The 57,628-nt window shown below is 34.8% G+C and overlaps 2 protein-coding genes and 1 non-coding gene across 3 annotated transcripts; 1 reads left to right on the forward strand and 2 right to left on the reverse strand.

Annotated features, from left to right (window-relative positions):
• Positions 1–4,962: 4,962 nt before the first annotated feature.
• Positions 4,963–7,972, reverse strand: LOC127793192 (scarecrow-like protein 27). Its single transcript, XM_052323986.1, is given in 3 exon segments — positions 4,963–6,933; positions 6,936–7,135; positions 7,137–7,972. Coding segments are annotated over 3 exon segments (2,172 nt in total). The 5' UTR covers positions 7,448–7,972; the 3' UTR covers positions 4,963–5,272.
• A 16,505-nt stretch (positions 7,973–24,477) lies between these two features.
• Positions 24,478–25,674, reverse strand: LOC127793168 (uncharacterized). Its single transcript, XM_052323954.1, has one exon. It carries the CDS (start codon positions 25,672–25,674, stop codon positions 24,478–24,480), a length of 1,197 nt encoding a protein of 398 aa, XP_052179914.1.
• On the forward strand, positions 25,028–25,134 carry LOC127793279 (small nucleolar RNA R71). Its single transcript, XR_008021293.1, has one exon. It is a non-coding gene; the product is annotated as a small nucleolar RNA R71 (small nucleolar RNA).
• Positions 25,675–57,628: the final 31,954 nt, after the last annotated feature.

The raw sequence follows: 57,628 nt of genomic DNA on the forward strand, positions 1-57,628 counted from the left end.
TCTTCTTCTTCTTCTTCTTCTTCTTCTTCTTCTTAATTAATTAATAATTATTTGTTATATGCTGATATAATTAAGAGTTTTATTTTCTAGAAGAACAGAAAAGGGTGTTAAATATTATTCATGTGGCAATGGTTACAGGCCTACTTTATGTATATGTACTTGGGGGGAAACCATCTTTAAGTTTGTTGAAAACGACTCCTCACATTTATTTCTCCTTTTCTGAAAGCAGAACTTGTGGAAGATGAAATTCCCTTTGTCCAGAGCCCATACAAAATGGAAATGCTTTTCTATATCATATATACTTAAAGCATTTTTGTACCGACTGCCATCAGAAAAGATAAGTAATGCCTTTGTTCTACAATAGCTGTTGTCTTCTGTTTGGACAATTTAATAATATCTGCAGAATAAGGAGATCAGTTCTCAAAGCTAAATTGAACACTAGTACTAATCATCTGTCTCTTTCTATCTCACAGCTTGCTTGGGGATGAGGAGGATCAATTTGTTTTATTAGAACCCAATTCATCAATTAATTAAGAATGATAAAGTTGAATACATCGATCTCATCTTTCCTTTGGAACCATTTGTTTATATAGCTGTGCCAAGTTTGGAAATTGGAATCTTCAATGATTCACTATGAACTACACCAAATGAAAAGATTTGGAGCGCTCTGTGGAATGGACCTTGTCAACTTGAATTGGTATTTCGAAATAGTGACCCAGAGAAGTAGAGAAGCTATAAACCAAATTATTTGAATTTATTTTATGAGTTGACTTGTCAGAGCGGAATTAAGCTTTTAAAACCCGTAATTATAGTGGTTTTCTTCAAAATTAAGATTCAGACATCTCTAGCTAGAAATGAGTGCACACGTTATGTACAAATTCTTATGGATTTTCTTGATACACTTAATTAATTTATAAGTATTACTAGTGTTTAATAAAATTATTTATGTATATACATATATGTTTAGAATATAATAAAAAAAAAACTCAAATTTACTATGAAACGTACAAAATGTTTAAATACAGATGCGGGATAAAAAAAGAGAGAGAATCTGGTTGTCAGGCACATGATCTTTGTTTCAAGTACAACTTAAACAGAAGATCTCTGCTACCAATCTTCAGCTTCAGGCTTAAATTTTGAAGAATTTGAAGAGAAGCAGTACAGTACAGGGGTTATTAATGGGCTTAAACCGAAGATAATCTAAGTTGGGCTTAATTCAATATTAGACCCATTTGGTCCTCAGCCCCTCTAAGCATGTCATCTTTTTACGTGAAAATAACAGTCAATATATATATATTATATATAATATTTTGGTTATTTTCTTGCTTACCTTCTTGTTATTTATGACATAATTAAACATTCTATTCAGTCGATGAATCAGGTTAGGAGTATCTTGGGCTATAACAACGATCCAACGGTGAAGATCAACTCTATGTGAAAGTTGATTAGAAGCAACACAGGTGATTAGCCCACTTAAGTAAGAGAGTGGGCCCACGTCAGTGTAAAATCTGGTCCTGGATTGATTATGGAGTTGGCTGTACAGTCGTCGGAGAGGCTGCAATTATCCTCTGCGCTGCAACCGGCTGTACACGTGGCAGAACTCGCGATTGAGACAATACAATTGAAATTTTAGGGCCCCAGATAAAGAATTTATTTTAAGGTTATATTATTATATATATGTTGTCGTCTTCACTAGTGTTCCTGCAATCGGCACCCAGACAATCCGTGCAATCGTCCGGTTGGATTCCTTTTTTTATTTTTCTCTTCTTTACGTAATTCTTTTGTTTTCTTATAAGCACATGCCACCACACTAATCATTTAAAATATAAAAGACAAATTCTACTCACATTGATAAGCCATTTTTTTAAAAAAAAAAAGATAAATTATTAAAAAATTTCTAAACTTTGTCTCATGTGAATTTTAATTTTATTAAATACATATTTAAACTTTTATAATTGTGACAATTACATAACACCCTTAAATTTAAACTCACAAAGCAACTTTTATCTAAAAATAAAATTTCTTACTTTTACAAAAATTCATCATAAAATCAAAAAAGGGAATTTTTTTTTTTAAAAAAAAAGATAAACTGCAGTTGGATCCTTCCATTACTAATCATGTCACTTAAAGTCTAATTAAGTAAAAATTAATTTTAATTTTAACTGAAGAAAATAAAAACCAATATTAAACACAGAAAATGCAGAAGAGTAGAACTTCTTCTTGAGCCAGGCAACCCAAAGGTTTCTTTGTTTTTTTTTTTTTCCTTGCTTAAATTTAATGTTAATTTCAATTAATTATTATTTAATTAATTTAATTTATCTTAAGTAGTGTTTAAATGGCGGTGTGAGAAATGAAGGGTTGGAATGCAATTTTATTATTTTTTTCAAATTTCTCATTTTTTGATTTTTTGATGAATTTTTGTAAAAACAGAAAATTTAATTTTTAGATAGAATATTGCTTCGTTAGTTTAATATTTAACAGCACATGTGATTTTTACAATTATGAAAGATAAAAGTATATATTTGATAAAAATTAAAATTCATTATATAATTCATATATAGAAAAAAATTCAATTTTTTTTTTTTATCATTAACCCTTGAAAAAAACGCCTTATGATTTACTTTTCACCTTTTTAAGCTCTCTATGCTTTAGTTTAGTTTTTTTTTTTCTTTTTCAGAAAGAACAAAATGCTATAGCAGATGAAAGAGAGGTCTTTTATAAAAACAAAAAGTAAAAGCACATAAATTTTAAATGCAAAAAATAAAACAAATGTACTGTCTTTAAAAATGATTCAAACAATTGAATGCTAAAAAATATAATACTCAAACAACGGGAGAGTAGATGAAATTTATTCAAATTTAAATAGTTTTTGATAAAACGTATTTTTAATAACATTAATTAATCTAATAGCAAAATTTAATTAGTAATTTTGTTTCAATGTTAAGGTTGCTTCACTATAAATTAAACTTTTTTATTGTTAGAATATGTTGAGATCAGGGCGGACCTTCCATGAGGCCCGTAAGGCAGCTGCCTCAGGGCCCATGAAAATTAATGTATTTGGGGGCCCATAAATTGGAACCCCCCTTTTTGGTAGGAGCCCAGCAGCCCACGGTTTACCCTCTTCCCCTCGAAGCTTCACATTTGCCCCTGCCCTTCTCGCCTTCTCGCTTTCGCTGCCTTCTCTCTCTCGCTCTGTAAGTCCCTCCGTTGTCCTCATCCTTGCGCCTCGCTCGGTCGGTCGGTGGCTCGCCCTCACTCTCGCTGCTTCTTTCTCTTTTCGTTGCTCTGTCGGATCGTCGCCCTTCGACCTTGCTTTCTCGCCTCTTGCTGCTCGGTCGGCGTCGGCAGTCGCTCGCCCTCGTGGCCAATCACAGGTGGCTCATTCCTCGTTGCTTAGCTCTCAGTCGACAGTCGCTCCAACTTGACTGCTTGTTGCCTTAGATTCGGTCCGGTCCTTGAAACAGATCTGCTTCTCCAGAAGAATCCAGATCTACTTAGCTTAGCTTCAACTTTCACTTTCAACGGTTAGTTTCTCTTTTACGAATCATTTTCATTTTGTTTCGTTTGTGATATATTCGAAAATTTGGATTATTTGATAGTTTGCCTATGTCTATTTTATTGATGTTGGCTGAATCTGACAAAAAAAAATTTAAATATAATCTATAATTCATGGGCCATTTTTACATTTCGCTTCAAAGCCCCCAAATCTCATATACGTCACTAGTTGAGATTAGACTTGAAAGATGGCATGGTTGGATTTGGTTGTTAGCATTATGGTTGTAATCAATTTATCTAATTTTTTTTAACTAATTAATTAACTTTTCCATGCAGCTCAACGTGCCAAAGAGGTCTTGAAGTCCTTTTTTTAAATTGGGACAGTTACACGTTAATTTTATTTATTTATCGATTGGGTTCCAGGTGTCCGTTTCTGATTCCTTAAATCACACAAGAACAAAGACATTATTGGATACACTGTACGGTAGTAGCTCCATCAATTTCGAAAGCAATTGGTTCACACCAATTTCTCAAAAGTTCAACATTATTTCGCATAATTATTGGATATTATTTTTATAGTGGGGAGTGAGAATGGGATATTGCGCTGAAAATGCCACACGCATTAGAATTCTTGGGTTGGGTATGATTAAAAACTAACATTTTATATTTAAAAAATTTAAGCTGTGGAAAATATATATATATATATATTTCGTATAGAGAATATAATGACCTTATAATTATGAATTAAGATGATTGAAGATTTAATGTCTTAACCCTACTTAATAAAAATTAAGCGTAATGTAATTGTTGTCGGATCAAAATCATTCAGTCATCAACCATCCTAATTAAAGCAACTCTATGCAAATCAGGAATGTTGAGCATTAAGTGCTTTACACAAAAGATGAAAGGTCATCATTCATTATTTTGATAACAAGTCCTCAAATGACCTTCCTTGCCCAACTGGACCCCTGGCCTGCTATATGTAGCTCTATACATGTGCTGTGTCAAAAGGGGTAGTAATCATGGCTTCTAATTTTCCCACCTTAATTCAAAAGGGCATCCTATTATTAACACAGGGTGGTTGAACCCTTTAAACAATCATGTAAATGTAGTAAACTAAGCGGCGTTAGTATAATAATAAGGCCGCTGTCTGCAGGAGCAATAGATTATTCACACATCTCACAGAGCCACCGGATTATATATATTAGGCTATCCATCCTCTTTAACTATAATAATAGTATATGATTATGTTGTGCCCAAGAAGAAAAGCATATTAAAAATCACCAAATGGACTCCAAGGAGATGGAAGTGTAAACTGATCATGTGGGAGGTCCAAATGGTTACAAGCCCCATGTGACTTGATTAGGGATAGCGAGGGGTCGCAAATCGCAATCGCATGCATAAACAACAATAAAAGTCCTAATAGAAGTGATGGAAATAAATATCCCAAGCACAAACAGAGAGTCCTCAATTAAAGCGTTAAATCTCTATTTTGTTTTGCCTTGTTGTCAACTGTACAACAAATAGCACCAAAAGTAGTAACAGCATGGCTAGATCAAGATAACAACATAAGTAGATTGAAGATGAGAGAGGCATGCTAGAACATCCAGTTACTAAAAATGTCTAGTTTCTTTGTTCACCCAAAATAATCTGTTTAAACCACAAGGACAAACTAGCAAAAGGAAAATGGCAGGCTAGAAGATTACAGCAGTAAGATATGAGTAAAGAGGCACCTTGTCAATCTTTGGCATGAATTGGTGAAACAGGAAACCAGGCCTCAGCAGCGCCAAGCAGAGACCGAGATGAGCTCCTTTCGCTGCCAGCAGAGAACAAGCGAAGACTGTCTCTTCTCGAAATGGAATCCCCTGACCGGAGTCCTCTTGATCACGCACTCGGCCTGTGATTCTGTGAAATTGCTGAATGGAACTGGGGAGAAACCGGATGACAAGAACAGGGTCCTCCAATGTGGCGTCTTCTCGGGGGAATGGAAGCGACCAACTACAATTTTCTCGATCCCCGGTTGGAGCAAGAACCTCTCAATCTTCTGTAGAGCATCTAGATTCATATGTTCGGCGTCAAGAGACTCGAGCAGGTTCGAGTAAGAGTGGAGGGCGTGAATTACGTGGTTTGCAAATGGGAGGTCTGTTCGGTCACAGCCTCTGTCCACGGACACCATGATTTTTGGGGATAGTTGCTTGACCAATCGGAGGACTAAAGGAAGGGGCAACTGGTAATTGGAGAATGAGCCGACTGGGAGATTAACGGCAACTGCCTCGTTGTCATTGACGTGAATGGGCAATGACCATGAAGCCGAATTCAGGGAATCAAGGCTTAAGATATTGAACTCGAATGCCATGTTGATTTCCCCGGCAAAATGGTTCAAATTCTCTCTAGTGAGGCCGAGCTCGAGCTGGTCATGGGTCGATGGAGAGGCAAAGGCAGTGATCCTAAGCGAGGGTGCGCCCCCGCTTCTCATGGCGAGCTCCTGCATTAGAGAAGCCCATTGGCCGCCATAGCCAATGTCAAAATCCACAATATGGATGCGATCAAAGCCTTCTAACACTTCGAGGAGGGCTTGGTTGCAAGTGAAATTGGCGAACTGGAGCAGGGGTGAGATTTCGGAGAAGGACTTGTAAGCACCAATCTTCATGATGAGATTAAAGGGTGAACTGGGATTCAAAGTGGTGTTATGTTGGTGGAGCAGCAATTGCAGCGCCTCTTTGCAAAAGAAAGCAGCCCTGTGAAAAGGCTTGCCAATGGGGGTGAGCTGGTGATTGAGCCGCGCCAATATCCCGTGCGCGTGGACCGAGTTTCCGGCCTGGACCAGCTCGGCAGCCTTGTATATCTGGTCGACTATGGCCTGCTGCTGGTGTCCCATTTCGTCTCTGGACGGTTTGGGCTTCACCCCCATCGCCGGCCTAGGCTGCAGATACTGAGGCAACAATTGGGGTTGAGGCTGAAGCATCGGCTCGGCGCCGCCAAGATTGTGCCTCTTGGCCTGCGGTGGCAAAACGAGGTGCGGGTCTTGTTGTTGGGCGTACTGCAGCGGCAAGAAGAAGGCTGGATTTGGGGCATTCTGAGCGGCTTGGTGGTGGTTGATTAGTAATTGGGGATTGAAAATCTGTGGCTTTATATCTGCACATTCGAGGGCTTGCTGGCGTTGAGAAAATGGGGAGAAGATGGGGTTTGGAGGCTTGAAATTTACGAGAGGGGGGGATGGATTTGGAGGGGCCAAACCAAGCTTTTCATTGCCGAATTTGTGGGTAAATCCAGAAGATATGGGGAGATGGTGGTTAACAGTATCCGCTGCCAAATTGCCGGCCCCGGAGCCATCTGGGTCTAGCCCAAAACCTTGATCCACCGAGCCGAAACATCCGTTGAAGTCGAAGTGGTGGTCCGGGCCGCCACCGCCGCTCTGCAACAGCTTGTTGAGACCCAAGAAGGGTCGTCCATGTCCCCCATGATCCAGCGGAGAATGGACTGCTCTTGGCTCGGCGACGCCGCCGCTGTTTCCGTCAGCATATTCTCCCAATTCTCCATCCCCAGCCCGCATTTCTCCGCCGCCGCGGCGGTGGCTATGTCCAGCACCGCTGGTGGGGCCGAGATTTCAACTCCCACATTCAAGCAGTTGGAGGGGTCTTGCTGCAGACGGTGGCCATTTCTGAGATGGGTTGCCCGAAATCGCCGCCACACCGGCCGTGTCTGTGGACCCAGCGCCACCAGCTCCGCCGCCGCCGGACAGGGTTGAAGTTGGAGGGCTTGGGGTTGGGGTTACTATGGTATCCAGGACAGAGCTAGGCTCACCGCCCAGAAAGCAACCCTCTTTCTTGTCCCTTTTGAGCTCAAATGGATGTGAATAATACCCGGAAAGCAAAGATGAAGAAGAAGGAGAAGGAGCCAAAAAATCTAAATTCCCCTCCCTCTCAAAATCGAAGGGTAAGGTCAAGAGCATCCCTTCATCTAACAAAGAATCAAAAGCCTATAAATCAGACACCACCCAAAGATCTCTCTCTCTCTCTCTCTCTCTCTCTCTAGCAATAGACATATATATATATATTATTGGTTTTTGTTTTTTTTTTTTTTTCCTCAAAGAAAGAAAAGAAATATCAAGGAAGGTTGTGGAGGTGTGGGATTTGGCCAGCAATCAAGGCTTGATAACCACAAACACTTGTCGAAAGCATGCAACTCACGAAACAGCTCTGCTCTGCCATGCGCAGCTCTGTTCTGTTCTGTTGTGTTCTTCTTTGAACATAAATGTGTAAAAATGTCTCCTTCTTTGCTACGTGTTTTTTTGTCTTCTTCTTCTCTGATTAAATCATGGGATGGGATGTGGTAGTGGCCTTTGCCGTTGCTGCTCTCTTCTTCTTCTTCTTCTTAACTCTGTTTCTCTTCTATCTACGTATCTATCTATCTATCTATCTATCCGTGTTTGTGCTAATGTCCATCTTGCTTTGGCTTTCTGCCATGGAAGCGTGCAACGTAAAAAAGCAGTAAAGTTTGCCATCCTCCCGCAGTCCGCTTTTTCTCCCTCACTTTTTTTTTTCTTTTCTCTGTTTATTTTAAATAGATAATAATATGCATTTTATTTACTCCGCCCATCTAATATTAGTACTGAATTTATGCTCAAACTCCTTATAATAGTCCTCTAATTATTAGTTTATTTGGGCGTTGTCAAAATCATTTCTATCACTTGAATTTTAAATTTTAAATAGATATAAGTTTTTCTTTTTTACTTTTCAGATTTTGTTTAATTTAAAATTAGAATTCAAAAGGTTTCATAATTTGTAATTCCAAAAGCCCTTAGTTCATATTCTTTCTTACATTTAAATTCAATTGTGTTGGATGGATATAAGAAACGAATAAATTTAAAACCCAATCATTTTAAATTTGGATTATATTAACCTTTTGTGTTACCATATATAATAAATAAATATTTTCTATTTATATAATATATGAATGCTATATTAGAATTATATATTTACATTAAATCAATGTATAAATTTAATATATATAGGCATAACTATATAATATTAATATTAACTTTAATATATATAACTAATGTGTAGGATTAATGTATATATATAATTTTGGGATGATCGTCTTTGCGTGACTCTCGGTGCTCGTATTCTCGATTATGTTAGGAGAGGTAAATTATAGATTGAGATTTTAGTTTTTATGTAAGACAAGAATCGAACTCACAATCTACCGAATTGACATCAACATATTATTCATCTAATCATTTAACTTATGTCCTGAGAGTAATATATAATCCATTAATATAAACACAAGATTATGTATATATATGTTTGTAATGATATCTAAAAAGTTAGAAAAAAATCACGTAAGACAAAAATATCATGTCTCCAAGTCACATTGAAGATCTAAGCACCTCTTTAACACACAAGTTTATCTCAAACGCTTAGTTGCAACAAAATCTATGGATTTCAGGCAAGTCGTACTTTTAAATTGCCACAATGGGAGCAAACCAAAAGAACCTGATTTCAATAAAAAATTAGGTTCCGAAGTATCTTCTAGACTAAGATGGAGACAACCTTCAAAAAAACATAATTCAAGCAGAGCCAGATCATAAAATATTTATCTAATAAGTCATCCTCTAGAAATAATTTTCACAAATAATCTCTATAATTTAGAGAATAGATAAGTCTAAACCTAATATGAAAAAATACAAGATACGCATTTCAAGTCATTTTGGTATCACACATTCTAATCTCCAAAAATCTAGGACAAGATATCCCATATTTTCTCCACAATTCCAATCCAAATTACCGTAAAACTATGAAGAATCAACTTAGACATGAGCGAGGCTAATAAATTCCCATCGTGATCTTTATTATGAAACTCAACTCAAAAGATATTAAAAAAAAAAAAACTCAAATGATAAACCAAAAGTATGACATTTCACATTACTATTTCAAGCGTATAATTTGTCATGACCCCAAATTTACGAGACTTGGACTAAAAATTTAAATAAAATACCTTACCTTACATTCTTCCTCATTGTTCTTTTACATCATAAGAGCATAGCAAATACAACATCACTTCGCATATACCTAACTCAATCAAAACTCCTAGTGAGGATTACAACATTAGATCCCTTGGCCCAGCACTCCCCAGAATCTTCACAATCATGATGACCCTGTACGCAACATCTATACACGGGCTCCCTTAGGCCTCCTAGCTCCATATCCCGACCACCCATGAACCTGGAATGATGCAATAGCAAGGGTGAGTCCATAAGACTCAACAAGTATATTGAAAATAAATGGGTATCATAGGAAATTATATCTCGAAAGAATCACACGACTAATCATAACAAGGCTTCCCACATTCGTTCCCACGTCATGTCACAATTTATTGCATATATTCGTTATACTTACATCATTTGTCAATGCAGGTTCCACAGGTTTATATGGCACATATTTATTATTATGCAGATAGCCATTTGGGCCGAGTTCATATGATATACTATGCACCATCATGCACGTTCATGTTCACAATGCTTTTTATATCATGTACCCCCATGGTATGTTTCATGTCATAATGCAACTCATGCACATGCTTAACAAAATATAAATAGCCATTAGGCTCATACTTGTTAATATGCTCAACAGTATGATATACAACATCAAGGCTCATAACATTCATCAACCATACATCACCCTTTTTAGCATGGACACGCCTAACTTGCCCGGACGTCACCGACACAACAATAGCAGTGCCCTCGCTCAGAGGCTAAAGAGACAAACACCTATCATAAACCTCACTTGATAATCATATATACAATATCATGCATGCTCATGTGCAACTCACACTGTCATGTATATGCAAGGGTTTTTACACAGTTATTATGGGAATATTTATTCAAGTAGTGCAAGGCAAAAGCCCACATGTTCTGCATTATGCAAATCACATCATTGATCCCATATTGGCATGTTCTCGAATACATTTATGGCATAAGGCTTTAGCCCAATATTCATAAGTCAACACATTGTTATTTATACAATAATGGATCCCTCATATGGTAAAATATTTGTACCATTTCACCTTTAAGATTAGGGATACCTCCCATTGTTACTCATGTTATTGGCAAGTCTCGCATATTTGATAATATTGAAAATTAGACGGAAGTTGGTCATTGATCGCCAGTAAGTAGCTTTGAACCCCACACCCTTAACGATATACACACAATATTAAACTTGTGTATCTTAACTTAGCGTCCCATAATACTTCTTGTAACTTTTCATGCACGTTACCATTATGACCATTCACATAACTCAATAAACTCATCCAACAGGCTCTTCTCTTACTTGAACCCTTATTTTTACATTAACCCCTAAGTTAATATTGGATAACCTCAACCACCCAACAAAAACTCAAGAACAAGGCTGAACCCTTACACTACCTTCCCACAAGATGTCGCAAAATCTTGCATGCATATGAACCTAGCAGAGAAAGCATCATTCCCAATGAATAATAGGGTGAAGCAAACCCTATTTTCATGATTAAGAGGAAGGTCACAACGATGCTCAAGAAAAATCAAAGATAAACACATGGATCATGCCACATTTAAACGTGAAGGAGCTTGTAATAGGGAAAGGAAAATGAGTGGGAGCTTGCAGTACTTAACATAAAGAAAATGAGAGAAAGTTTGCAAAAAGAAAGCAAAGGAATGGGAGCTTGCCTTAAGCTTTTCGACTTCTTCTTTGCTCCCTACGGCTTGCTGGCTTCCTCTTCTTTAAATTTTCAGCCACCGACGTAGAGGCTTCTTCTTCACTTTCCAGCCACTGCCCAAGCTTCTTCTTTAATCTTCTTTTCCAAGCTGAGTGTCTTCTTCTTTTTCTTCCTTCTCAGATCCTCACTTGAACTTCTTCTTCCAACTCCAGCCGACACTGAGCTTCTTCTTCTTTTGAAATTCTCTTCTAATTTCCAGCTACCGCGAACACTTCTTCTTCTGATCTTTCCTCTAGCTGAGCCTTCATCTCTCTTTTATATAGCCACCAAACCCTCACGATTGCAGCCTCACCATCTCATGCACCATACCTCACTATCACACACACCCTACCGCACCATACCTCACCATCACGCACGCCCTACCGCACCATACCTCCACCATCCCTGTAATTAATACATGCAGAGATTAGGTACACTAACTGGCCCCCAGTCATGCCTTTTTCTGATAAACCCTACGCCACATTAAAGCATAAGGCATTCCCAACCACAGACATTAGGTAAATTAAACCCATCCCCAGTTATGCACTTCTCTGATTTTTCACCATGCCCCTAACACCTCTTCATTAATGCATTTTATTGGCTGCAAAGCAAACGTAAAAATGAGACATGTGGCTAGCCATTCGGATATCAACCTTTACATTTAGATTTCTCTTTCTTCATACTTAATTTGGATTAAGAAAAGCCTTAACTGACTGAAAATATAACCAAAATATGCGATATTATATATCAAATCGAAACCCTTGAAGTCTAGTTTATGAATCTTTAAACGGATTACAATTCCAACTTCTATATCAAAAGTTATGACAAAATATCAAAACATGCGCAATATAGTCAAAATGCAACCGAGTCGACCCGCCCAAAATCGAGTCGACTCAAACCGAGTTGACTTGACCTCTTAGACGAGTCGACTTGACTGAAAATGGGAAAAAAGGCCAAAAGAAATTAGCTTCGGTCGAGTCGACTTAACCCACAAACAAGTCGACTCGACGCAACCTGAAATGCATGAAATGAACACAAAACACCCAAAAACCACCCATGACATTCCTTTAAACCCCACATAAGTCCACCATGCTCATTAAACCGAAAATTTGGGTTGTTACATAATCTCCCCCCCCCCCCCCCCCTCCCCCCTTAATAGTATTTCTAGATTATGTAAGAACCCTAGGAGAAAGAAAGAGTGTATGAATAGAAATCATGTCATTTGTTAAATATCAAAATTGTCTATATTTTTTTGTCAAACTTCAAATAGTGTAATTTACTATAGTTTGCTAGATATGGGTAATAGTAATACATACCTTATGCATATGAAGTATACAAAAATTTATATATAAATTTAATTGAAAATTTGAACTATAAGTGAAAACAAAGCCACTATGAATATTAATTAGTTTGAATAAATTTGAGAAGCCACTTCATTAATATTTGCCGTGTGACATGTTAATATACGACAGTGTATTTATTTTTTTCTTAATATTTTCGAACATAAGAATGTCAAATTGGTTGGGTCACGAGCAGCTAAACTGACATGACCTGTCATTGACGCTAGTAAGGTTGTGCAAGCCCACAGGCTCTAGGCCCAGGACCGATTCATTTAATTTAATTTATTTTACAAATTTCTTAGTATTTTTAAATTCTATAAAACAAAAATTTTAGAATATATGTCTAAATGAGTAAATTAAATTTTAACAAACAAATCAAACCATCACGAAATTGGGGTTGCAAATTTGAAAAATTAAAAACTGGATTTTCAAACTTTAAATTTAAAAACTTTAGTTATATTTTAAATTTTAATAAATTTTTAACTATTGATAAAAAATATTATTACCAATATCAAATTTTTATTTTTTAAGTTGAGTCAAACTTAATTAGCTTTAATATATATATTATAAAATAAAAAAATAATTCAATGAGTCAATTGACCTTATTGTATATATATACTATATTCGTTCTTAAGAGCAAAAATTAAGAGCAAAAAAGAAAAGACGAGAAAGGTGAAAGATGGTTGAGAACTAAGTCTAAGGATGAATTGGTAGAAGTGGTAGAAAATAAAACAGAGAAGAAAGTAAGGCGAGTCGAAAAATCTACCGAAAAAACTCTAATATTAGAGTGAGAAGTTCTTAACCCTCTCAAGTCTATATTAACTAATAATAAAATTAGTAAAACCTTATTATTAAATGGAAGCTCTTGATAGACCATACATGGCACCTGTAAAAGAAAACATGGTTGACTTGGAATATAAATGAATGTCATGCATGTACGTGCCTTAATTAGCTCCACCACATCTTTCTTCTCGAGATCTGCTTCAGAATGCTTAAGAGGGTTTCTATTTGAAGCAATGTCAATGGTGGAACACATTGATTTGAGATAGTGCTAAATTAATTAAAAAAAATAAAATTCCAATAGTGCATATATAATTGTGAGGCTTGAAGATCATCATGAGGTGATCAAGTTGTAAGATGGACAATATATATCAAAATTTGGGGTACTTTGTGTGGAAGGAAGTGGAGACATGCTTAATTGGGTCTAGCATGATTAATAATGAATTAATTTAGGAAATTAAACCATGATGATTTTGGATTATTTAATTGTATGGGAGAAAGACATATATGCTTCTTCGATCCTAGCTATCTATCCATCTACATGCATATATGCATATCCCCCATGTGGAACTGGAGGATAACACATCCCCCAATTTATTCTAAGTAAGCATATATATGAAGTGGAAAGTGAATAAGTACAACTCAAACCCCTCCTTATTACGCCGTGCCTCCCTCCCTGCTTTTGTTTCAATCCTCAGTTTCACATTTTTAGATCTCTCTCTCTCTCTCTCTCTCCATCCATGTCATGTGTTATACGTCATATGGTTCTTTATTGTTCCTTCTCCGTGTCTTATACGTTATATATGGTTTTTTTTTTTATTATTTTAAAAGGAATGACATAACTTGTTCTTTTCTCTCTTATCAAGGAACCTTACTTGTCTTGTAGGATACATGCAAAATTTTTTTTTTTAATTAAAAACGATATGGTTTAGGATCGTTAAAATGCAAAAACATGTAACCTATTTAATATGGTTTTTTTAATTAATTTGGTAGGGTAAAATGCTAATTTGATATCAAACTAATTTAACAAGTTTTACTAAATCTACATCAAAATTATCATGTTTTATTTTTGTATTAAATATACACTGTCCTCAAAAAATCCACAAATGATATATAAGAGATGTTCCTTGAAAGGGGTAGTGATGTGTAGAACAAATTAAGCCAACGTATACACGTAATTAAGAGGATTTGATCAACTTAAGGTAACTAGAAGATTAGTTTTGTTGTATAGCATAAAACTTCGAGCAAAAAAATAAAACACTAATTATAAATATATGCATAATTAATAACGGCGATGTAGTTATAAAAGATGTGCACCTATGCGAAAAGATAAAATTAAAAAATATATTATTTATAATAGAGTTAGACTGGCTTATATTTCAATGGTTTCTATGAGATGTGTTCAGTTAATATATTATTATTAGTTTGTTAATCTCAAATGGTTCTATAGATTATCCAATCAAGTGATCAAAAAGCTTTTGAGTATTTGAATAAGCAATTAGGTGAATCTTATTCACCAATCGATTGGAAAAAAAGTGCTAAAATATCAAGCTTATCCTAATTCTATCTCAAATCGAATTAATAATTAATTCAATCGAGTGATAGAATGGGTATAGGATATCAAGTTTTTGATCTAAGTCAGCAATCAAGTAGGTTTAATTCTCAGTCGAATAGCAGCTAAATTTTTAATATTTGATTGGTCATATACTCAAGTGATAATATGACCAATCAAATATTAAAAATTGCTCAATCAAGTATTCTTTCTAAAGCATGTAAGAAAATCGATTGTAAACTATCAGGTGTTCGAGTAATGTTATTTATCCAATTGATTATATAATATAACCCATTCAAGTGAATTAGCATAGATAGAGAGTTATGCAATCGAGTTAAACTTCTACTCAATTGATTGTTATATATCATGTCAACTCGAGTATGTGTTAAAATCAATCGATTATCCTTATTTACCACTCGAGTATCTGTGTGACAAAATTGAAAAATATAACCGTTAACTAATTGTTACACAGAGCAATCTGAAAGAATAGCTTTAACTGTTTGAGGTTTATTTCTTTATTTTATTTGGTCTAATTGTTGTCTCTTTTAAGAGAAAGAAAAATATACTTATATGTTGTGCAAAATGTTTTCTTCTTGAATTTATGCATATTTTGCATTATTAATTTGATTATTATTAGTCAAATCAAAGAACTTATTAAGAATGTGTAGATATCACGTGCTAAAATTAGAACTCAATCAAGTTACGGACTTCCGAGCCATATCCTAAGAAAAACTAAGATGAAGTCTAGCTATATAAGTTGTGCTTATTTCAGGCCAAACCATTTTCCTTAGATGATTGCCTTTTCATGATCGCATGTTTACTTCACCTCAAGCCTTCATCTGGTCAACTTTCAAGAAATATCATTTAAACCAAAATTTGACAAGAGAATAAAGTGGTTTATCTTTCTTATTCTTTTCATTTTTTTTATACTTATCTTCAAGAGCTGTGATTCTTATTTTGTAAGGGTTATCTTGTTGTGAGAGCTTATTTTCTATTTCTCTTTCCAACGAGCGAGCGTAAAATCTATTCCATTTAGTTGATGTTTTTTAAAAACTTTTGTAAGGAATTAAGGTAGTGGAGTAGATTTGTTAGTCGAACCACTATAAATGTCTTGTATTTTGAGATTTTTTTTTTATTTTCTTTTGACTTCAATTATTTCTCGCTTCATATTTTTATATTATTTCATACAATTTGAATTTATTACACCTTCGAGTATGAATGTTTTCTCATGAAACAAGAATTTTTGTAATCACAAAATTCTTTCAGTGACAATCTTTGTAATGGTACATGCTTGAAATGTAAATTATTTAAAATCAGATTTTATGCATAGATTTTAAAAATAACAAAAAGTTTTAATATACCCAATTCACTGCTTTTTGGGTGGACACTCCTATATGTTCTTACAAGATGAAAGCCAATAGAAGCTATTTTTAAGAGCCCATTTCGTTGATTGAAATGATTCTGGAGGGAATGATAATGGGATAGTCATTTCATTTAATTGTTATGCTTAGTATATATGAGCAATAAAAATACCATTTCATTCCACTGTTTTATTTGGTATACAAAAATTATGATAGAATGAAATGGAAAAAATAATCATACGACCATAATGTCCTTACACTAGTTTTTCTTTTTTTCCTTTTTTTAGTATCTTTAATTAAATTATATAAAATTAAATTTAAACTAAAACTAAAAAAAAAAAAAATCAAAAGAAGAAGAAGAGTTGTCGACCAAAAACCATTTCCGACAAGTAATCGACTCTTTTTCTTTCTCCTACTTCTCCTCTCTATCTCTCTCTTTCTCTCTCACCATTTCAAATGAACCCACGCAATAGGTTTTGGAGAAATCCAAAACCCATTGCATGATCTTATTTCAAAATATATCACTATAGTAGGGTTTGGTTCTAGAACTCAATGATGGGTCCTAGCAGACAAAATCAAGAAGAAGAAGCAGAAGAAGAAGGAAGTGGTAGCTAATGTCAGATTTGGACGGTGATGGAAGAAGTCTGCAGTATGATGGTAGTGGTACGGAGGAGAATAAAGTTGGTAATGGTGGAGGACGACGGTGGCAAAACAAAGAAGAAGAAAAGTAATTAACACCGGCAATCGACACTAGGTTGGATAGTGGAGGAGAATGAGAGGACATTACTGGTGGTGGTAGAACAAAAAAAGAAGATGAGATGGCTAAGGTCTTTTTCAGGTTGGTAATTTTTGAAACTTTTGATAGGGTAAATTTGTAATTATGGTATACATTTCATGAAATGGATCTCCATTAATTATATTCATTTTAGAATGGCCAAATACACACACAAAAACCATGGCCGCAACCATGGCAGCCGCAGCCTGGCAGCAGTCGGGGAACCTAGCGTTCCTCAACTGGCTTGAGCCGGGGAACCCAGCTTTCCTCGACTACTGGCAGAAACCAGGTTTCCCCTTTTTAATTAGTTTTTTTATTTTAATTAATTTTTTATTATAATAAAATAAAAAATAAAAATTAAAAAATAATACAAATAAATAAATTTTAAATATCTACATTTTAAGTAATTATAATTTGACTAATTTTAAATTTTAAATCATTGTATTGAATTTTTAATACTTAAAAAAAATTTAAAATTAGTTAATTTATCTTATTAAATTATTTAAAGATACACATATCTGAAAATTCTACCATCATTTAAAATAATTTTTTTAAATATATGTATCTTTACCTAATTCAATAAGATAAATTAATTAATTTTAATTTTTTTTAAGTATCAAAAATTCAACACCGATGATTTAATACTTAAATCATGTGTATCTTTAAGTAATTCAATAAAATAATTAATTAATTTTAAATTTTTTTAAGTATTAAAAATTCAACAAGATGATTTAAAATTTAAAATTAGTTAAATTATAATTACTTAAAATACAGATATTTAAAATTTATTTATTTATATTATTTGGCAATTTATCTTTTGCAATTTAATTATATTTGTTTTTTTTCATATTAATTATATTTTTACACTTCACATTTTAAATATATGTGTGAGAATAATATGAAATCAATGATATTTTAAAAAAAGAGTAAAAAATTTAAAAGGCCTAAACTTAAAAAAAATAAAAAATAAATACATTAATAAAAAAAATAAAAAATTTAAAAGAAGACCCTCGCACCTCCCGTGGTGCGGGACTTGCTGAGACCTCCGCACATTGCAGTGCGGGGGCTGCTGAAACCCTTGTACCGCGAGCTGCAGGGGTCTCCATGGCTGCGGCTGCCATGGCTACGACCAGGCTTTTGTGTTAGTGTATATATATATATAGGTGTGTGTATATGCTTTTGTGTATTAGTGTGTATATATATATATAGGTGTGTGTGATATATATATATAAGTATGTACTGGGTTCATGGTCGCAGCCATGCTGTGTGTGTATATATATATATACGTGTGTGTGTGTTTGTGTGCAGGAGAGAAAGAGAGGCGAGACGGAGGCTGATGATTGGAGAAGAAAGTGGGTTGTGGGAGAGGTAAAATAGGAATTTTAAAATTAGTGTGGAATTTTATGAGTTTTGGGTTATGAAGAGTAGAAACACGAGTTCTAAATAGAATTTCTTAATGAGTAAGAGTGTATTGGAGTGTAAATGGGTACAAAGCAAGAGGAATGAGGAAAGAGCTCTTAAAACTTAGTGGGAGACTATGATATGTATCATATATATAAAGACTTTATAAAAAATAATGCTTAACAAAAATAAAACATAAATTTAAATAATTGAAAAATAAAATTCATCTAACTCATTTAACTAGTAGCTAAAATTCATCTATCTCACTATATATGGCATCATTTTGTACGAATCTTCTATAAAAATTAATATCATTTTTGAAATACAGATATACATCCTCCACTCCAACTAAAGGCTCAAATATTTCAAATTAAAGAAAAAAAACTACTTTTATTTATTTTGTTCTTTCACCAAGACTGATGGAAAATTAAACTACTTTTATGGAAGCAATGATAATAAATTCGTTTGTTTTGTTGTGGACCAGTGAATAGAAAACACATCAAACTTAAATATAAACAAAATCTAATCAAGAAGGAAAGCTGCTTTCCTCCTCATATTCTAATTAATGAACTAGTTTCGTAGTTTTGTCCTTATGATTCGTAAATTTATGTCAATATATCTTCCATTGGCTGGATCATCTATTCTAGCCTGGGGACAAACAGTCGCAACTACTGCAAATAAAGATGATAATATATATATATATATATATGGATTGGATTCCATGCAGATTCATGCATGCAATTTTACAATATTTATATATACACGTCCATGTAATTAATTTATGGGAGCAATTTCATCTTTCTTTTGGAATCCCGATTAGTGCATGCTTGTTAAATATGCAAGATCATCACAAACCTTCCTAGAAGAAGAAAAAATGGGAAGAACATATATATATATATATGACTAATCATTTAATCGATTAGTCTTATTTAATTAGATTTTTTTCAGTAGACCATACAAACCAGGTAGAACCCAGGCCCAAAGCTATGGGCCTAGTCCAAAGACTTGTAAGATATTAGGCCGAACCCTGAACAATAGTTTTTCAGTGTAGCTGCTGCTGTAGTGGGTTCACTTGGGCTTTGTTTGATCCATTCTAACTGCCACACTTTTGAGAAAGAAAAGAAACGAAAAAGAAAAAAAAAAAAAAAAAGGATTATATACATGTAACTGATTATGTATATTACATGCATAATGATCACTTAAAGTCATTTGTGTTTTTTTGTCCAAAATTTTCATATGGAGTAGTGCAATTTGTTGGCGTATTCTTTCCCGCAAGTGAATGGAATCATAACAAATAATATAACGATGAATATAGTATCGTTAATTAGCTTTTGATTCCTACTTTAACCACTATTAACTTTAATAAACCACACACAATTAAAAGAATATTCAATGGAAGTTTTATATTAATTAAAACTAACTCACTAAATGGAAAACACAAAATAATTCTTTAGGTTTTTGAATGTAGAAATCTAATGTACTAGGGTTCATAAATCCACCGTAGTTCTTTAATTGGTTTAATCTTTCAGTGATTGGGTTTTATAATTCTTGCTTTGATCTGAAAATCGATTATCCTAAGTTAATCAAAAGCCTCTCTCGATGGTCAATCGAATCTATACTTACATATGAGATTAATTATCTCTAATTAATCTGCAAGTATACAAACATGCATTTATCCACAATGATCATCAAAATAAGATTTCACAAGGCATAACGGTATCTCTACTTATTATTGAACCTTATGTCGTTTATTATCAAGTGCTAATCTATATTGAATCTCTCGAAATCAATAAAAATCACAAACACATTCTAATGGCGGCCAAGCATCAAAACAGAATTAGTGCATAGCAAACGATCAACCTGAAAGACAAAAATATAATAAAACTCAAATACTTTTAATTAAACTATCATTGAACTAGGTTTCATCAATCACCCAAGCCACAAAGTACTTAGCCTAACATAGCTTCAACAAATGAAAGAATAATAAAAACAAAGTTCATGATGTTGGAGAGAAGAAAGAACAGAAAAATACAACCAAAACCGAAGATCTTCAAGAAAATCTCACTCTTTTTCCTCGACTTGTCGTCTTCTCATCTTCCAAAAAACTCCTAAATCTCTCAAGAATCATTCCTTATATAGTGTTTTTTAGGTCTTCAAAGTCGTGCCCCTTGAAAGAGTCTATCTCCACTTGATTTGAAAGGAAATGAGTTCAAAACGACCTTTTCACGAAGCCTAAAGCCTTATCGCGGCCTTATCATGGAATGTTTTCCGCGGTAAGGTCGTGAGCCACAGAATGAAAATCTTGTCACGAGCTTACCCCATAATGCTTTTCGCGGTAAGGTCGTGAGCCACAGAATTAAAATCTTGTCATGGGCTTACCATAGAATGCTTTTCGGGGTAAGGTCGTGAGCCACATAATACTTCTTCAACCATGGCTTCATCACGGAATGCTTTCCGCGATAAGACCGTGAGCCACAAAAAATAATTCTTACCATGACCCTACCGCACAATGCTTTGCGTGACAACACCGTGAGTCGTTTCTCCTTGATTTTCAACACTTCACCAATGATATCATTTTTTCGATGCTTTGCGACATCATCATCCTCGACCCCGAATGGACCTTTGACCTTGCCTTTACTGCCATTTTAGCTCAAAAAATGCGACATCATCATTACTTTTTGCTTCAATTGTCTTCAACACATGCTCCACATCTACATAACCATATATAGAACCAAATCAAGTAGAAATCATGCTCATTGAATGTATAAATGCTAAGTTTATAGACCAAAATAAGTGTATAAAAGACACTTATCAAATACCCCCCAAACTTAGACTCTTGATCGTCCTGAGCAAGATTATTGACTCAAATATATCACCTCTCAAGTAGAGAATAGTTAATATTTCAAAATCACTTACAAGTTGGATAGCCTTCCAAGTAGCCTAAGATTTTGGTATCATTCATAATTCACACAGAGTTTTATAGTAGTGCTACACAAATGTTTTGGACCTATTCCATGTTTTGACGTGCGTGTGTGCGAATCCTGTCAGATACAATATCATGCATAAGGTTGTTGGTATCCCGACCCCTTGATGGTCCTGTACACTTTCCCACTCGTGATATTCACTCCACCCCCAAACTTGGTCTTTTCATTCAATCCCTAGGCACTCTCAATCACTATTTTCTTTCTTATTCAAGTTTGGTTGGATTCAGCCAAAAATGGCGTTGTCTCGGTTTGTGAAGACTCTCCTTTATTTTGAATACTTCGGCATGCTAACATCCACTAGACAGTCAAACCCACCAGCGTTCTCAATCCCTAAGAGTTACAAACATCGGCACCATTATTGAGATTTCTTTTTCTTTTTCTTTTTTTCTTTGGCCTTGCAAATTTTTTTTTTTTTTTGAACCAGTGCATTTTATGCTCCATCTGGTTTTTTTTTTTTTTTTTATATATATCTTATGTGCAAGCCTTCACTCCATTAAGCTTTCTGAATGACCCTTGTAACGAGTTTTCAGCCGATGACTCCCAAGCCAGATGACCATGGGGCATCAAGTTTTAAGATACCCCTACGGGCATAATCACTCAAGTCATTCAGGCTACAAAGAAAAGTATAAAATATACGCAGGCTTAAATTTAAATTGGTGCACGACATAGTGACATAGGGATTAGATTACTAACCTATGGTCATTACCTAGCTTCCCTTAGTATGCCTAACACACATTCCACACAAAGCATGGAGTCAACACATTCCTCAACATTTGCCATCATGGCTCAACCTTCCCCAAACTTTCCTTTTCATTATATTAGGTGATTAAGTTGCTCACAAAGTTGGTTTAAGGGTGAAAGTCTAAATGGAAACCTAGCAGTGTAGTCAACCTATGCATTGAATCTTCTGACACATGTGCTCAAATTAGTCTAACATGGATAATGAATCTCAAAACGAAATGAGTAGCATCACTATCTTTACTCTTTGCATCAAAATGGTACCAAATAAGCTTCATCATTGATGGCACGTCTACCCAACAAAACAAGACAATTTTTTTTTTAATAAAACCATACAACCAGACCATACGACATATGCAAGCTGCCCATAGTGAATCTCCCCCCCCCCCCCAAATTTAAACGTTTCATTATCCCAATGGAACAAAGAGAAAGAAAATGAAGAAGTGTACCGGGACTATAGTGTCAAGGTTGTGATGGTTGATAGATCAATACATACTCGTTTTGAGGTATTTGGAACTTTCAGCAATGGCTTTGCCTTTGCAAGCAGCTGGTGTAGGACGACTCTTCGACTGCATTATCACTTCCAAAAGTGTACCTATAATGCACAAGTTTGAACATTAAAGAGCAGCAATGACTAAGAACAACATGAAATAGACAGAGTCACATGGATGCCCAAACTCCCCCCATACTTAAACCTCACAATCCCAAACTTAAGGTGCAATGTGCATGTGAACATTGGTTTGGGGCATTTTATCAGACACCAAGTATGCTTGCTGTTATGATGACCTCAACATTGTTTTTGTGCAAAAATCCTAAAGAATGACACTCTAACCTAACTCAAAGTAAAGAAAAGAAGAGAAAAACAAAAAATGCAATATGCCAATAAATGAAAGAGATAGGAAATTGGGTTGCCTCCCAATAAGCGCTTGTTTAAAGTCATTAGCTTGACTAGGCCTCCATCTTCAAGGAGGCTTGAATCATTTTTCCATCAATATTTTGTGGGTGTCATTTAATGAACTTATTCCTTGAATGTTAGCAAGTTTCAATCCAATCCCCTTCTTTTGCTCCCTCAACACTTTTACCAACTTTTCTTTTTCATGACTTGGTGGCTTGGCTTTTGAAGACGAAGAAACATCCGAAGAACACCGTTTGTCTCTTTTGGATGGACAATCTTTTTGCTTCTCTCTCAAAGAGCCCACAACCACGACCGTGTTCTTGGCATCCAAAATTTGTTCCTGCTCATTAAAAGAGTTAGCCATGCAATTTTCTTTAGAGTCATCATATCTCTATACCAAATCAACAATGCCATCTCTCATTAAGACTTCTTTTTCATTGCCATTAGAATGTTTCATAGCCTTAAATACATTAAACGTAACCGTCTCATCATAAATTCTAAGGCTAAGTGTTCCTTGTTGGACATCAATCAAAGCTCTCCTTGTGGCAAGAAAAGGTCTCCCTAAAATTAAGGGCATTTCATAATCTTCTTCGATGTCCAAAACGATGAAGTCAACAGGAAAAATAAATTTATCTACTTTTACCAAAACATCTTCCACTACTCCTCTCGGATATTTGATACTTTTGTCCGCCAATTGAAGAGAAATCGTGGTAGGTGTTGGTTTTTTTAATCCAAGTTTCCTGAAAATAGAGTAAGGCATTAGGTTAATACTAGCACCCAAATCACATAGAGCTCGTTCAAAGAATAAACTACCAATGGTACAAGGAATAGTAAAACTCTCTGGATCTTTAAGTTTTTGTGGTAGTTTGTTTTGCAATATGGCGCTACTTTCCTCCGTTAACATGACAGTTTCATGGTCCTCTAGTTTCCTCTTATTTAATAAGATTTCCTTCATGAATTTCACATAGCTGGGCATTTGAGACAGAGCTTCAGCAAATGGTATATTGATATGGAGCTTCTTGAATACCTCTAGGAACTTCTCAAATTGCTTATCCAACTTGAGCTTGCGCAACCTTTGAGGAAAAGGAATAGGTGGAACATAAGGCTTGACCGGTGGCAGAGCAACTTTCACTTTTCCAACTACTACTTTGGGCTCATCATCTTGATCAGTTGTCTCTTAGTTGTACCATTTTCTTTTGCCACACTTGGTCTCTTAACATGGATTTTTGGCAACTGCACCCCACTCATTGTTGTGATTGCATTCACTTGCTCCTTGGGGTTAACTTCTGTATTACTTGGCCAAGTGCCTAGTTACCTTTCTGTTAGGATTTTTGCTAGCTGCCCAATCTGATTTTCAATATTCTTAATGGTTGCGTTAGTCCGTTCCCTTCGTTGTTAAAGCTTTGAAATTGTTTCTTCCAATCCTCATTTTTCTTCATTTGGTCTCCCTTGTTTTGGTGGGTTTTGAATGCTTTGATTGTTGCCATATGAAAAATTAGGATGGTTCCTCCAGCTGGGATTGTAAGTCTGAGAAAATGGATTATTCAATGGCCGCTGAAAATTTTGTTGACACGGGAAATTCTGTGCATAAGCAGCTTGCTCTGTGAAAGAAGAATCCATAATGATCAATGGACATTCAGATGACTGATGAGTTGTTCCACAGGTTACACAAACTGAAAGAGAACCTTGCACCATATTAACTGATGGAGAATATTTTAAGGCTTCCATCTGCTTTGATAGTGCGTCAATTTTGGCCAACATCAACGTGTTAACATCCACTTCTTGTATTCCAGCTACTCTTTTATGTGAGTTTCTATTTGGCCACATCACAAATTGCTCACTCATTGTCTCAAAAAGGTCATGAAGCTGCCCAACTGATTTATTTCGAATGAAACCACCTGCTGTAGAATCCACCGCTGAATGGCTATAAGGAGTTAACCCAGTGTAAAAATAATAATTTTGGGCTGGTAGTGGAAAACCATGGCTTGGACATTTCCTCAGCAACTCTTTGAACCTTTCCCATGCCTCATGAAAGTTTTTTGATTCGGCTTGTTGGAAGGTTGAAATTTCATGCTTTAGCCTGCTAATCTCAGCCGATGGAAAATATTTTAGCATGAACTTTAGAACCAAATCCGCCCATGTAGTGATGCTACCGGGTGGTAGTAAGTCCAACCACTCCCGAGCTTTATCTTTTAGAGTATGAGAAAATAATCTCATCTTAAGTGCTTCTTCATTGATCCCTTGATACTTGAAGTTGCCACAATACTCCAGAAAACGAGAGAGATGGTAATGTGAATTTTCATCACTTCTCTCATAGAATGGAATGTTGTTGGAGAACAAATTTATCACATCCAGCCTCAATTGGAAGTTATCATGCCTATATGGAAGATAGACTACGCTCGATCGGTTCTCAACGACAGGAGGCATCATGAAATCCCTCATCAAGATATCTCTCTCATTGATCTCAACAGTACGCTCCACTTGAACAAGTTGATTTCCGTTGTCTTCCTTAGTGCTCTGTTGTTGTCCTCTTTTTGCTCTCTGTTCACGACGTCTTTGACGAAAGGTTTGTTCAATCTCTGGATCAAACTCAATAAGATCAGGATGTTCTGAATGCTGCATGCACTATTTCAATCCTAACACAGCAAAAACTAAAATAGTTCAGCATCAAAAATTAAAGAAAGCAACACAAGTGTTAAAGCTAATCTTAATTAAAGCAGTAATCAAAAGAGCTAATCCCCGACAACGGTGCCAAAAACTTATTCGCGTATTCTTTCTCGCAAGTGAACGGAATTTTAACAAGTAATGTAATGATGAATAGAGTATCGTTCCTACGAGGATTAGCTTTTGATCCCTACTTTAACCACTATTAACTTTAATAAGCCACATACAATTAAAAGAATACTCAATGACAGTTTTATATTAACTAAAACTAACTCACTAAATGAAAAACACAAAATAATTCTTTAAGTTTTTGAATGTAGAAATCTAATGTACTAGGGTTCATAAATCTACCGTAGTTCTTTAATTGGTTTAATTTTTCAGTGATCGGGTTTTATAATTCTTGCTTTGAGCTGAAAATCGATGATCCTAAGTTAATCAAAAGCCTCTCTCGATGGTTAATCGAATCTATGCTTACATATGAGATTAATTATCTCTAATTAATCTGTAAATATACAAACATGCATTTATCCACAATGATCATCAAAATAAGATTTCACAAGGCATAACGGTATCTCTACCTATTATTGAACCTTATGTCGTTTATTTTCAAGTGCTAATCTATATTGAATCTCTCGAAAGCAGTATAAATCACAAACACGTTCTAATGGCGGCCAAGCATCAAAACGGAATTAGTGTATAACAAACGATCAACCCGAAAGACAAGAATATAATAAAACCCAAATACTTTTAATTAAACCATCATTGAACTAGGTTTCATCAATCACCCTAGCCACAAAGTACTTAGCCTAACATAGCTTCAACCAATGAAAGAATAATAAAAACAAAATTCATGATGTTGGAGAGAAGAAAGAACAGAAAAATACAACCTAAAATCGAAGATCTTTAAGAAAATCTCCATCTTCTTCCTCGACTTGCCGTCTTTTCCTCATCCAAAAAACTCCTAAATCTCTCTAGAATCATTACTTATATAATGCTTTTTAGGTCTTCAAAGTCGTGCCCCTTGAAAGAGCTCATCTCCACTTGATTTGAAAAGAAATGGGCTCAAAACGGACTTTTCGTGAACCCTAAAGCCTTACTGAGGCCTTACCACGGAATGCTTTCTGCGGTAAGGTCGTGAGCCACATAATGAAAATCTTGTCACGGGCTTACCACATAATGCTTTCCGCGGTAAGGTCGTGAGCCACAGAATACTTCTTCAACCATGGCTTCATCACGGAATGCTTTTCGCGATAAAGTCGTGAGTCACACAAAACAATTCTTACCACAACCCTACCATACAATGCTTTGTGTGACAACACTGTGAGCCGTTTCTCTTTGATTTTCAACACTTCACCAATGACATCAGTTTTTCGGTGCTTTGCGACATCATCATCCTTAACCCCGAATAGACCTTTGACCTTGCCTTTACTGTCATTTTAGCTCAAAAAATACGACATCATCATCACTTTTTGCTCCAATTGTCTTCAACACATGCTCTACATCTACATAACCATATATAGAACCAAATCAAGTAGAAATCATGCTCATTGAATGTATAAATACTAAGTTTATAGATCAAAATAAGTGTATAAAAGACACTTATCACAATTCATTAATATGATATAAAATATTGAGAAAATTACAATAACTCCCTGATATTTGTCAAAATTACAGAGACTATATATATCTTCACGTTTTGATAAAAATCACAATAACATCAATCCCATATCATTTAAAAATAAAATAAAATAACCAAAATGCCTCTACTTTCTCTCTGTGCTCTCCCTGATTTTAGGAAAGATTTTACCACTGGTGAGTGGTAGACAAAATCCTAGCAAGTGCTAAGTTCAAGAATGAGATAATTGTAATAGGGTTGCTTGCTCTCCTCTCCATCGTCAGTTTAGGTGTGCATTTCTTCCAGTGTTGGCGGAATTTGTTGGGCTTCCCTTTGTGTTGTACTTCTCTTTTGCTCTTTTGGTGTTTGCGCCTTGGGTTTATTTCTGTTTCTTTTGTATTATTTTTTTTTTTCGTATTGACATGAAATATTTTTAACAGAAAAAATAAAAAGAGATCGCTGCTGTTTTTATAATCTTAAAACTTAAAAGTATTAACTGTATTTCGGTTAAATCTCGAAAGTGCATACCAAGCATATACTTTTCCCTAAAATTGTTGATTGAAAGTAGTCTTTTATGATTTTTATATTTCTCTCTAGATTTATTTGGAATATCACAAAGTAAAAGGAATTGTTGTACTAAATAATTTAATTAGATTGTCACATTGTTATTTTGATAAAAATTATGACTAAGTTTTCAGTTTATATGGCATTAAAGGAAGCAGGTGAGACATAATTAATTACGTAAACCATATTTAACCCAAGTATCAACGCCGAGAGTGCAAAAGAGGTTTGAACAATTTTGAAGGCTGCATGTGAATTAGTTGAGTTAAATCCAGATCTCCTCACCTCTGAACAAAACTGCTTGATGTTCAAATGAGAGAGAGAGAGAGAGAGAGAGAGAGACCAAACCAAACATTGGCTTCTCGCGACATATTATATATAGGAATGATCCAAGTAGCTAGAGTGCCCCTCTTATAGCTAGTCAATAGCGGAATTAATCTAGTGTCTAAAAGCTAATTAAGCTGGCGAGCATATATATATAATTAATTAATAATGATTAAGAAAAGAAAGAGCAACAACGTGTAGACAACGTTGCGGAGACAAATGAGAATGCTGAGCTTTAACGAGGCAGCAACACAGACAAGAGTCTTTCGATCCCTGGCATCTCGTCTCATCTCATTCCTCAACGACGGCCCACCACCACCACTTCCTCCTCGCTCGCATCCCAACTCCGCCTCGGGAACTTTCGCTGTCCCGCCGCCACCAGCTTTAAAGCCAACAGAAATCCACCACCCCCGCCACCACCCAACACCGCCCACTGTGCGTGTTGTACTAACATCAGCAACATGAGTAGTCACGAGACCTCATCACCATCGTAATAAAGGACCGTCTATTCAAAAGCAGGCGAACCAACCATGGCCATGGAAGAGTCAGTAAGGTGGGGCTAATTAATTGGCTCTGGTCCACCACCACCCCAAAAACACAACAAAAATACAAAACTGTTGTCTGATTGTTCCAAGCTTCATTTAAAAACTTTAAATTTCAATAAATACATATAAATGTCTACATCAAAGATATAGCATAACAAAAATTTAAATTCATTACCTCATAGTTAACATAAGATATTAATAACTATCTGGATTAGGTAACTTTAGCGATAATAAGCATTTATTTTGAAATGGTAAAATACAGAGTCATATAATGTCATTTCCACAATAATTTTTTCACATATATAACATTAGGCAGAAAAACAAGAACAGAATGGGCTTTTTGGCGGCCCAACCAATAGCGGACTCCATCCACGTGGCAGGCTTGCTTGTTCACATGGGTTTGCACCACGTGGCAGTGTGACCGTTATTGGCGGTTAAGGCACCCTCGCTTGTCCCTTGCAAGACGAACAATGGAAGATGGTCCGCCTCTCCACGTCTCCCTCTCTCTCTCTCTCTCTCTCCAATCTTAATCACATACCATAGACAAACACATTCGAAGGAAACATGATAAATTGGGCATTGTAAACATTTATGAGTTTCAATTATGGAGCTTAATATACCTAGTTTTATAAAACAATAAAATGATATATATTTTATTTGGTTTCTAAAATATAAATTATGATGATGAAACATATATACCCTTAATGTCCAGTTGGTATGAAGAGGAAATCCACTTTGTATGCTTTACATAATCAACCAAGCACAGCCCGCCTTATCCGATCCAAAGAAACTAAAATTTGAATATCATGATAATCTTTCTAACTAGTTTGCTCGTTCTCTTGCAAGAGACAGGGTAGGCCTAATATATATATATATATATTGAGGCGATCTTGTCCTTTTCCAACTCAAATGAACTAAAAAGGGTTCTTACTTTCGCCATTAATTTAGAATAATCCTCGTAAACTGTAACCTTTTCAGGGTAAATAATTAAGCTTAAAATCTTTATACAAAGATGAGGAGTGGAGTTCCTCGTGGAAGCAAATATGGACGACAGCTAGCTAGCTCATGAACTCGTGTTTTCTTTTTCACATTCTCATGCCAAGAAAAATCTCTGTATATTTACCAGAAATTTAGCTCAAATTAAGTTCATTTCTCTCTTTCCCAATTGATTGAAAGGAAAGGGACAAAAGGGAGGTCACCCATATCGCGATTTCTGCTCCCACCGTTCGTCCCCCATACACTTGCATGTTCTTCAAAAGAAGCTCTTTACTCCTCCACCCAAAAAAAAAAAAAAAACCTAGCTACATTTAATGCTGCTTTTTCATTCTTGTTATATACGTATATATATATATATATATATCTCAGGGACTAATACGCGTCATCAGGCCCTAGACAAGATTTTCTTAATTTTGCGAGCATCTTCCAGTCTTCCGCATCTTGCTTAATTAGTATGTCAATTATATCTTCTCTGCTTCTGCTTCTTCTGTGCATTTCTTTGCATGCATGCCACGCTCGGCGTCTCAGTGAGACTCAAGAGGCCGAAAAAAAGGTTGGTCGATCCAAGCTCTTCTTCCACTTCTTATAAATTCTCATTATTTGATAATTTGCCATGCATGAAGGTTTAAGCTATATATATATGGTGCCAATAAGGGTTTCATAGTCTTACAATGTAAGATATATATCTTTTTATATGAAAAATCTGTTAAATCACACTTCTACACTGTATGAAATTTGTTCCTCAGAATGATCAGGTGGCCAATAGTTATGCAAGAGCACCAGCTATCGCAAAGTTGAAGCCTGCTGCTTTCTCAAACAAATTACTTGGAGAAAGGAATAATGGAGAGAGTATGGTGAAGCCAATATTAGAAGGTGACAAAGATGGTGACAAGGCAACCAGTTCAAAGACCAAAGAGGGGAAAGGGCAAAGCGGTGGTGAGTCTCCTGTTGCTATTTCATGGCACATGCGTCGCAAGAGAAGGGGTGAGCGGCAGCAACCTGGCTTCGATTTGGACTATTTACCGCCAAAAACCCATCCTCCTGTTCACAATTGATCACTTCTGAATTTATTAGTTTCAGAGGATATATAATTAAGCATATCTTTAGCTATTTATGAAGCTATAACATATACATTATCATGTTCCTTTTCTCTGCTTTTGCGATGTAATTAAATCATATAACTGTTTTGAAGAGATTCCACCACGAAAATCAATCTATGAGTCCTTCATCAGAAAATGCAGCTGCTTCTTCGAATCTTATTCTTCTCACCGCCACTGATAAAGCTTGAGTGAGTTTATTGATACACGTACAAATAGTAGTGATTGTCGGTTTTTATTAATAGTAAAAAAAAAAAAACCTTAATTAGTGATATTACCATATATATGCAAGGGTGCTTATGGGATTGGTTTTGCTTAGATGATACATGCAGGCCTAGCTGCATCAAAGGCAAGCATCCATATGCATGCACTGAAGAGGCTGAAGGGTCAATTTATCTTACTAAATACATTTAACGTGTAATTACATAACCTATTAATTATAATTACCAAAAATGTATATCCTCTCAAATAACTTATATAAGTGCCAAAACATCACCGTCACATCATTTTAATAAAATTTTCTTTGCAATAGGTATAAATCATTTTCCATGTATGACAGATTTTAATTAATTTGTCCTAGACAATCTTCGATTTTAGTTTCAAAGGGTAATTAATTAATATTGTTTCTTTTGGTCATCTCAAATCATTCCTTGAAGTTAATTAATAGAAGAGTTCCACTTGTTCGTTCCTATGACCATTTCAGAGGAAAAAAAATTTGAAATAAAACAGAAAATTAGCATGGCTCAGTACACAGATGAGACGCACAAATCAAGAAATGTCCAAGTTTTTAATGAAAAAAAATAATTTCATATAAAATTTCACGCATTTTTTTCTTGACAATAAGAGAAATATTAAGAGTATTAACTCAAGAAAAATGTTATTGATACATCATTGTATACATTTTAGACTATACAATGATGTACTTATGTCTAAAATGCCCTCACCCAAGGTGGTGAGACGCAATGAGATGAGGAGTATTTATGTCATTTATATATCTTGTGTAGCTCAAGATATACATAAATTATGTACAAATAACATAATCCTTAACTCAATAAGATTATTTAGTTGTTGTCTCAAAAAAAAATCATGCTAGATATACATTATTTTTGTACATCTTGAGCTACATAAAGGGGTATTATAACCAAAATACCCCTCGTCTCCATGCGTCTCATGCGCCTCTATACACCTTATGAGGGATATTTTTATTATTGATACACCTTTGTGTAGTCTAAGATATACACAAAAGTATACCAATAGCATTATTCCTCAAAAAATAAATATTCCCGCTGCTTATAGAGTATGGTTGCATAAAAATTTAATGAAGGTACTTAGTTGTTCATTATTCCTACAAAAATCTCATGCTAAAACATTTTTTATTACATCGTAATCCAGCATCTCATTACTCATACATTATATTATTGGTCTGAGACTATGAAAATTTTACCGCTCACAATCAATCACTTTAGCTACCACCTCAACGATAATTTAATACATTTGGCACAACCCTTTTTCCTTCATTTATTGCTAATGAACCTCAACGGTTCCGAAGTAGAAATATGCACCTGAAATGCGAAATCATGTTAAAAAACTCTTTAAGACTATTAACATTCAGAAAATTAACGAAAAGATTTATGAATTGTGATTTTAGATATTTTTACTACAATATTACGACCACATCCATCACTGTCACTATCTCCATCAATCAGCGTCACCTTCACAAAAAGAAAAATAAAGCATTGTAAAATTGTATTTTTCGTAGAGCGCACATGCATTTGAGTGAATGGACGTCCAATGATACTGTGAAAACGTGGTGGTTGAATCCTCATAAATGATGGAGGCAGTTACTAGTTAGTAGTCCATCTATTCTACACTTTTCAGTTGAAAATGACATATTGCCACGTGGAGTTTAAAATTTTGCCTTAAAATCCTATGCTAGGCGGGGTATACAGTCCCACTAGTGAACCCGGCTAGCTACTAAGAATTCCCCACGTTCTTATATTGAATCTCTCCTTTTTTTTCCTCTTTCCGTTGGTGAATATCATGTACATATATAAATTATGTATGTATTTTTCAACTATATGCATTTAAATTCTCGTTTTCTCAATATTCATACTTTCAACACTATTTATTCATAGTGGGTATTTTACCATTATCAAATAAATTCAACATAACTTACTTCATAACATTTACCACATTCAAGATGTAAATTATAACATATAAATAATTTTGAGAGATACTATTTAAGATTAAATTTTGATTCAACATTTGTGGAGTATTATAGATTTAATATGCCATTTTTCCCATCATATAATTTTTTTGAATTCATTTAACTGGGACCAGTATGCATTTACTTACATTCATGCGCATAGATCAACCATAAGAAAGAATGGGCAATTCAAAAAGAATTATATATCAATGATTCCTTAAATTTTTTAGATATTTGATCAATTACCCCCAACAAATTTTGAAATTTAAGTTCAAGAACTCTAGTTCGGGAATAACAAACAGATTCACAATTATAATTAGCCACAAAAAGTTGTTCCACAAAAAGTACAACAATGCGGAATTCAAAACAGTAAAATTTTAGATTTTTTTCCAAGATTGACAGACCATACGGACTTAATATGAAGCCAAATAATGTGAGTAATATATCAAAACGAAGCTCAGGATGTCTAGTTTACATCCTAATAAATGGATCTCAATTTAGAGATGAGAATAGAAAGTTATAAGATAAAGAATACCATGTGGTCAGATTACACGAAAACAGTAAGCTACGAATTTCTTAGCAAAAATTAATCGGGTTGTTATGGGCTCAAAATGTAACCAAATCATTTGAATAATACATCGAATTGAAGCCTATGTAGTCTAGTTTCCAATGCGTCAAATGGATCTTAAATTGGATATTATCACAAGGAGATATACCTAAAATAATGAAGCATGGTCAGATTTGCTACAGTAAATCATGAATTTGAGAGGCACACTCAGATGATATGTAGTTGTGTTGAGTGAGGCATTCAGATGGATTGAGATGGCATTCGGATGGGGTGCAAGTATATATATGAGGGTCACTCGAATGGGTCAACAGGCCATTCGAATCGGTTGTATATACATGTGATTCGAATAACATATGAATGTATATATAGGTGATTCAAATAAGTCATGGCTGATTCAAATGGGTTTGGGTGCATGTATAGGAGTGATTCAGATCATTCCAAGGGCAATTCGGATGGCATATGTATATGGAGAGTGTGTGATTTGGATTGGGAAGTGAGTGATTCAGATTAGGGAGTGAATGATTCAAATGGGAAGTGAGTGATTCGGATTGCTTGAGTTTCTAGTGTGCAATTATCCCATTGAAACCCGATTTTGACCATTATGCAACTCGAATCTCTCAAAACTCAAAACATAAAAGTTGTAGATATTTCTCTTTTCATTCTATAGCATCTTGAATCACCTTAATTGGAGCTCAGAAGAGAGAGTTATGCCCAAAATTCGAAAGGGTATCAAATCTATCCAGAATATGCATTTTTCATTAAAAGCCTCTATCATTCAGATTAGAGTCTTGCATTCGGATGGATTCATATATATATATATATATATAAGTCTCTTATTTGGATAAAGGAAGAGACATCTGGATGAGACTATTCTTCTTTGTGTTTTATGTTCGAATAAGAAATGATGTATTCGAATGGATTTAGATATATATGACTTTTATATTCAGATATCTGGTTGAACATTTGGATATAACATGGAAGTAAATCTTACACAGATACAAATGAGCAAGAACTTTGTATCTTCTCTTACCTAATAAAATACCATTCACGAACAGGTTTGGGAATGAATGAATCCCCTTTCGAGACATCATAGAAACCACGAAATGACAAGATTTTATATAAGTTATATATATGTGTGTGTGTGTGTGTGAGAGAGAGAGAGAGAAAGAAAGAGAGAGAGACAGGAGGAATACCACAAAGCATTGCACTGTAATAAAGTTTGTATAAGAGAATTTGCACTGAAGATAAAAGGGGAGTGCAAGAAAAACTTGTAGAATGTTAAAAGAGGATGCGGAAGGAACTTGCCTGATAAAGATGCAAAAGTCCAAGAGAAGCTCCACCAACGCAATGAAAGCAATGCAGCAACGGAACGAACAGAAGTAAAAAGAGAAGAAGAAGAAGAAGAAAGCGACGGGCAATTGAACATAAGACAATATCAATAACAAATTGTTGCAAGGGTACAGGATCAGGTGCACAGAAAAAGAAAGAAAATGGGAGAGGGAGGGGTTGCGGGTTGCGCCTGTCCTCAGCAAATGACATATCTACCCCTATAATGGACAAGTTTTTTAAGGCATTTCTGACATTTGACATTTTTATTTTTAATTTTGTTTCTTATTTCACATAATAAAACCTAAATTTCCTTTATCATTGGGCCTAGGCCCAACTCAACAATTTATTAGCTTATCTGATGGCACATGAACTCATTAACTAATTAAATGTGACCTATTACATTATTTCTTAATTTCTTAAAAATTAGACTCATACACTTATTTTCATGATCACGTGAACTATAAAATAAAATTATATAGATTTAAAATTATTTCTATGTCATCAAAATAATTTATTGTAAAATATTAAAATACTTAGACTCACATTAGAATATCATTACACTAACATTAAATATTAAAACACCTAAACTTAATTTAGCTAGGGTCGTTACACAGAGAGAGAGAGAAGGAAATTCTATGCAAAAATTCTTACTGGCCGAGTCTATTAGTGGGGCTGTGGACTCGGTCTAGTTGTCACATTCTACGCTGGTCTTTGAGAGAGAGAGAGAGAGATATTAGTTAGAGCAAGATGAAATTATGTTTTTATCATTTTTTTAAATATTTGTAGGTGAGAATTCGATAATATAGAGAAAATTAATAGGGCACTTGTTGGAAAATATTTATATAGATAGACTGTATAATTGAATTTATATATCAAAAAATGAGCTTTGATCGTGTTATCTAAAACTTAAATTAATTCCCACCTCAATAATTTGTAATTTATATTATATTTTATTTTAATTTGAAAACTTGCTAAAATAAAATTTGGGTTAATAGATAATGTGGCCAAATCTTATTTTTTTTCAGTCTATTTAAACTTTTTTTTTCTCTACCATTGAGGGAAACATATTGAAGCCAATCCCCAGATGAAGAGTCGTGTATTGAAACTTTTGCTTTTTATTTTTTTTTATAATACAAAAATATGAAAATCTAAACCAAAAAAAAGATTTATGCACTCTACCATCATAAGATATATAAGAGGACTAATCCAATTAGCTTAAACCATCTCAGGGAGAAGAAACTTCTATTATTCTTTCATTAGGATTCTTGTGACTGGTTCTTCGATTCCAAGCTTCTATTATTCTTTGTTAATTTAAAATAATGTTTCTATATAAAAAATAACTTAATTTTAATTATTATTAAATAAAAATGTGCTGAAGATATAAATTCATGAATTTAAAATTGTATGGTGTATGGATACTGAGATTTGCCTCATTGAATTAATCAAGGTTTTGACTTTCAAATCTTGAAAAATACATTGGGATAAGTGTAAAATTTAATTAATAAGTGAATTATAACACTTGAGTCAAAGCAAAACCCGGGACAAAGATGCAGCCATTTCAAGGGTGTTTCCACCAAAATTAAATTCACATAGGGGCAATACAACCTAATTTTAAACTCCAAATAACATAACCAAGAAAAAAAGTAACAACCAATGTCGATCCTATATTATTATTTTTGTCACAATAAAAAACAAACATCCCCAGATTCAAATCCCTAATTAAGGTGGCAAATCAAATGAATATGTCATTTCCCGATGTAATCGAAGGGAAATTGTTTTCTTTAATTTATCTAAGGGCCTTTAAAGTATTATTAATTACTGCAGATAAAGGGATAAAAGAATCAACAAAGTTCTAATCCCTATTGCTTTTTAGAAAGCTCTCACCACATGCAGTCCAAAATAAAAAAAAGAAAATGTGATTTAAATACTTATTTGTAATATTTTTAATAATATTTATATATTAATGTATTGTATTTTATATTATATTAATATAAATATATAATTTATTAATATTACAAATAAAATAAAAATATCACAATTAAATATTTAACTGATATTTCAGATAAAGAAAATATGAACCTTTATGCTTGTCTCGTCCAAGATCACATGAAGCTAACACATTTTTCAAGTAAATAAAATATTAACATTTGTATGTAATATTATATGAAATTAGCCCATCTATGCATGCATGCTTCCACTTTGGAAGAAGGGAATGTTTCCTGTATCTTGTGGAGATGCTAATTATATACAGACATTCAGCGTTCCCAAAGCTTCGATTCACTAAAATTGACTTCGACAGAAGATTAATTGTTTCACTGTGACATTTGTATTTGCTGGACGGAAATTCTCGATGGCCTGACATTTAGGAAAAATTATTTCATAAAGTGCTACAAACTGGCAATTAGTTGTTGAATAAGTCCTTGACATATACCTATAATAAACTCTATAACATTTAAAAATTATTGAGCCAAAATTGCTCCAATCAACTTAATGTATATTTTGATGTTTAACAAAACATAATTTTAGTAAAATTATTTTTTGTATATTTAAATCTCATAATGGATTTTTGATATATCTTATGGAAGATAATATATTTTAAGTATTATAGTATTTTGTATATCAAAATGAACCAAGAAATGCTATTTGTTTTAAGTGAAATATTAGCACATTATAAAGGGACATATAAGAAATTATTTTTATTTTGGAAAACTATCTCCCGATATTTTGATAACTAATATTTATTGTTGTTAAAATGATTTTTAATAAATTTTTCAAAAAATAGAATGTATGTATTTTGGAGGTGATAAAATCGCTAAATTTCAAATTTGTTCTAAAACCAAAATTCTACTTTTTTATTATTATAGATTTTGATTTTTTAGATATTTTTATTGAATCCAAATGAGAGGTACTTTTTAATTTACATTTATATATTAAAGTAAATGGAAAGTAAAATATAAATTAAAAAAAATGAACATTTACTTAAACTAAAGAAATGTAAATATGTTGTAATATATATGTTATGGATTGTATCATCAAAGTAAAATATAATTTTTCTGAAAATCTGGACTAAGAGTTGACTTCCTGTTAGGGATAGTCGACTGTGTGTTATGCAGAGTTGATTGTAGGCCAATGAGAGTCGACTGTCGGCATCAAGAATCGATTGTTAGATTCGAGAATCGACTATGGGTGTTGCAGAGTCGACTGTCGGTTATAACAGTCGACTGTCAAACTCTAATGATCAAATTTTTTTAGTCGTTATAGATATGTTGGAAGCTTAAATATATATATATCTTCAAAAGATTTCTAGAGAAGACTAATGTACTATCAAGATCTATCATTCTAAAGCACACCCAAGCTCTCAAGCACTCAAGAAAAGCAATCCAAGACCCAAGCATTAAAGATACATCATTTGGAGCCTAAGGCAGAGAAGAAAAAGTTTTCTTCTTATGGATAACTCTTGTATTATTCATATTTGCCTTGTAATATCATTGTGTTTATTTCCATATTAGTTCAAGATTGTTTGGACATATAATTTATTGTTATTAATTGTGGATTATGAGTGGCCTTCTAGATCCCAAGTAATCTAGGTGTATTGTTGCATTAGTTCTCGAGGTGAGCTAATTAAGGGGAAATCTAGGTGTTGTATAAAAGTTTTCTAGGTGAACTTGTTGGAAAACCTAAGTACGGTTTTAGCGGAATCTCAAGTGTCGGGTTAACCTTGAGAGAGTAGAGTAGGTGTTGGAGACACCGAATCACTATATATTTTGTGTTAATATTGTAGTTGTTTGTGTATTTATATTACTATGACTCCCAAACAACATATATAATTATAACAAGTATTCTCTTTATTTAAGAAAATCTCAAGAGTTTTTAAAAGAGAATAATTCATTTAATAAATTTTTGTCACTCAATTCACCCCTCCTCTTAAGTGACCATTGTGTGTCAAGGGACTAACAAAAATAACATGTTCTAAATAAACTTTTAGTATTACTACAAAAATGTAACTTTTAGAAAGAGATAATTACAGACAAATAATACTTTTGTCTTTTAAATAAATAAATATCAATGTATAGACCCAATCTGATATTCCAAAATTCGAGTCGATGAGTCTTATCGAAATGCTTTCAAGCAAGGGAGTTTGAGGGATGTCGTAAAACACCTTTAACGTCATACTCTGCATGCCACCTTATGTGCTTAGTTGTGACATTAGATGCATACAATCTCTGTAGTCGAGGGGTTAGAGGAAAGTAGTACATCATCTTATATAGTACATTTGTTTTTAGTATATCTGACCCTCGACTTGGTCTCTTGTATCGAGGATGTTCACAAAACTTACAACTATTCAACTCATTGTCTTCACCCCAATATATCATGTACCTATTGGTATAAGAGTGAATCTTCTCAACTAAACCCCATACATTGCACTAATTTCTTAGTGCTGTAGAAACTATCTATCATCACGTTCTCATCTGGAAGCAGCTCATTCTATAACACCCCGCTCTTTTCGAGGGGCGTTATAAATGCGAAAAATATCCATGGATTTCGAGAATATATTTTTTCCATAAATATATAATATAGCGTATGTACGTGAATAATACACCAAGTAAGTTCCTAGAAAAGAGAGGTGGGTCATAAAGGGATACACTTAAATACTAAGTCTTTCCTTAGTCAGAACTTTGCTAGACATGCACTTCCACTACACAACACTTAAATCTATAACTTCCCCGACAATCCCGATTACCTTCTCAGCACATCAAACTTAAAACCATCAAGCTAAAACATGTAATAATATCATAAATGCGGAAGCTAGATCGAAACCTGATATGGTACATAACTAAAATCATTTTCTTCATAATATCAAAACCGTACCATCGTCTAACATGACATCATCAAAACGAAATGCATATAATCCAAAATACATGCTACGATCCATTTACAAGTTGCTGTCAATCCTTGGCAATTCCTTTCCCTTTTGCATTGCCACCTTTACCTGGAACGTTGAATATTCCAGGGACAAAAGTCTAAAAATTAGATGTTGAATCATCTAAGTGATAATTCAAAAACATTTTCATGAATGTATGCAAGACAAGAAACAACAGAAAATCATGACAAAACCTAGCCCAAGAGAATCCCACACAGCACTTAACCCTAACCGGGGAAAATGCAATCTTTCTAAAGGCAATACAACCACATCGACACATTAGCACAATACAGTCCTAGCTTAAAAGAGAGCAACGTCAATGCATAAACCCCGGGAACCACCTCGTCATCATTACGTTCCCACTCAGAAGCTTACGAAGCATGTCAACACAATCCTGGCCAAATGATGATCAACACTATCTTGGGAATCCACGTCCACATCGGAAACAATACTACCGCGCAAGGCATCTGGGGTGGTGCCTACTCGCAACCCCGCCACTTGTTGGTCCGAGTTGGCGTCCACTCTTAGCCCTGCTATTTGACGATTCACATGGGCGGTGTCCACTCTCAGCCCAGGTCACAAATAGGTATTTTTCCTTAGCACACTTCCCTAGTGCTGTCACTTTAAGTGCCACATCATAAGTTGACATCCCATCCCATATGTACAAACTGTCACCCTAGTTTAACTTCCCTCCACCAAGCTTGGCATGGAAATTGAGGCAGTCATCCCACCACACAGCCCGAGATATCCCTGTCCGACAAACACACTTGGGTAATTACAGCTACATTATCGGGGCAACATCCCCAAGTTGACATCCCATAAAAACACGCCAATGCCACAAAACATAATTCAATGCATCATATGAAACAAGATTTCATGTACACAATTTATCACAAAATTCAATGCACATGTATAAAACATTTCGGGACAAACCCAATGAAACCAACTATCATAGGTTAAAACCATTCACATGCAACAGAACCATTTACATGAAATCAAATCAACTTCAAGAGAAGAACCACTTTGAATAAACCAATTTTTGGGGTTCGAACTCTCACCTTTGACAAAATTCAGGATACCTTGAAAAATAGACACCGCCTCGGTTTGTGTGCCTGACCTCGATTTTTGTGTCAATCTCAAAATTTGCATAAATCACGTCACTTTAATCCTCAAGGCACCCTAATCAACATATAATAATCAAAAACCTATTTTTCTCACAATTTCTCCATTTTCTCCTCTAAAAATCCAAATAAATTTCTCCCTAACTATTTTCTCCAATATTTCTTCACTAAAAATCATAATATCCAAATAACTTTAAAATTAAATTACTGAACTTACCCAGATGCTATTCGGTGCTAAAATCGAGATATCAAGAAGGCCAAACCCAAATCTTTTTACATAACCATCTAGAGCTTGATTTTAGAGGAATTTAGTAATTTTTTTTTCAAAATTTTTGGAACTTGGACAAGCCCTTACACGCCCCAAGAAGTTGGCTCACCCGCCTCCACTCGCGAGGCCCAGCTGGCAAGTGTCCCACACGCGCTGGTCGTCTTCAACCTTTAGCAAGCCGGTAGCTCGCGACCTGCCTGGTTTTTTTGCCATATCTCTTTCATCCGAACTCCGATTGAGCCCCTGTTTGAACCTATTGCTTTCTCTTTTCGCCCTCTACCAGATAATAACTTAAAATCGGTCAATTGGAGCCATTTTTTGACTGCTCAACATGATTTTCCGATGAAGCTCATTTTTTCGATAAGGTTTCGGATCTCCCTTATCTCTACCAAAATGTTTCAAAGTTTCCAGAATCCGACCGAAAACTTGGTCTAAAATCTTCCAAATCTGACCACCACGTGCCCGATTATCGACCTAGACCTGACCCTGATGCATCACCGACCCATTTGGCTCGATTCCCCATGGTTGGTAGGCGTTGGTTACCGACTTGCAACTGCTGGTCATCCATAGCAAGTTGCATCTAGCTTCATCTTTGCTAAATTGGACTTTTGCCCCACCTAATTTTGTCTCTTATGCCTTGGCCCATTTTCACAAAGCCCCTCACTACAAAACTGTTAAATTCCAAATAACTTTGCTACGAAACTGTTAAATTGTAGATAATTCAAAGAAGCCAAATTTTTTTCCACCAAAGATAGTTTTTAGCTACGAAAATTTTATCTACGCTATTAGTTTCGTCGTCAAAAGTTAATATTTTTCTACGTAATTATTAAATCGTAGGCAATTTAAATAATTCCAAATTTTTTGCCACCAAATATAATTTTTCAATATGAAAGTTTTATCTATGATTCAAAATTGCGTAACAAAAAAATAAAATTTTACTACAAAATTATTAAATTGTAGTTAAAAGATAAGTAATTTTTTTTAGATTCAAAATAATGAAAATTAAAAAATATAAAAAAATAAGCGAGAACATTCCCCCTAAAATATACATTTAGAAAACTCAAATTAATTAAAATTTAACCTCCAAAACTCTCAAATTTTTGCATCGAATTAGTGTGCAAATATTTTATATTGCAAATCGTGTAAACTCTCATATTTTATTGTTTGCCTTATTGGTTTTGCAATGGGGCTCTTCTACTTCGATTCAAATGGTCTTTCAGTCAATCAGTGTGGTTTGCATATGGGTCTTTGTGATTTCAGATCTATTTTTGTGTTTTGGGTTCCAATTTCTCGATCTCATGTTATGAATGAAGGATTCTCGGTATATCAGTGGTGGTTTCTCGTTTGGTTTGATAAAATCAAAAGTCTGTTCGCAGAATTGGGCTCTTCGACTGGGGTTTCTTGTTGGTTTGGGTTCTCGGATTGGGGTTACTCTCAGATCTGGATTCTCACCGGATTGGGTTCTCCGATTGGGGTTTTTGCTTGCAGATTGGTTCTGAAGCGAGTTTTGAAGATTGTTCGTCTTCGATTTGTAGCTGTTCTTGATAGATCAAAGTTCTTCATTGCTTGATTTGTACCTGTGGTGTTTCTAGTATGTTTTTCATCATATCGATGGTTTGTTCTATTCAAAAATTCAAATCGGCACAAGGGGGGACGCTGGTTGGGGTCAAAATGAACGACACTATAACATCACTGTTTAACTCAATCCATTAACAATAAACCTATTAATAAAATATAAGTCATAAAGTGGTTACTACGCGAATTATTGTTATTAGTGTGTAAAATCGAGTCACGATGAGGGAGGGTTTAGAATACAAGAAACCACGAAAACTCTTACAGGAAATGAATAACATGAGAGAGGGGTTAGAAGCTTGCCTGAAACCCGCTGATTTTGGCTTCTCTTGTGCTCCCGTTGTGAAGTAAAACGTTTCACTGCGTATAATAGAACCATAGCTTAAATGAATTAAATCTAACCGCTTTAAATTTATGATTTAAACATATAACACTTATACTAATTTTTACCCACGTACCTAATCACTTTTTATGCTAAAAAATCTCAAAATTCCTTTATTTTTTCCCCATATTTTCTTCCTTTTTCTTTTCTTTTCTTTTCCTTCCCTTTCTTTTTCTTCTTCTTCTTCTTCTTCTTCTTCTTCTCCTTCTTCCCCGCCTCTCTCCTGCGCACCATGATCCTTCTTTTCTTTTCCTTTCCTTATTTTTCTTTTTTCTTTCCTTTCTTCTTTCTTTTCTTCTTCTTCTTCTTCTCCGCGCCACCTCCCATGTGCCTGCACGCGTTGCTGCCATGGCCGAAGGCTGCTTCAGCCGCTGCCACAGCCCCCCCGACCAGCCATCGCCCGACCATCGTAGCTGCCTCTGTGCGTCGTCGCGCGCCATCGTGCGCTTGCTGGCTCGCTGCCCTACTTCGCCGCTGTTGCTGCTTACTCGGCTGCCATGGCCGAGCTCTCTCTTCCTCTCCAATCTCTCGGCTCACTGCTCTCTCTCTCGTAAGCTCTCATTCTCTCTCTCTCTCTCTCTCTCTCGATCTCTCTTGTGCGATGCCTCACCCGACCATGCTCTCTCACGATCTCTCACTCTCCTTAGCCCTTTGTTTTAATTCCTGAGGAAGGCCACTGTGCTATACTTGGCCTCCAAGCACACGCCCACAGCCACACAAATTTACATATTAATTTAATTTAGTTTAATTTGAATTAATTAGGTTTATTCTTTTATTATTATTATGATTATTATTATTATTATTTTTATTACCAATGGCAATATATATATGTATTTATATATTAATTCATTAATTTAAATTAAGTTAACATAATTTACACATTTATTATTATTATTAGTATTATTTTTACTATTATTTGATTACCTTAAATCCTCAAATTTTCATTACGGACCCCAAATACCGAAATTTAATAATTATTATCGTCTCTAACATTTCGGGATATTTAGGTGTGACCACGAGTGAGAAATAGAATAGAGAATGAGACACGAGGTCACGACTGTGAGTGAAAGGGTTGAATGTTATGATCAGCACTAGACTCCAAACACTAGAAGGAATAGAGGAGACAAAACGATGTCATTTGCTTTTCGTTAGCCGACGACCAAGGGCAGAGTAGAAGAGATGAAGATGCACTTGCTGGAAAGTGTGAAGGCGATGGAGATGGAGCTGGAGGCAGATCAAGGGCAGAGTAGAGGAGATGAAGATGCACTTGCTGGAAAGTGTGAAGGCAATGGAGATGGAGATGGAGCTGGAGTTGGAGGTAGCGATGCTGCAATGGAGATGGAGGCATCAAAATGAAAGGAACCTAAATGTCATTTTACATTCATATTTTATGTTATTTTAGGTTATAGAATCCTACATTACTTTAAAAAAAAAATCAATTACAACTTCATTAATAGTATTACAGACTTACCTCTATAAAAATTTGTAATATGTTAAAAATATAACAAACATAATATAATTAAAATATAACAAGGGTGTGGTCCATGTTATGTATATACAAATTGAAAGTATAATATTTTAGATAATGATTAATTAAGTATAATTTAGTAGTAGTAGAATAAAACAAAAAAACTCTATTGATCAGTTATAAATATTTCGTATTTTAAACATTTTAACCACTAATAAAATTATTTTAAATTTAAAAAATGTGCACCTTTTATATCTATAAGAAAAAGAAATTCTAATTTAAAAAAATACACTTTTTATATCTAAAATATGCACCTTTTAAAAATATGTCATTTCAAGTTATAACACCTGAAAATATTCCTAATATACTTGCTTCTATAGTGATATTCTAAATAATATTATAATATTAATATATTTTTATTTAATGTATTAACATTAAATAATATTATTAAAAATTAAGACGGTTTATTTTCTAAAAATTCTTTTTTAGAAAAATATTTTTCATGAAAAATAAATTTTGAATAAAATTGTTATATGAAAAATATTTTGGAAAATATATTTTTTGGCATCTTATTTGAACTAAAAAATATTTTTCGCCACATTAAAATTTTGAACACATTACAGATGTAAGAGTGTTCGAAGATGTGATTTAATGGGCTTCGTAGGATTTCTCTTTCCTTCGGGCCCTGCCGCCTAGGTTTGGAGGCCCAATGACAGCTGTAAACACCTTTGTCCGGATATCCCAACTACTCGGTCTACCTGAACGGGAGTGCTTACGGAAAGGAAAAGAATAAAACACAAGACGGGGAATTACCCTAACATGCATACACAAGAAATAAAACAATAAAAGCAAGGTTATATACATGCACGCATGTGAGTACCCCGCTGATACAACGGTCCCATGGTATATAAATACATACAGACACCTGTGTCATCATATAGAAAATATAAGGAACGACCCGACACAGTTAAAAATAAAGGGGCCAAAATCCTATCAAAACATCAGAGACAATAGGAAAATTGGCTGTACACCATACCGACGTGGCTACTAAGTACTTGCGATCCTCGTCTTCGACTTTAGCTTTAGCCTTACCTGAAATAATAGAAAGCAAGGTGAGCCGCAAAACTCAGTAAGTTTATATGAAAAGAAATGCTATAAGTTAAATAGAATGAGTGAACTCCCCAAACATAGTCCCACAGATACACATAAGCCATGAGGCTCTACCACACAATAGTATAGCATAATGAAAGCACATACCGATCATTGGGCCCACACAAGACACCCAGCATCCAAGTTTCATACCAATCTACAACTGCCTTGAAAGGTAACATAAGTCTTCACAAACCTGTGCGCACTTCCTCGGGTCGGTGCTCCCGACACCCGAGCCTCTATATAACCGAGCCCTAGGCTCCCTCGAAATGGTACTCCTGTTCGAGACTGTTGAATACATAGTAACCATGCAATGCGCATATAAAATGCAAGGCGTAGTAAGCATCAACTAGATACACTGGCGCCCATACATTCAAGCATCAGGCAGATGCTTCGCCCACATAGTAAACCACATGCGATGCATATGCCCGTGCCAGATGTAATCTAACAAATACTAGGATGCCTGTGTCCAAGCATAAACAAAATATGAAAACCCGAATATGCACCCTGTACCCATGTGCATACCAAAACCAAGAAACAGTAATAGAGTATATCAAATCATGTAGTAATCTCATAATGGCAGAACTAGTCAGTAGTGCCTGGCACCGGTCGATGGTCAATGACTAGGAGTGTCTGGCTGATGGCCTAAGAAAGACCATACTATAGTCACTCCAATGTCACTAAACAGCCGACCCTTGCCCCACTCCACAACAAGTACTCTAGTTTATTCACAACCAAAGAATCCATAATTGTATCCGGACAGCTAAGAACCTAATCCCCAAATGAATTCGGCATCATTCCCAAAGGCGTAGGGGTGGCACAAACCCCCGTAGGCAACCAACAAATAAAATTTCCAAAGATTGCTTATTAAATTTAATTTACCAAAAGGGCTCATAATTCCATAATTAATAAAAGGATTGAACCGAACGAATGAAGGGTAAATAAATTCACAACGGAAGAAAATTCGTAGAGAGAGTAGGAAACTTGCCTCGTAGAAGAGATCCTTGGGCTTTTTCTATCCAAACACGACAAAAATTATACAAACTGCAACATCGTATAATTTACCAAAATTAATAAAATTTGCCTCTAAATGAAATTTCATCCTCACAAAATTTATTACTCAGCTTCTCGAATTACCTGGTATCCTCAAACTGTGGAAAAGATCAGATTTTCCTTATAAACTTCCAATTTTCCCGCTCTTCTTCACTGCTCTCGTGCGCGTTCTGCTGCTCCAATTTAATTCTACTTGGCTGCCGATTTAATACTTCAATTGGCTGAATTGGGTTGAAATTAATGGCTTTAATTTATAAAAACTGTCGCAAATGTTAATTTAATTTTAATTTTGAATTATTTAATTATTTTTGAATTTAGCAACGGTTTCTCGAAAACTGCCTCTAAATTTAATTTTTTAATGAATTTTGTGGCGGTTTTTGAAAACCACCACAAATGTTTTTTTAATTTTTTTTTATTTAATTACTTTTGAATTTAGTGGCAGTTTTCAAAAACCGTCGCTAAATTTAATTTTTTAATGAATTTTATGGCGATTTTTGAAAACTGCCACAAATGTTATTTTAATTTTAATTTTTGAATTATTTAATTATTTTTGAATTTAGTGGCGGTTTCTCAAAAACTGCTGCGAAATTGAATTGAATTTTTAATTATTTGATTATTTTTTAAATTTAGCGACGGTTCTTTGAAAACCATCGCAAAATTAAATGTTTTACTGAATTTGCTACGATTTTATGAAACCGCCATAAAATTTTTAAAAAATTGTCGTAAAAAATTAATTTTTTTGTAGTGTCACCTCGAGATTTATGAAGAGAATATCCTATGCGATACAATAATCATTTGACAATAAATGCTTGACAGAGTTAATATGACGATAGAATGTGTGTTCCATATGTTGTGTCATATTAGTCAAAATTGGTTTTACATTTGGTTATATGATAAGATTTAAGAGATTTGATCTACTGTCCATGATCTCGTATCTCATCGAGATATAGGATGATAGAGGGACCATATTGCATGGTGTCGTAGTAAAATGTTCACTTTATCAGTTTCACATTAAATTAAATAATTATAATATATTGTTAGATGTCATTCATGATTTACGAGAATTAATAATTAATTATCCCCATTGCCAATTTAATTCTGAATTTAGAAAGTCTTATCCAATAAGAAATCACTTTTAAAGAGAAAAAAAAATTAGTAATTTTGGTATATTTATTTTTTAGATAAATAAGAATAATTAAATAGAAATTTTTGTTAGCACATTAAGCCTGCCCTAATGACACCTAGGGTTTCCATATGGTTTTCTATAAATAAGATCATAAACCTTAAATCAAAGTGTGTGAATTCAGATTTAGTTAGAAATTTTTCAAAAAAAATTCTACTTCTTCTCTCGACACTCTTATTACATTAAAGTGGTTCTGGTGGACCGATTTGACATCCTACATATGAAGGATTTAACGGCGGGTGACCCAAGACAAATTTGACTTCATCAACAAGTATTCTACCATTTATTTTTCATTTTGTAAATCATAAATTTCGAAAAACGTGATACCTGAAAAAAATTAATTTTTATTCTGATGTGCATCTTCATATCTAAGTTTTCTAACATAGCCTTCAACCGTCAACTTGACTTCACCTTCATTTGTTTTTCCTCATTCTCTTCCTCTTTCACTTGTTCCTCTCCTTCTCGCATGTCTCCTTCTCTTTTTCCTTAGTTAGCAGCTATTGGTCGTTGGCCCACTTTCTTTACCTCTTGTCCGATAGTTTATTCTCTCTCCTTCAGCCACTGACTACCATCCAGACGCCAACAACCAGAGTTTCTTTGATTCAAGGCAAGAACTTAAAGTTCTCCAATTTTAATTTTTAAATCTAAGCAGATTCAACTGTTGGAATGTTTTTGTTTTTGGGTATGTTGGTCATTAGACCAAGGCAATTTTGATGATCAATTCGATCATTGGAATCTTCCATGGACGACGACCAACAATGCCTTTCTAAAAATGAGTAACATTTTTTTCAAAAAAATTAATATTTAGATCTTTTGAGATCCAATCGTTGGATCATTTTGGTTTATGGGTATGTTGGTCACCAGACCAATGCCATTTCAATGATTAGTTCCGATCGTTGAAATCTATCATAGATGATGGCCAATGATGCCCTTTTAGAAACAGGTAGCTTTTTTCCAAAAAAATATTTGTAGATTAACATCATTTTGGTTTTTGGGCATATTGGTCATCGGATTGGGGCGATTCTGATGATTGGTTTTGATCACCAGATTCTACCATGGACGGTGGCTGATGACAAGTGACAAAAATAGAAATTAATTTTTTTTCCTCCATAGCTAATTCAAAGACAAAATTATTTTCGTCTCTAAATTCTTTTAGTCCATACCTTATCTTAGAGATGAAAAATTTTCAATCTCTAATCTGAAATAGAGATAAAAAAAAAATTTAATCTCTAAATGTAAAATTTGACTATTTTTGAGACCAACTAGACAACCAAATTAAAGACGATTTTTTTTTTTTTTCAGATGGAAAATTTTTGTCTCTAAATCAAAGACAAAAATAATTTCGTCTCTAATTAGAGATGGAAGCTATAATGCCCCGTTTTTCTAGAACGTGTATTACCTCGAGATTTCGGGAATATTTTTTTTTTTCAACATCATACACACAACATAAGCCTCTCAATATACATACCCTTATCATTTTTCAACATTCCCGATTGTACCTTCTCAGCATATCAAAATTTAAAAATTAATGGACTAAGATAGGTATTATCAATTACATCAGCGGAAGCAAGATCGAAACCTCAATGATATATAACCGACAAATTCCTTTTACAGTTAAATAACCAAATTGATGTTTCACATGAAAATATCAAAATATTACGTAACCTCTGAACATCGTAATTATAGACAAAACCTATGAAAACTAAACATAGCAGCTACATCTCGACGACATCCTTTCCTTAATTTGGCGCTATTGCTTTCACCTAGAACGTTGAATATTCCAGGAACATAGTCTAAATTAGATGTTGAATCATCTAAGTGAGAGTTGAAAAATATTTTCATGAATATATGCAAAATCATATATAAAATCGACAAATCCTGACATGCCCCAGCCTAAGAGAATTCCACATAACACTTAGCCCTAACCGGGAAAAATGCAATCTCTCTAATGCAACACGACCACATTAACCCATTGGCAAACACAATCCTGCTTAAGAGGGACAACCTCGACATATGAACCCAAGATCACCCCATTGTCATTGTTAGGCATTACGCTCCTACTCAAAAGCATTCTAAAACCTAACGCAACCCTAACCCCAAGAGTATCACATTAGCACTATCCCCGGAATCAATGACACCTCGGTATTAATGCTATTGCTCAAAGGAACCTGAGGTGATGTTCACTCTCAGCCCCACCACTTGAGTACCATAGGCTAAAGTCTGTCTCAGCCCCGTCCTAAGTGGGTCACATAGCATTAATCCTCGGCACGCATCCCGAGTGCTGTCACTCAAGAGCTACGTCACAGATTAACAACCTCCCACATGGACAACACATAACATGCCAATGCTGAAAATCATAACATGCATAACATAAAATCAACATTTCAATGTATGTAATTTACCGTACGAAATTCAATACAAGTGTAAATAATCGTTTGGACGAACTATCGCACAAAACCAACCGCTCATGATAAATCAAAAGTGATTAAAGTAACAAGAATATGCATAAGAATTGGATTGAACAACTCACAGGAAAACATTTACATGCCACAAACAAGTTTTTCCGATAGAACCACTCACCTTTAGATGCAACTCAGATTTTCTCGAAAAGCGCGATATGCCTCGATTTGCGTGCCCACCTCAGCTTCGCACGAGTCACTTCACCTTAAGCCGCAAGGCACCCTATTTATCATATTTATCCAACAATAATCAAACTATAATTTTCTTCTAAATTTTCTCATATTTTCCTTTTTTTGGCCTATTTTATCACTAATAATCCAAAATAATTATCTACAGAACTATTTTCTCAAATATTTTTACATAAAAATACATAAAATAATTTTTTGAAAATAATAAAAAAAATTCCAAAATAAATGGACCTGGCACGCGCCTCTACTTGCAGATGCATGGTCTGGAGGATTCGGTTGGCGCGTGACAATCACGCGTCGGTTGTCTTCTTCAATTTTTCAGTCGCCAGCAATGCTCCAATGCCCGATTTTCTTACACCACTCAAAATCCCTCTTCTAGTCGATCAAGATGGCACCAACCTCCGACCAAAAGAACACCGAAAAGCCCTCGATCGGGCAGCTGCAGGTGTGGCGCGGCGGACCGCCTCGCTTTTCCGACCAGCCTTCAAAACCCCCTCGAACCACCTCGAAAACTCACGAAAATCTCCAGAAACTCTCCTTTTGCCTCAAGGATCAAAAGCCCCTTATTGGCTTCATTCGATTCGCCCTCAAACTCGAGCAATTTGTTGCTCTAAATCAGCCAAGAACCCTCGTTATTTATAGGCCAAAACCGACCCCTACTTGGCAAATCTCCGGCCATAACTTCTCCCACACGCCTCTTGGACCATCCTTGGCCATGCCCTAACGAAGTTTGGTTGCCATTTCCCCGAATTTTTTGGCCAAAATCGCTGCCAGATCTGCCATGTTTGAGCAGATTTTTGAAAATTGTATTTTAGCCCCCTTGAAACTTTCTTTTACATTTTGGCCCTTATCCTCAAGCCCCTAAATTATCCAACTATCCCACTAACCCCCATAAGATCTAAACTCTTCATTCCACCCCCGAAAACTCAGAAAAACCATCGTTTCGACCTCTCTTGACTAAAATCAATAAATTACACTTAGACCTGATTATACGTAGGATCATATGTTGACCGAAAATCTTTATGTTTCTTCTCGAAACCTCTTAAGGGTTGTTTCTTATATTTAATATAGCCCTACTCGGGGTCCCGTTGACTTCCTGGGAATTCCTTACCATCATTCGGTTTCTCAACCTGAATCCTAATTGTACCGAAAACCGTTTCAAATCCGATTTCTTTTATGCCATAAATCTTATCTCGGAATATTTGATACCGCCGTACCATTTTCTTTAGGCATCTAAGTCCCGAGGTGCTCCCTCCATTCGATTGTAAGCACCCCCGCCCGGATATCCCTACCTCCCGGACTATCCGAACGGGAGCACTTACGGAAGGGGAAAAATAATGAAACATGAGACAAAGACCACCTCGGCATGCATACGCGAAAATAAGAACAGCGGAAGCAAAGCTCAAGACATGCATGCACTATGGGTACCCCGCTAACACAGCGGTCACAAGATAAATAAACAAACACAAACTCCTGTGCCGACATACACAAGACTCGAGAAAACACCTGGCACAGTACAAAATAATAGAATAAATTCTACTTAGACATCAGAGTGGATAGGGATTGACGAGACTGCCTGTACACCACACCGACTCTGCCGTTAAAGCTGACTCTCTTGCCATAGCCCACGTCGCCACTACCTGGAATGATGGAAAGCAAGGTGAGTCGAGAGACTCAGCAAGCATAAGGAAGAAAAGGCTGAAGGCTACACAAAACCAGAAATCTCACCCCAGAATAAACCCCCAGGTACACACAAGCCATGAGACGCTACAACACAAAAGCTCAATAGCATAACAAAATAAAAGCACATACCGGTCCTTGGGGCCCACATAAGACACTTGGCACCCAAGTCCCATACCAACCTGCCGCTACCCTGAAAGGTAACAAATGTCTCCACAAACCTGCGTGCGCTGTCCCAGGCCAGTACTCCCGTCACCTGTATCCGTCGGTACTCCCGACAACCGAGCCATAGGCTTCCTCGAAACGGTACTCCCGTCCGAGAACTAAATACTACCAGTATCCATGCAATGCACATAGAAATGCAATGGCGTAGTGAGCATCAACGTGATACAAGGCGCCCATACATCCAGGCATCAGGCCATGCTCCGCCCACATAGTAAATCACACGCCATGCATATGCCGCGCTGGATGCAACCTAACCAAGCTAGAATGTCCGTGTCCAAGCATACTCAGTAAATGAATATCCCAACATGCATCCCGTACCCATGTGCATATCAAATCATGAACAGAAATACAATGCATCTACTCATGCAGTAAATCACATACCGGTAGAGCTAGTCAGCAATGCCCGGCACCGGTCAATGGCCAGTGACTAAGGGTGTCCACCCGACGGTCCACATCAGGGCCGTACCATAGTCTACCCCAACGTCACCAACAACTGACCCCTGCCCCACTGCTCGATAGCTCTAACCGAACCATAAATAAATCTGAGAAAAACTGTAAGTAAACCCAATAAAATCGTAAATAAACCCTCACGTCTAGGAACCTAGTCCCCAAACTGGTTCGGCATCATTCCTGAAAGGAGTGGGGGCGGTACAAACCTCCGTAGGCACTCAACAAATAAACTCTAGAAGTCTCGGATTTAATTTAAATTAAAACAAATAAATAATAATTTAACAAATAAAGTTATGTGCCGAATTAGAGTAAGGGAGGGGATAAAGTACAAGAAATCACGGGATCTTTCACGGAAATTAAAGATCAGGAAGAGAGGGTTAAGAGCTTGCCTTTACACGGCCGTTCCTTACTTTTCTTGCGCACTCGCTGCGAAGTAAACGTTCGCTGGCAATAAATAAAATCGCAGCTTTAATTAAATAAATCTACATTGTAATATAATTAATTTAGTCGTCTAAAATCCCACGTAAGCGCACCATAATTAAAATCTCAACGAGTCTTATATTTATTTTAAATTAATTCACACTAATTAAATCCTCGAAGCCACCTTAATAAATTAAATTTAAATCAAACGACTCAAAATTCTATAATTAATAAACAAGCCGAAACAAACGAAGGGAGGGTATAAAATATGAGAAATCACAGGGTTTCTCACGGGAATTAAAGAATACGAGGAAAGGATTAGGATCTTGCCTGAAATCGGCTGATTCCTGTCTCTTTCGAGCTCCCGATGCAAATTAAATCATTTTCTAGCAAATAACACAACCGGGACCCAAATTAATTAATTTTATTCGCGTAAAATTTATAATTTAAACGTAACATGCTTCTACTAATTTTTACCCACGTATCTGATCACTTCCCTTGTCGAAAAATCCCAAAATCCCTTTATTTTTCATATTTTTCCTCTTCTTTTATTTTCTTCTCCTTTTTTTTTTCTTCTTCTTCTTCTTCCGCGCCCACTGCTCCAGCGCCTTCTCCTTCTCCTTCTTCTCTTCTTCTTTCCTTTCTTCTTCCTTTTCTTCTTCTTCTTCCTTTCTTCTTCTCACTACAAGAAATTTGACTTTTAGTGACGACTTTTAGTGACGGCCAGCTAAAAGTCATCACTAATTCCAATCTTTAGTGACGGTCAGATAGAGTTCGTCACAGATGGTGACCAATAGTGACGGCCACACGCAGTCGTCACTGAATGTGCCACTTTCAGTGAGGGTCAGGCTACGTTGGTCACAGATGGATGCACAATAGTGACGGCCACACGTGGTCGTCACTGAATATTCCACCTTTAGTGAAGGTCGGGCAACGTCGGTCACAATTGGAGGCACAATAGTGACGGCCACATGCGGTCGTCACTGAATATTCCACCTTTAGTGAAGGTCAAGAAACGTTGGTCTCAAATGGAGGCACAATAGTGACGGTCACACGCGGTCGTCACTGAATGTTCCACCTTTAGTGAAGGTCGGGCAAAATTGGTCACAAATGGAGTCACAATAGTGACGACCACACCTGATCGTCACTGAATGTTCCACGTTTAGTGAGGGTCAGGTAACCTCTGTCACAGATGGAGGCATAATAGTGACGGCCACATGCGGTCATCACTAAATGTTCCACTTTCAGTGAGGGTCGGGAAATCTCGATCACAGATGGAGGCATAATAGTGATGTCTACACGTGGTCGTCACTGAATGTTCCACCTTCAGTGAGGGTCGAGAAACATCGATCACAGATGGAGACCCAATAGTGACAACCAGGTGTGGTCGTCACTAAATGTACCACCTTTAGTGAGGGCCGGGTAACCTCGGTCACAAATGGGGGCACAATAGTGACCACTACACATGGCCGTCACTGAATATTTGACCTTTCTGAGGGCCAAGCAACAACGGTCACACATGGGGGGTGAATGTGCAACCTGTAGTGAGGGTCGAGAATGGTTGGTCACAAATGGGTTAGCAATAGTGGCGGTCAATATTGGTTGTCACTGAATGTACACCTTTAGTGAGAGCCAGGGGATGGTGGTCACAAATGGATGTTATTAGTGACGGCCACACTTGGCTGTCACTAAATGTGATATATGAAAATTATCATTAAATGTATAATTTTAAGAATTAAAAAAGAACCATCAAAAAGAGTTGCACATTAAAATATATATATATAAATTTAACATGATTTAGTCTTAATACACTTAATTATGTAATTTTAAACTAATAAAATGAATCCACTTAAATCGCGATGGTGTAGTTTTTGAATTAAAAAAAAATATAGATATACTAATGTTTTGACACAAATTAAATTGTAAATTTACATATTTTTTAACTCTAGATAATTAATCACTTTTTCATTTAAATAACTAGATATTTGGGTAATTTTATTTATCTAGTCACAACAATTCTTGTAATACAATAAAATAATTAATCAAAATTTATATTCACTGCAAAAAGTTTGATTTTCTCTATGAAATTGTAAATAATAGGCTGCATTTTCTTTGTTGTTTTTAAGTCATTTTTAATTTTTAATTTTCTAAAATAATGAAAATGCGTTCTCTTTACTGTTTTTAAAAACATATTTTTAAAAATAAAAAAATATAAAGAAAATCTAAAACAACAAAAAGTTGTTTTGAATGTTTTCATCTAAAACAAACTCCAAACTCAAAACACATAAAACAAGTTTCATTTTCAATATTTATTCGTATTTTATTATTATAATGGGAAAAAATATTACAAAATTCACTAACTTTAAAATGTATATATTTTTAATATTATATTAACATTAAATATTTATAATTTATTGAATAATCAAATTTATTAAATAAAATATTATTATAAAATTATTCTCAAAATTTCGAAGAGAATGCATTTTCTAACTTTCTATTTTGATAAATAGTTTTTCAGAATAATAAAGAGAATACATTTTTAATTTTTTGAAAACAATCTCCCAAAATAGAAAATTGAAAATGAATTCAAAACTCAAAATTAAAAATTATTTGTAAATAGAACGCAACCTTATTTTTCACTATATTAAATCATTGCTAATCATATTAATTTTCGTTGTAAATTTATTTTCTTTACCAAAATTTTTGTAATCAATAATTATATTTTTATAGTTAATTCTATAAACAACTAATAAACCACTATGTATGATATCACTAAATTTAATTTTGTCGTAGAAAAAATCATTTTTTTGGAAATAATATTTTTTTCTAAACCTATACCAACCTATACAATCTAAATGAAATATAAAGCACACAATATATAAATTTAAAAACTTTCAATTAATCACATAAAATAAAATTAATGTCAACCACACACTATAAAAAATCTCTAACTATTTTTAATGTGAATACATGTAATGATAGCAACATTAAATTTAATTTCGAGCTATTTCTTCTTCTGTTATTTATGCATTGCAAGAACTTAAAAAAAATAAATTAATACAACTTATTTTAATATGAAATATTTATAATAATTTAAATAAAGAAAACTGATCATACTCTTAAGAAATAGTTATACCACTTTTTCATCATTATTGACTAAATATTTAAATTCTAACAGTTAGATAATAGAAAAAAATTATTAAAATTTAACTAACATTTATATAAGCAATCTCTAAGTTGATTATATTTTTTTTATAAATGCACGAATATAATTATTAAATTAATATAATTTAACATTAATTATTTATTGATAATACAATGTATTAAAAATTTACGAACACATTAAAAATAATATAATATATTAAACTAATTTATTATAATGATTAGATTTATAATATAATTATATTTTTAAATAAATATTAATTTGATGCAATAATTTAAATTATTTTATTATTATAATTTAGATTATTATCATATATTATTAGTTAAATTATTTAATAATTATTATAATTTAAATTATTTTATCAGTTATCATAATCATAATTATTTTATTTTTATCAATAAAACTATTATTAATATTAATTTTATAAGTTATTTTATTTTTATTTAACAATTAAATATTTTAACTAAAAAAAAAAACCTTTCTATTTCTATGAACGGGAGATGCTCCCGCCAAACACCCCTCCCCCACCCCCAAATTAGTCTGCAAACCCAAACCCCCAAATCAGCCTCCTACAAACCCACAACCTCAAATCCCCAACCTTTCGTCGCCTTCTACTGCTCGTCGCTTCAACCATTTCGCATCCGCCGCTTCAACAGCTCCACTTCAACGTTGCCGCTTCCGGCGCTTCAACAGTTCCTCTTCAACGTTGCTGCTTCCGCCTCCATATTTATCATATAAGGTAAAGAATTTTATAGGGTATATTTTGATGAGATTTTGGTTGTGCTTATTAACTTATATGTTGTGATTGCGTGTGTGCGTATGTGTGAGGGTTGCGTGTGTGCGTATGTGTGTGTGTTCTGATTAATGGTTGGTGTTCTGTTTTAATAATCTGATTAATGGTTAGTCTGATTTCGATATGCTATGTGTGTGTATGTGTGTTCTGATTAATGGTTGGTCTGATTTTCTAT

Source organism: Diospyros lotus, unplaced genomic scaffold (genome assembly GCF_014633365.1).
Source record: "Diospyros lotus cultivar Yz01 unplaced genomic scaffold, ASM1463336v1 superscaf1, whole genome shotgun sequence".
In the NCBI taxonomy this organism is placed as follows: Eukaryota; Viridiplantae; Streptophyta; class Magnoliopsida; order Ericales; family Ebenaceae; genus Diospyros; species Diospyros lotus.

Coding starts and splice junctions, on each gene's coding strand:
- LOC127793168 (XM_052323954.1), bottom strand. CDS start 25,674: ATGCAGCATTCAGAACATCCTGATCTTATTGAGTTTGATCCAGAGATT.